The 72,089-nt window shown below is 42.0% G+C and overlaps 2 protein-coding genes and 1 long non-coding RNA gene across 7 annotated transcripts in view; 1 reads left to right on the top strand and 2 right to left on the bottom strand.

Moving 5' to 3' along the window:
* The window catches only part of LOC129867596 (zinc finger protein 423), a 152,416-nt gene extending 142,217 nt beyond the window's left edge, over window positions 1-10,199 (bottom strand). For 2 of the 3 annotated variants that reach the window (XM_055941103.1, XM_055941101.1), the window contains exon 1: window positions 9,230-10,199. In XM_055941103.1, the coding sequence (XP_055797078.1) occupies window positions 9,230-9,269 (40 nt within the window). In that variant the 5' untranslated portion in view covers window positions 9,270-10,199. The remainder of the gene's footprint in view (window positions 1-9,229) is intronic. The other variant, XM_055941102.1, reaches the window with a different exon arrangement.
* Window positions 8,875-15,607, top strand: LOC129867597 (uncharacterized). 2 transcript variants are annotated; one of them, XR_008761644.1, is made up of 3 exons: window positions 8,875-9,022; window positions 10,557-13,580; window positions 15,440-15,607. It is a non-coding gene; the product is annotated as an uncharacterized LOC129867597 (long non-coding RNA). The 2 variants fall into 2 exon arrangements; XR_008761643.1 differs by having other exon boundaries at window positions 10,557-11,002.
* Window positions 15,608-30,351: 14,744 nt separating this feature from the next.
* On the bottom strand, window positions 30,352-45,852 carry LOC129867598 (nuclear receptor coactivator 5-like). Of its 2 annotated transcripts, none has more exons than XM_055941105.1 (9): window positions 45,607-45,852; window positions 41,752-41,835; window positions 39,956-40,032; window positions 39,745-39,865; window positions 36,429-36,628; window positions 33,085-33,363; window positions 32,660-32,821; window positions 32,254-32,514; window positions 30,352-31,835 (listed from the first exon to the last, which is right to left on the bottom strand). In XM_055941105.1, the coding sequence occupies exons 1-9, from the start codon at window positions 45,657-45,659 to the stop codon at window positions 31,798-31,800; spliced, it is 1,275 nt and encodes a 424-aa protein (XP_055797080.1). In that variant the 5' UTR covers window positions 45,660-45,852; the 3' UTR covers window positions 30,352-31,797. The 2 variants fall into 2 exon arrangements, with proteins under 2 accessions (XP_055797080.1, XP_055797079.1); XM_055941104.1 differs by having other exon boundaries at window positions 41,752-41,838.
* Window positions 45,853-72,089: the final 26,237 nt, after the last annotated feature.

A 72,089-nucleotide genomic window follows, 5' to 3' on the forward strand; every position in this document is an offset into this window, starting at 1 on the left:
CCAAGAGGGTGCAAAGCTGTCATCAAGGCAAAGGGTGGCTACTTTGAAGAATCTCAAAAATAAAATATATTTGGATTTGTTTAACACTTTTTTGGTTACTACATGATTCCATATGTGTTATTTCATAGTTCTGATGTCTTCACTATTAGTCTACAATGTAGAAAATAGTAAAAATTTGAGAAAAACCCTTGAGTGAGTAGGTGTGTCCAAACTTTAGAATGGTATTGTATTGTTTTGGGAAGAGGAGAGGATGGTCCCTGGACTGCCCATCAACACGGCTGGACCCGCAGGCTGAGACAGGCCTAGACTGTACATTTTTAAAGCAAAGATCCATCAACCAACACACAGGGCCCACAGTCCAGTCCTCTCACTCGGCTATCTCCTAGTCTCTTTCTGCAGACTCTCACTCTATCTCTTAGCCCCTGTTTGATGGTGACATTAAGCATTTATTAGGGGAAAGAAAAACAAGCAAGAAAAAACAGATTTTAGAATGTTCTCCTCTTTTGAATCCTTCCTTCACACACCTTTGTGTAGTCTGAGTGATGGACTCAAAAGCCTCTGAGACACTGACAATATAAAGACAGCCCCAGAGTGGCACATTCTCAGATAGATGGTTCCAGTGCATAGTGCTAAACAGCCATCTCTTCACAGATACTGCGTGGTTGGCTCAATCAACATTAGACTACAACTAAACTTCCCCTCTTAAACACAAACATCTCTAGCTCTCCCCTGGATACCTCTCTCACACACATCTGCACCCCATTCTCCCACCCACTTCTTATCCTTAACTGGCCTGCAGTCACTCATGGCCTTGGAAGTAGAATAACAAAGAGCTGTGACTCGGAGCTGTGAGCAGAGGCCTCATCCTCATCCTCATCTTCACACATAAACATATGGACTCCATTCACACACACACTGTTTCGAGACCTTCATTTAGATAATTTTATTTGACTTTCAATATTTCTCATATAACAGTACTGTTAGAAAATGTGTGAGAAAGGAGGGTGTCGTTGTGGGGGAGGGAAAGAGAGAGAGTGAACCTTTCCCCCATCGCTCTCTTTCTCTCATGGGAACACCATCTATAAGTAGCTCACCATTCAACAATGCATGTGTTTTAAGTGAAAATGCACCATAGACAAGACTGTAATAGGGAAATGAAAACATATCAGATGTAAATGTAATTTACAATTGACTGGTGAAATTGAGAGCGACTTGTGAAATCGAGAGCAACTCGTTTCTTTCCCGCTCCTCACTCTGCTGTTTGCAAGGTGAATTATTCTGGGCTCTGTAAGGGGTTCTCGCCTTTTGACAGAGGAACTGAATGAAAAGAAATAAGAAAAACACGAGTCCTTGACTAACATCAAGGACTAGGCATTCACAGAGGCCAGCATACAGGAGGGCCATACAATAAGGGATAATTCTGTCTGAGCTTAAAAGTTTTATGTGGTGTGAGGTTCCAAGTGGGAATGAAGAGAAGCTGTATCACAGCACTATACTGCAAAACACAGAGAAAGAAGGTTATTACTGTGATTAATGAGAAGCTGTATCACAGCACTATACTGCAAAACACAGAGAAAGAAGGTTATTACTGTGATTAATGAGAAGCTGTATCACAGCACTATACTGCAAAACACAGAGAAAGAAGGTTATTACTGTGATTAATGAGAAGCTGTATCACAGCACTATACTGCAAAACAGAGCAGCGCTTTTCTCAAAACACAAATCTCCTTTGTAAATTCTATTAAAGCTCAAAAGACAAAGAAACCTCGTTCACCAGGCTTTTAACCATGACTTCAGGTTATACAATAGCAAAGTCCATGGCATGGTGGAAGCAAGCATTGTCATGCTGGGGGGATGCAAGCAGGCAGCATTGTCTTAAAAGTCCAAGCAGCAGGACCAAGATAAATATTGGACCACTGAAAAACATTGAAAAGACTAGACTATGAAATGCTGTTCTGTTTTGTCTTCTTCCTGAATGTACTTTATGTTCAATGATTCAAAGAGATACTTAATAACCCATCACAGCTAATATATACACACAGCCAAAGGCACTCAATCCATTGGGGTAATTTCTGTATGTTTTTAACTCAATGTGTTTTTCAGAGGAAAGTTTCCAGGCACAGTGGAATCAATAGGTTGAGCCGAAGGAAGCGATTGGAGGATTTTTCCTGGTGCGTGCGTGGGCACAGTCAGTCTCCCATCTCCGACCCAGGACTGTTCCAGATACCTGCCCCTGCAGCTCTTTGAGACCCAAACTAGCCCTGGAAGACGCCCTGGAACCAGTCCTTATTCAGACAGGATGGAGGAGCAAGGGCCTGGCCAGCAGGAGGTCTAGCTCCCCCTGAACAGAGTTCAAGGCAGGCTGCAGGGGTCAACACAGGACCAAAGCTCTTCATTAGACTTCAGCATCAGGCCTCCTCCTCTCCTCCCCCCTCCCCAACAACCACCCTTTAATCATCAGAGCTGGGACGAGGAGCCTTCCGAGGGGGAGGCTGCCCAATAAATATATGCATCAGCCAGGTGTGGTGAAGGTGCTTAATTGCCCCCTTTGCTTATGTTTAATGTACAGCCTACGGAGACACCGTGGGGTCGAGGAGCAGCTGCCTAGAGAAAGCAGCATGAACACAGCCTCACTGACATCATGGAGGCCCGAGGAGAGCAACCTGGTCTCAGAGCATTTCATGTTATTCTGTACGTAAATCCGAGAAACACCATTTAGTATGGTTACATAAGACAGATTGTTAATTAAGGCAAAAACTAAAGTTTGGGATGGATGTTTGCACATATAATGCAAACATCTAGCAACCCAAAGGTTGCGAGTTTGAATCTAATCATGCACAACTTTAGCATTTTAGCTAATTAGCAACTTTTCAACTCCTTACTACTTTTTAGCTACTGCCCAACTACTTAGCATGTTAGATAACCCTTCACCTCACCCTAACCTTAACCCTTTTAACTAATCGTTCCGCTAACCATAAACTTAACCCTTTAACCTAATTCCTAAACTTAACCCTAACCCCTAGCCTTGCTAACATTAGCAAGCTAGCTAACGTTAGCCACCTAGCTAGAATTTGTAACATATAATATATTTTTGCAATTTTGTAACATATTGTACGTTTTGCAAATTTGGAACATATGATACGAATTGTAATTCGTAACATATCATACGAAATGTGTGATGGACATCCACAAATTAAAACATACCCAATGGTGTATCTCGGATTTACCTGCAGAATTATACAACATGCTCTGAGACCAGACTGAGGAAAGAGGAGGAGAGCAGCGGGGAAGCAAGGTGAGGAAGATGGGAATGGATGAAAGGAGGCGACAAAATAGGAAGAAAAACTGAACATGAAGACCTCTGCCTACACTGTTGGACCAGACAAACAGCAGTTTTCTGCTAGTGCTGATCTGGCTCTTGCAGCTACCCTCCAGAAGGTTCATGGTTCTGGCCTTCTCTCTCTCTGAGGTCAGAGCAGAGCTGGGTCACAGCCCTCTCTCCACATTGGAGACACTGCACTGACATTTACACACAAAACCCATTACTACACTCACATATTCACTGGCTCACAAAGGGCTGCGCTTGACATATCCCATTTACAGAGCCTGCACCGTTTAGGCTGGTTAACTCTGGGTGTCTGCCACAGATCAGCCTGGTTCAACATCAAACAACAGGTGGGCCATTCCAAATGTTCTCAGGTTAACATTGCACAATAAAGAACAGCTCACGACATTAAGCAAAATGTGAAATCATATCTAATCTCACATTTGGGTTATAGGGTAGAAAGAGAATTGGCCGTTGTGATGCCCTGGTCCCGCACACATAATTTGCACAGGAAGGAGAAGAAATGAAAAAAATCTTTCTGAGCGCATTGTTCCAACACATTTTAATCCGCCCACTGCAGCAGCACAATCAGAGTTTCAGAGCGAGGGAACTCAGAGAGGACAGACTCCACAGGGAGGTACTGGTGGGGGAGCTGTGGTTGGCAGGCCAGGGGTAGAGGGGGTCGGGGGGGAGCAGAGGAGCAGGAACCAACCACACAAACAGAATTAATAACAGAAGTCACCCCGGCGTTGCTGGCTCTTTAGAAAGGAAGCACAGAGCGGAGAGGGTCCTGAGCCGGCGGCGGTTCCGGCCCAGTAAGTCCAGAGTGCTGATAAACCCTGATGCTAAGCCGGTACAATGGCACAGCCTACGACTGAGCCCGTCCATTAAGACAGATCCTTCCATACACACTACCAGGCAGGCTGCTGATAAGGAATTGTCATTGGCAGACACACTGGCCACAAGGGAGCTCACCCTAACTGGGCACGCGCACATCTCCACACCAGTAGGGTCTGCTGTAGAGCAAGACTACACTACATTACAGGGAGAAAGGAAGGAAGGATAATAAGCGATTGATTCTCAAGCAACGTTTATTGTAAATATCGGACCACTATAAGCAGGTTTATTCCATTTCCTATATCTAGGACTCTTATAAGTAGAGTGTACTCTACCTTTAAAAATATCCCCTTTCTCCTCTTGAAAAAGTGCAAAATGCATATAATATTGTGCAAACTAATAGGCTCTATATAAAAATAGACTACCGCTGTGGCTGAACAATGACCAATTACTTTTTTGTCATATCAAAATACAAAGTACTAGACAAAATTGCTCTCCATGCTGTGCAGTCAATGAACATTTTACAAAGGCTTAGAAAAATCTATTTTGAGGTTCACCTACCAATAACACAGGTCAACAGTCTGCTATACTTACAAATTGCAACAATTAATGGTAAAAGACATTACATGCATGCCTGCTTGCCTGCTGCCAGTTAACACGAACACACATAAAATGATAATATCATAATGTGAAAGTGACAGACCAGACTCTATCTAGTATTCCCTCTCTTACACACAGACACACACACGCACGTGCGCACACACACACAGAATAAAGACAGGGGAGCAGGCTCTCGACACTCAATCAGCCCTGTGGTAATTCACTTCACTGTTTTAGAACAGCCTGTTGACCAATGAAACTTTGGATATGCTGCCAAAAGCCTAGGTGACAATAAAAGAGCAATTGAATGTTGAAAACATATGGTCTCAGGACGGCAGAGAGAGGGTAGAGGGATGTCAGGGATACGCTTCATGCACACACACTTAAAAAAAAAACTACATCAATCCAAAACAAAATATACAGCAGTAATACTTCCAATAAGATGCTAACCTGTGTATAATTAACACTGTAATTATAATGAATACAAATATTTACACACATGCAACAATTTCAAAGATTTTACTGAGAGAATTCATATGAGGAAATCAGTCAATTTTAAAAAATGACTTAGGCCCTAATCTATGGATGTCAAATGACTGGGAATACAGATATGCATCTGTTGATCACTGATAAAGGTAGGGGCATGGATCAGAAAACCAGTCAGTATCTGACGTGACCACCATTTGCCTCATGCAGCGCGACACATCTCCTTCACATAGAGTTGATCGGGCTGTTGATCGTGGCTTGAGGAATGTTGTCCAAGTTCTCTTCAATGGCTGTGCGAAGTTGCTGGATATTGGCGGGAACTGGAACACGCTGTCGTACACATCGATCCAGAGCATCCCATATATGCTCAATGGGTGACATGTCTGGTGAGTATGCAAGCCACGGAAGAACTGGGACATTTTCAGCTTCAAGGAATTGTGTACAGAGCCTTGCGACATGGGGCCGTGCATTATCATGCTGAAACATGAGGTGATGGCGGTGGATGAATGGCACGACAATGGGCCTCAGGATCTCAACATGGTATCTCTGTGCATTCAAATTGCCATCGATAAAATGCAATTGTGTTCGATATCCGTAGCTTATGCCTGTCCATACCATAACCCCACCACCATGGGGTACTCTGTTCACAACGTTGACATCAGCAAACTGCTCGACCACACAACGCTTTACACATGGTCCGCGGTGGTGAGGCAGGTTGGACGCACTACCAAATTCTCTAAAACGACAATCGAGGCAACTTATGGTCGAGAAATTAACATTAAATTCTCTGGCAACAGTTCTGGCGGACATTCCTGCAGTCAGCGTGCCAATTGCACGCTCCCTCAAAACTTTGAGACATCTGCGGCATTGTGTTGTGTGACAATGCCAGCACAAGGTGCACCTGTGTAATGATCATGCTGTTAAATCAGCTTCTTGATATGCCACACCTGTCAGGTCAATGGATAATCTTGGCAAAGGAGAAATGTTCACTAACAAGGATGTAAACAAATTTGTGCACAAAGTTTGAGAAATAAGGTTTTTGTGCGTATGGAACTTTTTCTCCCCAATTTTGATCTTATCTCATTGCTGCAACTCCCCAACGGGATCGGGAGGTAAAGTTCGAGTCATTAGTCCTCTGAAACATGACCCGCCAAACCGACAAGGAGTCGCTAGAGCGCGATGAGCCAAGTAAAGCCCCCCCGGCCAAACCCACCCCTAATCCGGATGACGCTGGGCCAATTGTGCGCCGCCCAAGGGACTCCCGATCACTGCTGGTTGTGATACAGCCCGGGATCAAACCCGGGTCTGTAGTGACGCCTCTAGCACTGGGATACAGTGCCTTAGACCGCTGTGGCACTTGGGAGGCCCTGGAACATTTCTGGGATCTTTTTATTTCAGCTCATGAAACATGGGACCAAAACTTTACATGTTGCGTTTATTTTTTTATTCAGTATATTTGAGGACCAACATCGTTGTTACATTGTGGTCAATTGCTTTGCCATTGCATAGCAATGGACTTTAGCTTTTTTGGTATTACAAACTATGCAATAAAATAAGTCCTTTTTCTTCTTGTATAATTATAAACTCTCAACTATTGCTATGCAATTTAATTGTGATTACTGAAGTGCAATGGCACATGTTAATACAATGTTGTTACTTAGTAATTTAACTGTTACTACAAAGGTGTAGAAGTCATTTAACAATCTGACCATAATGGAGATTGAGACATAACTCAGCTGCAACATTTAAGTAGTATTATGTCAACAAAAAATGGGCACACAAATTAATATCTAAACTACCGAATCCAGGGGAGACAGCCATTAAAAGTCTTGGCCAGGCAAGCTATCAATGGATTAAGTTTTTTTTTTAAATATTTCACTGCAACTTAGAAAAATGTTGAATTGATAGCTTGTGAAAACAGAGTAGTACTGATGGAATTTGATGTGGAATGAGGTGGAAAAGCACAATGGAGGTGGAGTGGAAATGATGCCTTTAGCCTTGGATCCCTACTCTCTCAGCTAGTCCTAGACAAGCCTTGTTCCAGCATCTCTTTCTCCCACATCACAGGTTAAAGGTCCAATTTGATTTGATTGACTGTAAACAACATTGTGGAAAATAAATAAATGCTCTCTCCCTCCCTCCCTGTCATATGCACTCATTCCCGCTTAATGTCCTGTAAATGAAGAGGATTTATTCATGTGTAATTATCACTACATAATGCATGAAATACTCATGGGGATGGGGGAGATATGAAACAGAAATGCCCCGGCCAGCCACTCTACGCAAAGACACACATTAAAAAGTGATTAATCGGGATAAATAATATTTTGATAAGAAGCGTTCGCTCCCCTCTTTCCTCCATCCCTCCCCATTAGTAAAAGAGCCAATCATAGATATTAATGCAACCTCAATTAGCCATCTACAATAACAAAAACCACTGATAATAACAAGGATTGGTGTTTTTTTATCATAGGAATAAATATGATTCTCAATGTGTTGTTTCTGCTTTGGCATCGACAGGCACTCTTTGGAGTTGAGTGAGCGAGTAGGTGAGAGACAACAGGACATGAAAAACACAAATAATCACCGGTACATGCCTTGTGCGACTCTGCTGCATGCCTTGAACCACTCTGCTGCTCACTCATAATTTGAGAACATGCCAGGCCATGGGAAAGGTGTTGTGGGGTGATAGCAACAGAACACATCTTAGTTACACATAGAGCTGCTGTGCATCACTGACTAAGCAAAAGCTTTGTTTATTCAAAGCCACAAGCTGAAGCTGCTCAACACACTTAGGATACAAAACAGTACAAAGACTAGCCTTCTTTACCCTGCAGGGAAATTAGGATTATTTTCAGATGTGGAATATGTACTTGTAATCATTGTACTTCATAAATATAAGAAATAGTTAAAGTAATCAAGTGATCTCTTTCCCCACATTCAGCTTACATTATCTTTTTTTTCATGCTTTGAAACAGTGGATCCTTAGTACAGACACCACAGGCATCCTGAGAGGTCATGACACCAAGCTCTGGTGACTCAGAACCAGACCAGCCACTGTGGTCATCAACACAGCTTCAACTTGCCATTAGTCTTGGTGAACCATTCACTACATTTACAGAGTGCATGCATTAAAACATATAATAATTTAAACAATGTAGGCCTTATAATCTTTCCACCATAACCATTGCATATTGTTGCCATCAATTAGATAGAACAAAATGACAAAATGGGGGAGGGGTAACCTAATAATTCTGGACCACATGGCCACCCCATTGCCCATCTGGTTTCCATAGGCTGTGTTTACACAGACAGCTCAATTCGGATATTTTGCCAATAATTGACCATTCAGATCAGATCTTTTGCCAATGTTGGGCAAAAAAAAATCATATTTAGGCTGCCTGTGTAAACGCAGCCAGAGGCAAAACGAGGCAAATGCCCAAATTAACTTTTACTAGAAAATAGGGGTCACCAAGAAAATGGTCTATCAAGTAAAACACAAACCAATGTGCCCATGTTTTAATCATGGTGATGGAAAAACAACATGTGCAAGATGTGGGCATGCATGGGCAGCAAACGGGTCACGTGGCACGGGTGACAATAATTACGCACACATCAACAATACTGGTGAGCAGTAGCTAATGAAACAAACACGTTGCAGTCTAGTCGGGTATTGAATGTGGTCCCAATTTACAATCGATTAAGTAATTAGCTGACCAGGGAACGCCCGAGTGACTATTGTAACACTACAGAGAGTAGTCTATGTTGGACCAGGTAAATTCTCTATGATTTATTTTACTTTAAGTTGCTCAGGCTTTGTTTGGCAAAATATATAAAATAAAGACAACACAGTGACGATATTTAAATCTTTGAATTTCACAGTATTCGCCAAATGATGCCATGAAATATTATTATTGGTTATGCGTCTACTCGTGAGTTTGTCTCCAGTCTCTCCATAAAATAAAATGTCAAAACACTTACCTTTTACGGAACGCGGTTTAGCCTGTTTTCGTCTAGACATCTCTGGGCTGATAGTATTTTCTTCTCGTGTAGATCTCTAATGCTTTGCGAATACAGTCATACAGATCGATACTTTAGCTGGCGTTTTTCACTTCTTTGCCTGTTGCAATGCGGCAACTTCAGACTCTGATAGTAGCCTATAATCCAGTTAAAATGAGGTAGGTACAATTAAGAGCTGTGGAAAGGCGCATTGCCCGGATACTCCAGCAATTTAACTTCAGCTGGACTCAACCTGTAGAATTAACGGAACAACTTGTCTTTCTTTCTGGGTCCGTAGCGACAGTATGTATCTTTTGTTCCTTTATGTTCGTTGGCGACAGCGCGACTTTATCCGTAGAGTTTCAAGAGACAGCCGTGCGATGCGGTAACACCTGATCGGCAGTTAGAAAGGTGCCAGCCACTACGTCCAAATAATGTGATTACCTGACTACACAATTGTAGAATTCTGTTCAAACAAGCTTTACGTTTATTTTTCGTCATGTACTTCTTGAGGTTGTTCTCGGAACTAAGTCTTTCTCCCTGATGTTGTGAACACCGAACCTCCCTCCTCCGTCCGTCCGTTATTTTTCAGAAGGTGACATGGGCAATGCAACCGTACCCAGCATTTTCTCCATTGGGGATTTGTTCAAATATCTCCCTTTCTAATTGAATTCATAAACCCAGTGAAATGTTTGCGGTCGCTAGCCTCTTTCTCCCTTTTTCTTTGTCCTGACTCTGGTCTTCCCTCCGCCTCCCGATCCGACTACTGGCGGGGCTGCAGCGCAGACACACATAATAAAGCCAGGCTTGGCTGGAAATGTAGCTGTGTCCCAGCAGGAGGATGTGAGAGTAGGGTCCCGGCGGGGGAGCGCTCTGATCCCGCTGGGAGCACTGCACAGCCTGGGTTGAGCAGACAGAGCGAGCCAACAGCACCAAACCATGGTCAGCCATGGAAACTACAGCTTAACTTTGAGCACAGATTGGGGCCAAAACACGGAGTTTAGAGGAACTCTGCAGAGCGCATGAAAAATACGGACTGGATTTGGTTTTAGTCCTTTAAATCTTAAATGTTTGCCTGTGATGTTGAAATGCGTTTTCTAGAAGTAGCTGGTCGTGAAACGCATCCGTTTCTTTCCATGCATAATTTCGATATTTATTATAAATTAGCCTATTTTCAATATTGGCTATTATTTTGCCGTGCCTAACAGTGCGTAATGGCTTTTTAACCTTAATACAGCCTGTAATTTCATTATTCAGAATTATTTTAAATGTGAAATAATGCGGTGTATTTCTGTGTTGTTTTTTAAAGGGGGTCTGGGCCCTCACCAATGGCTGTATGAATGGGCAAAGTCATCGATCACGTGACACCATTCATTCCAAGTGAAGATTCAATGAGTGTGTGAGAGCGGTAAACCCAACGAGGCCGACTGTAGACGAAAGTCGGTCAGCGCAACAGCAGAAAGTCGGACACTGTAGTGCCTTCAAACTCAGCTTTGGACCTCGAAGCCAGCTCAACTGCATTTTTTCATTGTTCCCTTCTAATCAGGGGCTATTTTTATTTTATTTAACCAGACAAGTCCGTTAAGAACACATTCTTATTTACAATGACGTCCTACACCTGCCAAACCCTATGGAACTCTCAATCACAGCCGGTTGTGATACAGCCTGGGTGTCTGTAGTGATGCCTCAAGCACTGAGATGCAGTGCCTTAGACCACTGTGCCACTCGGGAGCCCATTTAGACCTGGAACACCAGGTGGGTGCAATTCATTATCAGGTAGAAAACCATCCGGCTCCGGACCTCATAGGGTAAGAATTGAATACCCCTGCTGTAGTGGTTTTCCAACAGCAAAGCTCGGATGAAGATGGCAGTGTCAACATAGCTGCTATTGTTTATAAAATGTTGTCTGTAAATGTTGAAATAAACTGCCATATCATACACTCACAAACAGGAAACAGTGTGTACAATTCATTGGTTAGAGAGTCAGGAGTCTCAAATGTCACAATGATGGTGAAATGTTGGGTTTAAGTGTGTTAAAATCTTCCTAGAAGTCAGAGGATGCACAGATGGACATGTCTTTATTCACTTGGTCCTACTTTAAATGATGTTCAGCTTATAAAGGCTTGATAAACACAAAATGTGTTACAAATCCTCTATAACTATGTCATGCTTTATAAAAGGTTAATAAATGTGGCATAACTGTGTGACATAACCACCGATGTCAAATGTGACATAACCCACTATGTCAAATATGGCACACCTGTGTATTATAAAGGGTGGCATAAGCACCTCTTAATAAAGGCCTTATAAATCATATTAAATTAAGGCTTCACGAAGCATTTATAACCCTGTCATGCATCTTGGTAGAGCATTGCAACGCCAGGATATTGGGTTCGAATCCCGGGATCACCCATACGTAGAAATATATTCATGCATGACTCTTTACCAATCCATATTCCTCAGGCAAAAAGTAAATCCACCTTCAAGAAAAAAATAACAGAACATCTAACGCGATAGACCATGTGACTGGACAGGAAATAGAAAGCATCAACTGGATGTTAAATGTGTTTCCTGTCAGGTATTTTAACTGTATTGTCTACTTGTTGAATGTTAGTGGTTATTTGTAATGTCTTGGTAATTGTTGGACCCCAGGAAGATTAGCTAGTGTTACAGCGTTAGCTAATGGGGATCCTAATAAAAAGGACAAATTACTGTAAGTCGCTTTGGATAAAGGTGTCTGCTAAATGTTTACCGTGTCTTCAGAAAGTATTCAGACCCCTTGACTTTTTCCAAATTGTGTTACGTTACAGCCTCATTCTAAAATGGATTAAATAAACAATGTTTTGCAATCTACACACAATACCCCTTAATAACAAACAGAAAACTTTTATTTATTCTTCAAATTTTTGCACATTTATTACAAATAAAAAACAAATACCTTCAGTATTCATACCTTTGCTATGAGACTTGAAATTGAGCTCAGGTGCATCCTGTTTCCATTGATTGTCCTAGAGATGTTTCTACAACTTGATTGGAGTCCACCTGTGCTAAATTCAATTGATTGGACATGATTTGGAAAGGCACACACCTGTCTATATTAGGTCCCACAGTTGATGGTGCATGTCAGAGCAAAAACCAAATCGTGAGGTCAAATAAATTGTCCGTAGAGCCCTGAGAAAGGATTGTGTCGAGGCACAGATCTGGGGAAGGTTACCAAAACATTTATGCAGCATTGAAGGTTGTCAAGAACACATCGGCCTCCATCATTCTTAAATTGAAGAAGTTTAGAACCACAAAGACTCTTCCTAGAGCTGACTGCCTGGTCAAACTGAGAAATCGGGGGAGTTGGGGAGGTGACCAACAACCCGATGGTCACTCTGACAGAGCTCTGCGTGAATGGGAGAATGTTCCAGAAGGAAAACCCTCTCTGCAACACTCCACCAATCAGGCCTTTATGGTAGAGTGGCCAGACAAAAAAGGTCTCACGGGCTCCCGAGTGGCGCAGCGGTCTAAGACACTGCATCTCAGTGTAAGAGGTGTCACTACAGTCCCTGGTTCAATTCCAGGCTGCATCACATCCGGCCGTGTTTGGGAGTCCCATAGGGCGGCACACAGCGTCTTCCGGGTTTGGCCAGAGTAGGCCATCATTGTAAATAAGAATGTGTTCTTAACTGACTTACCTAGTTAAATAAAGGTTCAATAAAAGACACATGACAGCCTGTTTGGGGTTTGCCAAAAGGCACCTAAAAACTCTCAGACAATGAGAAACAAGATTCTCTGGTCTGATGAAACCAAGATTAAACTCTTTTGCCTGAATGCCAAGCGTCACGTCTGGAAGAAACCTGGCACCATCCCTACGGTGAAGCATGGTGGTAGCATGTGGGGATGTTTTTCAGCAACAGGGACTGGGAGACTAGTCAGGATCGAGGCAAAGATGAACGGAGCAAAGTACAGAAAGATCCTTGATGAAAACCTGCTCCAGGACCTCAGACTGGAGCGAAGGTTCACCTTCCAACAGGACAACGACCCTAAGCATACAACCAGGACAACGCAGGAGTGGCTTCAGGACAAGTCTCTGAATGTCCTTGAGTGGCCAAGCCAGAGCCTGGACTTGAACCTGATCGAACTTCTCTGGAGAGACCTGAAAATAGCTGTGCAGTGACACTCCCCATCCAACCTGACAGAGCTTGAGAGGATCTGCAGAGAAGAATGTGAGAAACTCCTCAAATACAGGTGTGCCAAGCTTGTAGTGTCGTACCCAAGAAGACTCGATGCTGTAATCGCTACCAGAGGTGCTTCAACAAAGTACTGAGTAAAGGGTCTGAATACTTAGGTAAAAGTGATATTTCAGTTTTTTTTAAATAAATTAGCAACATTTTCGAAACTTGTTTTTGCTTTGTCATTATGGGATACTGTGTGTCGATTAATGAGGGGAAAACAATTGAATCCACTTTAGAATTAGGCTGTAACGTAACAAAATGTGTAAAAAAAAGGGCTCTGAATACTTTCCGAAGGCACTGTATATTATATTTCACTAAAACATTTCTCGGATGGCCCAACCTCTTTCCCTTTTGGGTCTATAGTCAATATTGGACCTGTCCTCAACTTCCCACAAAATGCTGTGCTTGTCACACCCTGATCTGGTTCACCTGTCCTTGTGATTGTCTCCAACCCCTCCAGGTGTCGCTTATTATCCCCGCTGTATATATCCTCGTGTTTCCTGTTTCTCTGTGCCAGTTCGTCTTGTTTGCCAAGTCAACCAGTGTTTTTCATTGCTCCTATTTTTCCCCAGTCTCTGTTTGTTTCTAGTCCTCCTGGTTTCGACCCTTGTCTGTCCTGACTCCGAACCCGCCTGCCTGACCACTCTGCCTGTTCTGACTACCAGCCTGCCTATCCCCTTGTACTGTTTTGGACTCCGATCTGGTTTCTGACCCCTGCCTGGCCTGACCTCGATACTGCCTATCGTCTAGTACTGTTTGGACTCTGACTTGGTTTATGAACTCTCACCTGTCCCCGACCTGCCTTTGCCTACTCCCTTTGTTATAATAAATATCAGAGCTCTACCATCTGCCTCCTGTGTCTGCATTTGGGTCTCGCCTTGTGCCCTTATAGTGCTGCAGGACGACACACACTTTAAAGTGCAGTCATGAACAGGGTTGCTTGGCCTTTTTAAAATGCACTTTTTTTTCTTCTGTTTTTTCCACCAAATTCCGTTTTCTTGGTTGTATTTTTACAGGTTTTGGATTTCCACCAGTTCTTCTGGTATGCAAATGTTTTTTCACACTTTATTTTGGAAAAACAAAATAAAAATGTCTGTGCTCACAACAATGCTTAAACTACATTAGGTGATGACTTTTGAGGTCTGGGAAAAATCTATCAAACTTAGACTTTTTAATGATGTTGCCCTTTAATTCAGTGAGCATGCCCTGCACTGTTTGGTTAGCGGGTTTTCTGTAGTGCAGGAAGTACACATGATGTGATTCGGCCGCCAATGGAATGGGTGCAGTAAAAGGCCAGCAACACTCCCTATTATTCAGAGCCCCATGAAATGACACTATATATACATTCACAGACCCTACTGAGTATTACCTACAATACTTTTACTGCTGTACCCAGAATAGTTCTTGCTCTAAGCCAATCTGTATTTCATATACAGTGATTCACATTGACGGTATTTATTTGACCTTGGAACATGTTCTAAAACCCTAATTTAATGGAAATGTCACTTAAATATGAACAAATATGAATCATTGTTAATGTTTAGACAATTATTTTTCATATCATGAATGGTTATTGATACTTTTCTACTATTACGTGGGGGACTTTGTTGCGTGTTGCTGACGAGATCCTGATCCTGTGTTGAGTTGGCAAATGAAATACCCCACTTGTGCTGTCACTGGACAGCGAAACTCTAGTTAAGCTTTATTTATTGTAATTTAAATAAGTCTGTAGTAGTTAAGTGTTGAGTTAGATTACACACTGTAGCTACCTCAATCGTTATCTGAAATGATTTAGGTGACTTCGCTGCAATTGCTAGTTAGCCGAAATGCAGGCTCAGCTAAATACAAATCTCCCTACATACAGCAATGTTGACCATTTTCCCATTTAGATTTTATGGCGCAGCACAGAAATGCCCTTATCCAGATGTTATAACAAAGGCATTTCCTAACTTTCTTTGATGTTACTTTTAAGATTGGAACCAACATGCAGTACCTCCAGTGGGAAGAGAGGCAAGATCCATTCATCCACCCGCTCAGGGACAAGCTACACTATTCACAGCCCTGTGTAATGTTCAATGTAATTGTATTGCTGTACTTTTTGAAACTTAATGTATTTGTATTGTTTGAAAAATGTACAAATTAAAGGAAATGTATGATTTAAATTATGTTTATTCGTTTTAGCAGTTATTGATAATTACCATAAGTGTTAATACATTTGTGTTTAGATCATTAAGCCTTTATGTATTTGTTATGAATGAGCAAAGCGGTCTGACTTTAAATGAAGTACAGCATCATGTGATATAGTCTTCATGGATGTGTTATGAATGACCGAAGGTGTCTCACTTCAAACTAAGTATTACAGGACACTACATAAAGTGTTAATAAATATGTTATTAACGTTCTGCTGGAGCAGTCTTCCACACCTCAAGGTTTTCATGATCCACATGCTACTGTAGGCTATGAGAGGTATGTAAATCGGTTGATGGACCTACAAAGCTTGCATTTGTGTGTGTGTGCGCGTGCGTATATGTGTGTCAACCAAGTTGATTTGGAGTAGTCCAACCTGAGACTACCGCACCAGGTATTCCTCTTCTGATCTGATGAAGGAAACCAGAGCTTGATTACAACCTGTTACAATGGTGCCAACAGTTTGTGGCTGATCTTTCAGCTGGGAAGTGGGGGAATGTGTCAAACACCTGACTGGAACCAGCACCGCGCCCTATGGCTCGTTTTTGTTGTGTACGTGTTCGTGTACTGAAGAAAAAAGACAATTTCAATGTCTTTAGGTTGGGGTCTTTCATCAAGGTAAGTGGTTCTTGGTGTAACGTCGTCCCCAAGCTATTCCACACACAGCACATATAAGCCTGGAATATCAACCATTCAAGTTGGCCTTAGTAGGCGTGAGCAAAGAATTATATAGGGACAGATCAAAATTTACTGGTGGGGAGGGGCTGGTCCAACTCAAGGTGTCATAAAATTAAAATGCACCCCCTCCCCAAAGTAAAAAATATTTTCACATGACCCTCTCCTTGTTTGGTAAAATAAATTGAACACCCTTCTCCATCCATAGAATTAATAAAAAATAATGTTTACGTCCATAAATAATAACTGTAGTGACCATGTGTTTATAAACGTGGATATTGACTTTGCCACTTCAGCATGCTTTTCTGGCACAGTCAACGCCATGCAGGGCTACGGGCGAGGGTTCGCCAACCACCACAGACAAGCTCACTCTCCCTGCCTGTACGATCAGAGCCGGCTGCAGACAATGATCAGCTAGGAGGAAATCAGATTTTCTACATTTTTATGCCATATTTATAATTCTATCAAATATATGCAACAAATTTTCCACCAACAGGTTTCTGTGCCAATGCACCACACAACCAATAAACAATGCATATCGACTTTGGGCACTTCAATATCATGGTTTGCGATTTCAACATCACAATAAATACACTATGTAAATCTCGACAAACAGAATTAACAAAAATATAAATGCAACATGCAAAAATGTCAAGTTAAAGTAAGCATTATCTCTGGATTTCATGACTAGGCAAGGGCACAGTCATGGGTGGGCCTGGGAGGGCATAGGCCTACCCACTGGGAAGCCAGGTCCACCCACTGGGGAGTCAGGCCCAGCCAATCAGAATACGTTTTTCCACACAAAAGGGCTTTATTACAGACAGAAATACTCCTCAATTTCATCAGTTGTCCGGGTGGCTAGTCTCAAAAGATCCCACAGGAGAAGAAGCTGGATGTGGAGGTCCTGGGCTGGCATGGCTACACGTGGTCTGCGTTTTTTAGTCCGGTTGGACATATTGCCAAATTCTCCAAAACAACATTGGAGGCGGCTTATGGTAGAGAATTTAACATTCTATTCTCTGGCAACAGCTCTGGTGGATATTCCTGCAATCAGAATTACAATTGCACCCCCATCAAAACATGAGGCATCTATGGCATTGTGTTGTGTACAAAACTGCACATTTTAGATTGGCCTTTTATTGACCCCAGCACAAGGTGAAACTGTGTAATGATTATGTTGTTTAATTAGCTTTTAGATATGCCACACCGGTCAGGTGGATAGATTATCTTGGCAAAGAAGAAATGCAGGGATGTAACAGGGATGTAATCAAATGTGTGCACAAAATTTAAGAGAAATACGCTTGTGCGTATGGGACATTTCTGGGATCATTTATTTCAGCTCATGAAACATGGGACACTTTATGTTGAGTTTATACTTTTGTTCAGTATACACCCCTCCTGACCTTGTAGGTTCACCCAGTATCGAAGGCTTGGCTAGACAATCTCGGAATGTCATTAATCCTTTTGGAGTTTTGTAACAGATCTCTCTTTCCGTTCATCAATTGGCAGCTGCACAGTTTGGATTGTTTGATATTCATTTGTCATTTAAAAAAATACATACACGACCGGTCAAAAGTTTTAGAACACCTACTCTTTACAGTTTCTTTTCCCTACATTGTAGAATAATAGTGAAGACATAAAAACTATTAAATAACACATATGGAATCATGTAGTAACCAAAAAAGTGTTAAACAAATCCAAATATATTTTATACTGTATTTGAGATTCTTCAAAGTAGCCACCCTTTGCCTTGATGACAGCTTTGTACACTCTTGGCATTCTCTCAACCAGCTTCACCTGTAATGCTTTTCCAACAGTCTTGAAGGAGTTCCCACATATGCTGAGCACTTGTTGGCTGCTTTGACTTCACTCTGCGGTCCGACTCATCCCAAACCATCTCAATATGGTTGAGGTCAGAGGACTGTAGAGGGTAGGTCATCTGATGCAGCACTCCATCAGTGTCCTTCTTGGTAAAATAGCCCTTACACAGCCTGGAGGTGTGCTGGGTCATTGTCCTGTTGAAAAACAATGATAGTCCCACTAAGCCCAAACCAGATAGGATGGCGTGTCACGCCCTGACCATAGAGAGCCCTTGTTTCTCTATGGTGTAGTAGGTCAGGGCGTGACTAGGGGGTATTCTAGTTTATAATTTCTATGTTGTGTTCTAGTCCATATTTTCTATGTTGGTGTTTTGTTTGATTCCCAATTAGAGGCAGCTGGTCATCGTTGTCTCTAATTGAGGATCATATTTAAATAGCTATTTTTCCCACCTGTGTTTGTGGGATATTGTTTTGTGTTTGTGCATGTGCACCACGTTGTCACGTTTCGTTGTTCGTTTATTGATATATATATATATATATACTTTTGTTTATTTTCACTTTGAAATAAATATGTGGAACTCAACATCCGCTGCGCCTTGGTCCAGTTCTTATGACAGCCGTGACATGGTGTATCGCTGCAGAATGCTGTGGTAGCCATGCTCGTTAAGTGTGGCTTGAATTCTAAATAAATCACGGACAGTGTCACCAGCAAAGCACCCCCACACCATAACACCTGCTCCTCCATGCTTTACGGTTGGAAATACACATGCAGAGATCATCCGTTTACCCACACCACGTCTCACAAAGACACGGCGGTTGGAGCCAAAAATCTCGAAATTGGACTCCAAACCAAAGGACACATTTCCACCGGTCTAATGTCCATTGCTTGTGTTTCTTGGCCCATGCAAGTCTCTTCTTCCTATTGGTTTCCTTTAGTACTTGTTTCCTTGCAGCAATTCGACCACGAAGGCCTGATTCACACAGTCTCCTTTGAACAGTTGATGCTGAGATGTGTTTGTTACATGAACTCTGTGAAGCCTTTATTTGGGCTGCAATTTTTGAGGCTGGTAACTCTAAGGAACTTATCCTCTGCAACAGAGGTCACTCTGGGTCTTCCATTCCTATGGTGGTCCTCATGAGAGCCAGTTTCATCATTGCGCTTGATGGTTTTTGCGACTGCACTTGAAGAAACTTGAAAAGTTCTTGAAATTTTCCGTATTGACTGACCTTCATGTCTTCAAGTAATGATGGACTGTCGTTTCTCTTTGCATATTTGAGCTGTTCTTGCCATAATATGGACAAATAGGGCTATCTTCTATATACCACCCCTACCTTGTCACAACACAACTGATTGGCTCAAACGGATTAAGAAGGAAATAAATTCCACAAATTAACTTTTAAGAAGACACACCTGTTAATTGAAATGCATTCCAGGTGACTACCTCATGAAGCTGGTTGAGAGAATGCCAAGAGTGTGCAAAGCTGTCATCAATGCAAAGGGTGGCCATTTAAAGAATCTCAAATATAAAATATATTTAGATTTGTTTAACACTTTTTTCGTTACTACATGATTCCATGTGTTATTTCATAGTTTTGATGTCTTCACTATTATTCTACAATGTAAAAAATAGTTAAAAAAAAGAAAAACCCTTGAATGAGTAGGTTTTCTAAAACCTTTGACCGGTAGTGTATATACACAAAGATTTGTGACCGAGATTGCACATTAAAGTCAGGGACTTACATTACAATTACATGGATACAGACACATTACAGAGATAGAGTAAAAAAAATGCTCAACCTCCAGATGAGTACAGGGAGGGAGTACAATTCTTACAAGCTTGTTTGGCTGGTAGCTTATTCTTTAGATGTTTGGGGCAACTGGTGAACCATGATGTGCAGGTATGATCAAAGTGACACTTTACTAGCGCACTTGCCAGAGTCTTTAGTGTGTCTATAACAAATTACAAAAACTATTCCTTGTCTTTCAATGTGTAGCATATTACAGTGCATTCTGATTTTTTTCAGACCCCTGGACTTTTCCCACATTTTGTTACGTTACAGCCTTACTCTAGAATGGATAAAATAAAAAAATCCTCAACAATCTACACACAACACCCCATAATGACAACGCCAAAACAGGCGGGGGGGGGTGCTAGAACAGCTAGCCCCAAATTAGCATGGTCACGAAAGTCAGAAAAGCAATAAATTTAATCGCTTACCTTTGATAATCTTAGGATGTTTGCACTCACGAGACTCCCAGTTACACAACAAATGTTATTTTTGTTCGATAAATATTACTTTTATAACAAAAAAACGCCATTTGGGTTGAGCGTTATGTTCAGAAAACCAAAGCCTCGTTCCTTTCGACGAAAATTCCAAAAAGTATCCGTAATGGTCGTAGAAACATGTCAAATGTTTTTTTATAATCAATCCTCAGGTTGTTTTTAACAAACATAATCGATAATATTTTAACCGGACCGTAACCTATTCAATAAGAGAGAAAAATAAAATGGAGAGCTACCTCTCTCGCGCGCAGGAACTAATCAGAGGACACCTGACTAGTTTTGAAAAATATCGCTCATTTTTCAAAATAAAAGCCTGAAACTATGTCTAAAGCCTGGTCACAGGTTGAGGAAGCCATTGGAAAAGGAATCTGGTTGATACCTCTTTAAAATGGAAGAAAGACGGGCCAGGAAACACAGATAAAAAATAAAAAAATCACTTCCGGGTTAGATTTTCTCAGGTTTTCGCCCGCAGAATCAGTTTTGTTATACTCACAGACAATATTTTGACAGTTTTGGAAACTTTGGAGTGTTTTCTATCCTAATCTGTAAATTATATGCATATTCTACAATCTGGACCTGAGAAATAGTCTGTTTATTTTGGGAACGTCATTTAAAAAAATAATAATAATCTGACCCCTAGCGTCAAGAGGTTTTAATGAGTAAAGTATTTGTCACCATCACTACTTAGCACAGTCAAAAAGTCATAATTATTGCTAAACCCTGACCATTTCCACAATTTATCATCTTAAAATTTGACCACGTAGACACTTCTCATAAATGCCTAAAGACAAGTGTCATTGGGGCTTTTCCTGCCCTCACTATAGCCTTCTTCTAAGACTATGGTCCTTTCTTAATTTTTATGGTCTAGTTTAATTGGTTTTATTATTTTTAGACAAATTCATTTAAATTGACTGACTGAAATTCAGTAAACGTGTCCCTCAGAGGTTCGCAGATCAGGCAACTTCCCCTGAGCAGATCACAGTAAAAGTCTGGTCTGGGCAGGTCCACATCATCTTTGATCAGAAGGGAATTTCCTTTACACCTTCACACAGAATGCACCACCGGTGTTCTCTCACAGACCTTCACTGGGATGCTCCACAGGTAGAATCACTCATCCTGTTCTATGACACCAATATTGGGGTGGATATTCATGTACTGCTCTGCTAAAAAGCTACATAGGCGTCATTCATAGGGTTGGTTCCTGCAGCTGACTGTTATCGCGCAGGCTCAGTTTCCCAAGAAACTGAGCAATGTCTTCTATCTTAACTTCCAGATCATATCCTGGGCATTCTGCCAATTGGTCTGAGGAGGAGGTCACAGTCACCTGCCTGAACCAAGATAGAGGGAGAAAAGATGCATATTGTGTACAATTCAAGGCTCTCTCTTCAGACAATAAAATGTTCTCTTACAAGCTACTCCAGGAAGTGATGTTGAAGGCTAGCTCAGTGCTGCTCCCTCTCACTGAGTAACTCAAGTTAAAGTCCCACCGGGGTATTGCAGGCTGCCATTAGCAACTAAATGATCCTTAAAATAATTTTTTGTGCGATTTTACAACAATCTGTTGAAGGACACATCTGGTGTATTCAAAGTAATTATTCGCCACATGATTGTCTTCTAAACCATTTTTTATTTACACAAAGATTGCAATTTTTCCATTCACTAAATAAATATATAATGGGGGATCCTATTTTCTGCTAACAATGCCTGCAATACCGCAGTCGGCCTTGAACTTCAGTGGCTTCAATAAGAGAAGGGGCAGTCATTCTCCCGTGGCTCTCACAGTAAACCCTCGGAAATGTCCTATTACAGAGCCATATGTTTTCAGCACTAAAGGAAATCATAATGTCAGGATTTATTTCTTGGGGCAAGCTGCTGAACCCTCATCTAACCATAATTCGATTTGAGTAGCCTATAAAGGCTACTTACAGTTCAGACTAGGTCTACAATCTGTGTATTTGTCCCATGCAGAAAAAGGACATGTTGCCAATAAGAGACAGAAAAATATTTTAAATCACATGGTGCTTTGTTCTTTTCTCTCCTGTGCAGTGCTCTTTGACCGAGCTAGAGCTGCCCGGGCGTTGTCATGGATAACTTGGTGGGCTCCCAGTCTTGACCAGCGGGGTGTCCCGCAGATTGAGCCTCACCCCCCGTCGTGAGACGGAGCGGCCTTTAAAATTGACCCCCCATCGAGGTGGGGGCCCCTCTTGTCTCGTCTGAACTCCCCCTGAAATGAGCGCACGCCTGGAGACCGCTTTTTAAAGCGCTTGTGGCGTCCCAGAGAGAGGCCGCTGGCACGCAGGGGTGAAAGCTCTCCGCAGTGGTCCCTTATTCTCAGATAAATACAAAGGAAGAAAATAGCCCACATTACAAGCTCCTTAAGGTCAAGGACAGCCGAGACATGAATGGTTTCAAAAAGTCTTATTGTTGAATCACATAGCAAGCGATTACACCCTCTGTCATCTTCGTTCGGATTTGCTTTTATAGAGCATATACCACCTTTGATTAAGGCAAATAGACATGTGGCTGAAATTAATTAAGACAATATCTGGTCTATCAGTAACAAGGCAGGGACATATGAATATCCTGCTTGTCATTTTGATTTCCCACTACCATGGGCTATGGAGGAACATCAGGCAAATATAAGCACCCACAAAATTATTAATTATTATTATTATAGAAGAGAAATGTAATGTAGCTAGTTATATACAGTGCCTTCAGAAAGTATTCACACCCCTTTACTTTTTCCAAATTGTTTTGTGTTACAGCCTGAATTTAAAATGGATTAAATTGAGAGTTTGTGTCACTGATCTACACACAATACCCCATAATGTCAAAGTGGAATTTTGTTTGTAGAAATGTTTTGAAATTAATAAAAAATGAAAAGAACTGTGATAAGTCAATAAGTATTCAACCCCTTTGTTATGGCAAGCCTAAATAAGTTCAGGAGTATAAATATGCTTAACAAATCGCATAATAAGTTGCATGGACTCATTCCGTGTTCAATAATAGAGGTGAACTTGGTTTTTGAATGACTACCCCATCGTTGTACCTCACACATACAATTATCTGTAAGGTCCCCAAGCACAGATTCAACCACACATACCAGGGAGATTTTTCAATACCTCACAAAGAAGGGCACCGACTGGTATTTCTGTAAAAAAAAACAAAAAAAACAGACGCTGAATATTCCTTTCAGCGTGGTGAATTCATTAATTACACTTTGGATGATGTATCAATACACCCAGTCACTACAAAGATACAGGTGTCCTTCCTAACGCAGTTGCCAGAGAGGAAGGAAACTGCTTAGGGATTTCACCATGAGGCCAATGGCGATTTTAAAACAGATACAGAGTTTAACAGTTGTGATATGAGAAAACTGAGGATGGATCAACAACATTGTAGTTACTCCACAATACTAGCCTAAATGACAGTGAAAAGAAGAAAGTCTGTACAGAATACAAACATTTGAAAACATGCATCCTGTTTACAACAAGGCACTTGAGCATTAATGCAAAAATATGGCACATCAATTACCTTCTTGTCCTGAATACAAAGTGTTATGTTTGGGGAAAACACATCACATAACTGAGTACCACTCTTCATATTTTCAAGCATGGTGGAAGCTGCATCATGTTATGTGTATGCTTGTAACCAAGACTAAGGAGATGATGGTGGATGGTGGACTACAGGAAAAGGAGGACCGAGCACGCCCCCAATCTCATCGACGGGGTTGTAGTGGATCAGGTTGAGAGCTTCAAGTTCCTTGGTGTCTTTGGTGTCCTTGGTGTCCACATCAACAACAAACTAGAATGGTCAAAACACACCAAGACAGTCATGAAGAGGGCAGGACAAAGCCTATTACCCCTCAGAAACTAAAAAGATTTGGCATGGGTCCTGAGATCCTAAAAAGGTGCAACAGCTGCAACATCGAGAGCATCCTGACTGGTTGCATCACTGCCTGGTACGGCAATTGCTCGGCCTCTGACCGCAAGGCACTACAGAGGGTAGTGCGTACGGCCCAGTACATCACTGGGGCTAAGCTGCCTGCCAACCAGGACCTCTACACCAGGCAGTGTCAGAGAAAGGCCCTAAAATTGTCAAAGACCCCAGCCACCCCAGTCATAGACTGTTCTCTCTAGTACCGCATGGCAAGCGTACCGGAGTGCCAAGTCTAGGACAAAAAGGCTTCTCAACAGTTTTTACCCCCAAGCCATAAGACTCCTGAACAGGTAATCAAATGGCTACCCGGACTATTTGCATTGTGTGCCCCCCCCCAACCCCTCTTTTTACACTGCTGCTACTCTCTGTTTATCATATATGCATAGTCACTTTAACTATACATTCATGTACATACTATCTCAATCAGCCTGACTAACCGGTGTCTGTATATAGCCTCACTACTTTTATAGCCTCGCTACTGTATATAGCCTGTCTTTTTACTGTTGTTTTATTTCTTTACCTACCTATTGTTCACCTAATAATTTTTTTGCACTATTGGTTGGAGCCTGTAAGTAAGCACTTCACTGTTGTATTCGGCGCACGTGACAAATAAACTTTGATTTGTCATCATTAAGGACTGGGGAGGTTTTCAGGATAAAAAATACAGTGGAATGGAGCTAAGCACAGGCAAAATCCTAGATGAAAACCTGGTTCAGTCTGCTTTCCACCAGACACTGCCAGATGAATTCACCTTTCAGCAGGACAATGACCTAAAACACAAGGCCAAATATACACTGGAGTTGCTTACCAAGAAGACAGTGAATGTGGCCGAGTTAGAGTTTTGACTTAAATCTGCCTGAAAATCTATGGCAAGACCTGAAAATGATTGTCTAGCAATGATCCACAACCAATTTGACAGTGCTTGAAGAATTTAGAAAATAATAATGGGCAAATGTTGCACATTCCCGGTGTGGAAAGCTCATAGAGGCTAACCCCGAAAGACTCACATCTGTAATCATGCCGAAGGTGCACCTACAAAATTTTGACTCAGGGGTGTGAATACTTATGTAAATGAGATATTTCTGAATATAAATTTCAATTCATTTGCAAACATTTTTAAAAACATGCTTTCACTTTTGTGTGAAGATGGGTGAAAAAAAAAGGCTATAACATAACAAAATGTGGAATAAGTCAAGGGGTATGAATACTTTCCTAAGGCACTGTACCTAGTGCTGTTCTGTTCAACTGATATTGTGTTAGAAAAACAGTCTTATTTGGAGACATCTATTCTACATGGACAATTCATGTATATTAGGATAACATTTATTTAGAACAGCATGTGAGATGTGACTCCAATGTGCATTTGATTTAATACATTTTACAATATAGACACATGTAGGCATACATTTATTTAGAACATGGGTTCTCAAACTTTTCTGTTCGACGATCCCATTTTGATTTCAGAAAATTCACGCGAGCCCAACCATGTGAAAAAAAAATTATGTATTAACGGCAAATGTTAACTTTTTAAGTTGAGGCTATGGCAGTCAATTGAAACATTTATCAGTATTTCTGATTGTCTTCTCAACTCACCATCACATACTTTTAATGTGGGGCTATGACAGTCAATTGCAAATTAGTCTGACATAATGTCTCTTATCTCATCACCACTAATGGGATGGGTGTGCTTGATGCATGTCACGTCGGAGCTTCTCAATGTCAAGGGGCATGGTCAACAGTGCGCACCAGCTTTACACAGATATGAGCTGGCGAAGGGTACCATGAGTTTTATGGTGCTTTCAAGACAACTGGGAACTCTGAAAAATACAATGTCAAATCATGACCTCAGTGATCTTCAGGTCGGAAAGTCAGAGCTCTATAAAGAGTCCAGAGTTCCCGAGTTGGAATTCTGAGTTGGATGACTGTTCAAAACGATTTTTCCCAGATGGAGTTTATTTTTTCCAGAGTTCCCAGTTATCTTGAACGCACTGAAGTCGGAAGTCTGAGATTATTTCCTGTTAGAAACATGCACTGCTGAGGGAAGTGGGCATTGTTAGCTTTTGAAAGACTCTCTCTCCAATAAGAATTATTTCCTCTGAATCCACTGATACGGTCACTCATCTGTATAAATGTTGTTGTATTTCCCCAGCATGGTTGCTTACAGTTTGTTCAGTTTCCCAACTATGTCTGTTACATAGGCAAGGAGAGACTTTTTCTTTTCATTACACAGAAAGTCAACCAAGTTTAAAAAAATAATCCATTGTGAATGACAACAGTTGAGATACTCAGACCCCTTGTGAGACCATATGCTGACACATGCACATTTGTGGCCTGCTGGAGGTCATTTTGCAGGGCGCTGGCAGTGCACCTCCTTGCACAAAGGCGGAGGTAGCGGTCCTGCGGGTTGTTGCCCTCCTACGGCCTCCTCCACATCTCCTGATGTACTGGCCTGTCTCCTGGTAGCGCCTCCATGCTCTGGACACTACGTTGACAGACACAGCAAACCTTTTTGCCACAGCTCGCATTGATGTGCCATCCTGGATGAACTGCACTACCTGAGCCACTTGTGTGGGTTGTAGACTCCATCTCATGCTACCACTAGAGTGAGAGCGCCGCCAGCATTCAAAAGTGACCAAAACATTAGCCAGGAAGCATAGGAACTGAGAAGTGGTCTGTGGTCACCACCTGCAGAATCACTCCTTTTTTGGGGGTGTCTTGCTAATTGCCTATAATTTCCACCTTTTGTCTATTCCATTTGCACAACAGCATGTGCAATGTATTGTCAATCAGTGTTGCTTCCTAAGTGGACAGTTTGATTTCACAGAAGTGTGATTGACTTGGAGTTACATTGTGTTGTTTAAGTGTTCCCTTTATTTTTTTGAGCAGTGTATATATATATATATTTTTTGTATATATTCTTTCCTTCAGGATTTTGGAAATTCTCCCACAACCCCATTTTCGTATCAAGGCGATCCTTAGTTTGGGAACTGCTGATTTAGAACAACATTTGAGATGTGACTTCAATGTGCATTTCATTCAATCACATTTATAATACAGACATCACTGTGTTTGTTCCTTGATTTGAAATGTTGTTTGATTATTGGTAACACATTTAATGATGACACATTAGGATGTGCCATACAAATCATAGACAACCCAGTTGATGGAAACAGCATTCACTCACTCACTCCTTATATTCTTTGTGTAGTAGACTAGCTGCCGAGTGAAGCCCCAGAAAGCCATGTTAAAGACTCCCTCATTGTACTGTCACAAGCCTGGAGAGTTCATGTTATATTTATGTTGCCTACAGCGGATTCTCTGTTCTGTTCAGCTGAACTCTTGCCAGCTCCGCTACGTCCCCCCTCCACAGACAATGTTACATCTCATTGGTTATGCCCTAGATAAGCTATTTTTATAGGAAATAATTAGACATAACTGATTTAAATACTGCAAAGCCACACTTTTGTCTCGTTAGCGTGGTGTGTGTGGATGATGAGCACAAAGGTGAGAGCATAGAAAACATTTTGCCTCTAGTATCTTTTTAATAAATATGCATGGGAAAATAAACATTTGTTTACCATTATTTTGTTGTTGTTGGTCTATTAGGATTCATCCGTCTCCTCTGACTGTGTTAAACTCTAGCCAAATGTGCATAGAGGCATTTGTGTTATACCATTGTTCAGGTTCCCTAGCACAGTATGGAGGGTTTGCAGGAGTGATTTCAGCTGCTCTACATGAGCAGGCCACTATGGACCAGAGCACAATAATGGTAATGATGATGAGGGGAGATTGGCGAAGGAGGGGGGTGGAGGGGTCCTGGTTGATGGGATAGTCATGCATCCATGTACTGTACATCAATTATGTCATCCATTTATTAAGTAATAACTGTTTTCCTCATCTTTTCCCCCCACCTAGAATATTTAATTAAATCCTTGACTTCTGTGTTAATACACATTCAATGGGATTTCTGCTTCCCATACTGTGTTATGTGTGTTTTTGGCGTATGTTTACCTTATGCAGGGGCCAGGCAGCCAGTGAAAAGGGGAAGAGGAGGCAGTGGCAAGGATGACAGCACTCCAGCGAAAATTATTTTCTGATGAGCTGCAACACTCCCACGACATCAGCTCTCTGTAGGGAGTCGTCTCCTAATTTCCTCCATCCATAATAAAAAGAGCTACATTAAACATTGCCATTAGTGCCAGCAATTTGTTTTATTCTCAACAGAAAGAAATGTTATCTGTGGCGGACAAACTTAACCCAATTAAAGCCCATTGTGCAGAGGGGCCTGATGCTGAGGAACGACGGAACAGCGGCACAGCCAAGCCAACCAAAAACGTAAAGAAAAAAAGAGAGAAAGAGGAGCGTGTTTTTGCCAAATATGCAGTGGAGAAAAAGAGAAATGTCTTGAAGAATGGATGGAAACACTAAATACATAGCCTCTAATCTTTCTTTACTGTGTCAGAGTGGGTGACTAATATCATGCATACACTACATACCACATATACACAAATACATGCACTTATAGCACACGTTTCCCCTCAATATTATATACCATTAAATAAAATGTACCCTACAGAGCTGTGCTCAATCAGAATCGAGAGCCTTTCTCATAGACCCCTAGTCACATTTAAATGAGAAGGGGGCATTCAATCTAGACACAAAGCCACCTACCCCAAATCACTCAACCCCACCCATAGATACCCACACATTGGAGTGTTAATTGTTGTGATAACACCTTCCAATAACGGGTCTAATTATCAACATGTTTGGCTGTTAGAGTGCTTACCTGGCACTCATCTGTGGCGATGGGGAGGGGGGTCAGAGCTGGAAGATCCTAATGAAGATCTCATTCTCACAAGCACACACAGGCACAGTTTGGGGTTAAGGTAATTTAGAAACAAGTCCCATTAAGAGCCAACTGCAGATCAGATCCTGTGAATTCTGACACAGTGGTGCCAGGAATAGTCATAGTGATACATTTTGATTGATATCCAATTGTGAAGCTAACACAGAAGTAGAAAGTAAACGTATACGGCTTTACGGGAGGGCGACGTTGCCGTGCATCTAAGTTTTCTCAACGTGATTACTTACTGTACATAGGCTACATGTGCAAAGACATGGGTAAGTAGTTTTAGGTATGTCTGAAAAGAGATTGACAGATCAACCGTTTGAATACAATCTGTCTGTCTGATTATCCATGTTTCAGTCTTGCCATTCATCTGATTTATAGGATGTTGTTTTTCTCTTCTCCCACAAAGCTCCAATCAACATTTCTCAGCTGGTGAAATGAAGCATAAACAGTTCTCCATTACTTTGAGAGTGGATGGATTCTTCACAGCTGCAGCCGAGGGCCTGTGATCAGGAGTTAGAGACAAAAACAACTGGAGAACATGCCTGACCACACACGTCCACCCACTCAGTGACTGTATGCCACACTCACTCCTAAACAGAACACTACATCACAATCACCTAACACAACCACATACTAACACAACTTAACCATGATCTAATTGGATTTGTTCCGCCATTTCCCCAAAAATTATAATTGTGTACCGTTTGACATTTTACTGCATTGTTAGGAGTTAATAACATAAGCATTTGGCTGCACCTAAGTCTGCTAAACTGTGTACACGACCAATACACTTTGATTTGATGTGTGCATCCTGTAAGACACACACTGCCAAATGACAAAACAAACAGGATAGATATTTGATTTTCACTTTGCAAGCATTGTACAACCGACAATGTACTGGAAATACATATACTGTCTGAATCTTAGCCGACAATGTTTCTTTCTCAGCATTGTTGTAGGATATCAGCCTTTTCTCTGATAATAAAGTTGATTCAAACTTTGAATAGAGCCACCACTACTGTTATTAGATATCTACTGCGTATGCCCACATAGAAAACTCAATGGTGTACACTTTGACATGAAGCACAATATGAAACGGATGAAAATAGAATTCAAGAGGAATTGATTTCATTTTCAAAAAGTCTGGCACCTTTATCTGTCTCAGAACACTTTCAGTAACAAGATTATTTCCTTTAATCTTAATAATCAATTCAGTGAGGTGCTTCGTTCGCTTAAACTGATACAGAATAAGAAATTACTAAGGAAACAATCTCATGCAAAACAACATTATAGGCTTGTGGCAAAAACAATGAAAACATAACTGGGACTTCCGACTCAAATAAATTGATTGTAGCCTTTCAATGTCAGAGAAGACGAAACACATTTGATATTGGCAATGCAGTGGTTTCAAAGATAATGATAATTGAATGGATCTATAGCACCATCTAGTGATATAAGTACTACAAATTGCCAAGGTTGGCTTAAATACACACAGTATCCCATCCATGTTTGATATAGTACTGTGTATGTAAAAAAAAAACATCTCCACAATAACTTCTTAATTTTCATGGGCACATTATACTGAGGGTTCCCAATAGGAAACATCTGCCAGAAACTGTTTAGTCACACCTTTTATACTGTCCTAAACACTGGGTGATGATTGGTGCTAAAAATGTTATTTGATCATGGGAGATAACACAGAAAAAGGAATTAACATTAAGTGCTCTAAAACAGCATTAATTTCTCTCAGACCGCCAACTTAAAAAGCTAAAATGGAATGTTTTTTTCTAATAAAACACCTGCAGATTTTTTTATTTTTAAATAGAGCCTAAGAAACGGAGTTCAGTTCATGTTAATGAGCTAATTTTACTCCAGTATCATTACCAATTTACTTAGTTAACAAAATAAATACTGAAGCTGATAACCACATGCTCAGACCTGCTCCTGAACATATCACCTTCATATTTATCACGAGATTAAAATGTAATTATATTTGTCACATGCGCCAAATACAACAGGTGCAGAGTTTACCATGAATTGCTTAGTATGTTCTTAAATTGATAGCATACTGGCATCATATCCTCCTAGGACAAATCTGGGTTCCAAAGACAGACCATTGAGTGTGATGAGATGATCGCAAAAGATATGAGATTGATTAGCCTTTAATCTATTGTTTATTATAATATTTGATAGCCAATTTTCAGATAAAAACTAAAACAAAAAACAGATAAATGAAAAAAAAAAGAAAAGAATGCAATACAAAAAATAAGATGTCATTTGTTCTGACTTGGCTCCTGAACATTATTGTGGGTCAACTCAAACACTCATAAAAATTGAGCTCTGAACTCCCAAATAGTGAAATAAAATTCAATTTCAGCTTGCTAAACTATGGCTGCAGAGACGATCTATACAGGGCTCTGAGATAAGGAGTGGTAGTGTGGGGTCCTGAGAGAGCAGCAGCAGGGCACTGAGCTGAAGGAGATCCCACTCCTCAGGCCAGTATGACAGTGTTTCCTGATCACCTCTAATGCTTTCTGCTGTCTGTCCATGGTGGTCAAGAGGTGTTCTTCTCTCAGCGCCTGGGTGTGTTAGGGTGTGGAGGCAGACCACCTGATCAGACAGGAGACAGGAACATGATTGGATTAAATGTACAATAGTTTTGTGGATATTGACATGTTATAGAAATGCTACTGTTGTATTGTACTGTAATGTGTTGCTGACCCCTGCCTAAGACGACAAGAGGGAAAACTCTAGAACAAACGTTGGTCGTGCAGTCAATAACGTGCTGGGTGTTGAAGAACAGTGACAATTTAACATGTAGAAGCATTGGGAAATTAAAATTAAATAATGTCTGATGTTTTGTGGTTCGAGGCGATAGGACTGCCACCCGCTGCTTTTAAGAACACTCTGATGCTCTGGTCCATTTCCTCTTTAAGACACATTTAATGGAATAGGGCTCTTAGTGAGCCTAACCTAAGACGACACGTGAAGGGCATGAAATTGTAGAACAGTAAAGCATGTGACTAACCTGGACAGGGGAGCAGCCCAGGCTGGGGTCCCATGTGAAGGCTCTTCAGTGATGGTGGGGCTCCTCTGGTGCCGTGTGGGGGCATGGGGCCACTCTGTGGAAGACCACGGGGGGGAGGGGGGCCATGGTGGTGTGGGGGTCCTCGAGGTAGTGGACCGTGGGGACCACGAGGGGGAGGGGGACCATGAGGGGGACGATGAGGTAGCCCCTGTCCCTGGTGCATGGACAGCAGTGGAGGCGGCTTGGTCTTGGGGTATGAGCCTAAGAAAACAGAAAACTGTCAACACTTACATATACAAGCATAGCCATAACAAGTGACTCATGAGTGATTGATTTTAACATTCCCATCTGATATCGATCCCATCTGCCCTGCAGAACATTTCTATTTTCGAGAATGGTAACTCACCTGGAGTCATGAGGGGGGTGGCAGGGTGCTCTCCCATCCCAGGGTGTGGCTCTCTGCCATGAGGGCCTGAGGGGGTGGGTAGCAGCGGTGGAGGTTTTCCTAAACCTGGAGGCAACATCTTCTTCCTCTCAGGCCGGGGGCCATCACCAGTCTCAGACGTGGCTGGGAAAGAGACAAAACATTAGAACAACCCTTTACAGGAGGAGTGTATAACATCCTAAAAATAGATTAATTATAACTCAGCATTGTCACTTTAGTATCTAAGAATCATGCATTTCCATTAACAAATTGCAATGCATGGTGTAGTTAGAGACAACGAACAATCAAATTAATTATTAGAAAATAAGGATATCTCATTCGCTGTTCTAAATAAAAAGCTTGTACTGTGCATAAAGACTATGGACACTATGGTTGTGTGGCTGCACCTTGCAGATGGTCCTGGCGGTTGCGAAGATACTCCGCGATGGTGCTCATCTCCTCGGGGTACAGGTGGACTCCCTCGGCCAGGAAGAAGAGCAGCTGGCGGGTGTCAGAGGGCACAGCATGCCTCTCCACTTTCTCTCTCTCCAGGTAGTCATCCACCAGCTCGGCCGCCCGCGCCCCTGTTTCTGCAGGGTCCTTCTGCTGCGTCCGCTCCCCAAGCCCACGGCCATATTCCGCCATCACAAAGTCCATGGCATGGTCCTTGGGCATGTTGCGGTGGACTAGTAGAGGGGTTTGAAGGTTAAAAGTTAAGACATTATATAAAAGTTAATCATACAGGAGGTCTTGCTCTGATGTCCCACTTCTTTCAGACAAGTTTATTTTGATATGGGGTTTTACTTTGGGGTTGAGTGAAAATGCAATGCCATTTGTGTTCAAAACAGTTCATATTGCATTAATATGTAGTAATCAGTAATAAATTAACACATTTAAAACAATGTTTTTAATACATGTACTTTGAATTCTGGTATTATATATTTGATAAGGTGAATGTTACTTTGATTTGATGTACAGCAAATATGTATTATTTTGGTACGTTGTATGCATAAAAGTTGAAAAATGGTTAGTTATCCATTTGTGCATAAATACTAACTACACAGTATTATTTCACTATACAGATTTGGCATGACATGCAGTATCGCTTCAAGGATAATATTTTATGTGGATTAAGGAAAGGCATCTTTGAGGATTATTTGAGAGTTGAGGATTATATACTTCAGTTCCAGAGAACATTTTAAATATTATATAGGTCCATTCCCACACATGTGCTGAACAGGAAAAAGTAAATATGAAATAACAGTACAATAACAATTATTTTACTTATTAAATAGTATTTGTTGATAATATTTAAAGAAATACAAGCATATGGCCTGTTCATGATTTAGCTGTTAAGATTTAGATACTACCATTATTGATAAAAATGCCTTAGGCTATATAAATGTACATGACTTATCCACCTAGTAATAGCCCTACATGTCTAGGATAGGTCAAATTAAAGTAATACATCATTGAGACAAAAACATTTTTTGAACATCATTTGAAGCTGTAAAGTTGCTTGTTCACTGGTAAGTGGACGGTCTGGCCACCGTCAATGTACACAAACAGCTTCTTCCTGTTGCACGATTGGTTCTCAGAGGTACGAACAACAATATAATACGGCTTTTCACAAAAAATAAATAAAATTGTGCTCATTTATTTCAGGTATTTTTTAAGTCTTTTCCCCCCGAAATCAAAATGATTTAAGTGATAATGCCTGAGAAGCCGTGGTTTGGAGGATATATTGGCATGGGTATTAAGCGTGATATAAAATGCTGCATAGTACACCTTCAATAAGCTATTCAATAGTAGTTCAAAAAGATATTAAATGTTACAAATTTGGTAATCTGCTAGTTTGACATTTCCTGAGGATTTATATCAAGAAATTATTAATTGTTCTAGTGTGATTGATATGTGCATACAGTACCAGTCAAAAGTTTGGACACACCTACTCATTCAAGGGTTTCTTTATTTTTACTATTTTCTACATTGTATAATAATAGTGACGACATCAAAACTATGAAATAACACATATGGAATAATGTAGTAACCAAAAATGTGTAAAAAAAAGAAAGAAATCAAAATATATTTTATATTTGAGATTCTTCAAAGTAGCCATCCTTTGCCTTGATGAAAGCTTTGCACTCTTGGCATTCTCTCAACCAGCTTCACCTGGAATGCTTTTCCAACAGTCTTGAAGGAGTTCCCATATATGCTGAGCACTTGTTGGCTGCTTTTCCTTCAATCTGCAGTCCAACTTATCCCAAACCATCTCAATTGGGTTGAGGTTGGGTGATTGTGGAGGCCAGGTCATCTGATGCAGCACTCCATCACTCTCCTTTGGGTCAAATAGCCCTTACACAGTCTGGAGGTGTGCTGGGTCAACATCCTATTGAAAAACAAATGATAGTCCCACTAACCGCAAACCAGATGGGATGGCGTATCGCTGCAGAATGCTGTGGTACCCATACTGGTTAAGTGCGCCTTGAATTCTAAATAAATCACAGACCGTATCACCAGCAAAGCACCGCCACATCACACCTCCTCCTACATGCTTCAAGGTGGGAACCACATATGCAGATATCATCCGTTCACCTACTCTGCATCTCACAAAGACACAGGGGTTGGAACCAAAAATCTCAAATTTGGACTCATCAGACCAAAGGACAAATTTCCACCGGGCTAATGTCCACTGCTCTTGTTTCTTGGCCCAAGCAAGTCTCTTCTCCTTATTGGTGTCCTTTAGTAGTGGTTTCTCTGCAGCAATTTGACCACGAAGGCCTGATTCACACAGTCTCCTCTGAACAGTTGATGCTGAGATGTGTTTGTTACTTGAACTCTGAAGCATTTATTTGGGCTGCAATTTCTGAACCTGGTAACTAATGAACTTATCCTCTGCAACAGAGGTAACTCTGGGTCTTCCTTTCCTGTGGCGGTCCTCATGAGAGTTTCATCATAGCGCTTGATGGTTTTTGCGACTCCACACGAAGAAACTTTAAAAGTTCTTGAAATATTCTGGATTGACTGATCTTCATGTCTTAAAGTAATGGACTGTCGTGTCTCTTTGCTTATTGGAGCTGTTCTTTCCATAATATTGACGTGGTGTTTTACCAAATATGGCTATCTTCTGTATACCACCCCTACATTGTCACAATACAACTGATTCGCTCAAACGCATTAAGGAGGAAAGAAATTCCATAAATTAACAAGGCACACCTGTTCATTTAAATTCATTCCAGTTGACTACCTCATGAAGCTGGTTGAAATAATTCCAAGTGTGTGCAAAGCTGTCATGAAGGCAAAGGGTGGCTACTTTGAAGAATCTCAAATATATTTTGATTTGTTTCCCACTTTTTTGGTTACGACATGATTCCATATGTTTTTCATAGTTGTCTTCACTATTATTACACAATGTAGAAAATAGTAAAAATGAACAAAAACCCTTGAATGAGTAGGTGTCCAAACTTTCGACTGGTACTGTATTTTTGTCTGTATTATTTCAAACCTAAATGAATATTAAGTTTAATGTGAGAGCCTCTGATGAGGGGGTCAAATGTGAACTGCTGAGTTCTGAGTACTCAACTACAGAATTAAACTAAAATCACCATTGGCTTAATATTATATATCACCCTTAAATGTTCTATATTAAAATAGGTTTTATCAGGAGTGTTAGACTTGGTATTGTTGTTCTTTTAGAGATACATTTGTAATTGTTTAGTTAGAAGGGGCCAGGTGACTGTGGGGGACTTACTTTTGAGGGATTCTGAAAATATGATTACTGTGCACGAGGACAGAGCTACGTTAGTCTGTTCGACGAGAATACATAAGGGGGAACCGTCGGAGCGGACATCTTGTAGGGCCCGGGTCAGGCCCGACTCCGCCTGCAGGTAAATCATTTCCACCGAGAGGCCACGGTCCTGCAAACAGTGGCCTATAGATTTGGGGTAATCCCTTTGAAAAAAGAGAAGAAAGCTGGTTATTGACTTCTGCACACAAACGAGGGGTGCGCAGACATGTCGTGTGAGAGGAGAGCAGCACCGCTGTGCTGTGGCAGCATGTCCAGGCCTGGCTTCTATCAACCACAACGACACCTCAACTGAATCACAACTCTTATCAAGGTGTAGTTAAGTGACCAGTGAAGAGCAGGATAACCTGGTATATCCATTAGGCTTGGGCGGTATACCTTATACTGGGGGTATTTGGAAAAAGCCATGCAATATCAATACATTTGAATATTTGTAGGTACTTTTTTTTGTTAATACCTGCAGTCAACTTGTACAATACCTTAGGAGATGAAGCAGAATGCGTTCATCATTTCACCTGTCACATTATGAAGCTTACCATACTTCCCCAGAATAGTTGATCCAGTCATGTGTTTGTTTGTAAATAGCACAACGGGAGCTAGTGAGTCCATAGCGTTCTATATTGGTGAGTCTCTGTTGTGCAGCACACGAGGTGAAGTTACACTTCTACGCAATTCACTACTAAATGTTTGCCATCAGATATCTTATAAAAAGCTTTCTGTCAGTAGTCAGAGCTCTGGATGAGTTCTGTACAGTTGCCGTTTTTCCGCCTGTGCTTCCTAATAGCTTTTCTCCTGCGTTCTTCTCCCCTGTTCTCCGTGTACACATGCTGCACTCCCTTCAGAAAAGCATGTATCACAACATTTTCATTTGCACAATGTATCTCGTTCACTTTTGCTTGTAAATGTCAACACTCACTGATATTGACATTCTGTAGCTACGAGCTATGCTTGTATAACTTTGTGCTGGATTTGCAATTAGTTTGTTCATTTTTCGCTCGTTAGAATATAGCTAAAAGCGTCTCATGTGATTTCGCAATTAGTTTGTGCAAATTTTTAGTAGTCGGGTATTAAAGGCCCAATGGGCCTCTTGTGATTTTAGCACCCCCTTGTGTGCTATGCCGGTAATACCGTAAATCACGGGATGAGAGAAGGGAAGGTATGGCGATATGAAAATCTGGATACCGCCCAAGCCTAATATCCATAGGCCTAATATTATAAAAATGTATGTATGTATGTGATAAGGTGATTAAATCCAGGCTGCTGTGAGTTCTTTATCTGTTGATGTGCATTTTGTATTTAAATATGCGTATAAACATCTTAAATCTACAGTATTGAAAGAGCACGAATAGTATTGACCAGTGACAATCTTCATTGAACCTAGTCACTACTGTGTGTAACATACAATATGTTGAGGAGGGTGGGACAGTGATGTCTCAAAGCCAACAGGTACACATCATAACACTTGTGATGAATGTTTAAAACGCTGCTTCATTAAAAACACTACTGTCAATTAACATAGCACTTATTCAATTTCTCCACAAAACAGCATCTTTTGGCACCAGTTTTTAGTTTGTAGGTCTTTTCTGCTCAGAGAAAGTATCAGCAATACGTTTAGGCAGGGGTGACCATTTCAAAACACGGAAGTTGAATGTGTTGTGTCCACAAGGACCAAGATGAGTGTGAGTTAACAGTATAAAGATGTAAGTTGCATAGGTCATCCGGGTTTACATTATACAACACTGAGAAAACTTTATAGCACACTATTGAGAAAAGGAAAAAAGATCAGCAGATAGGGTTATTATTACTACACTGGGCATTTTTTGGAAGGCTATATTCAAAGGTAACATTGTTACATTTTATGTGAGTGTTGCAATAACACTTTTGAGCAGGGGATTGAATAGGTTTGCTAGGGGTAGACATGGCAAGTGTTTTATGGGGGGCATACAATCATTTAAAAATGGCAGCAAATTCCATCCTGTTACTACTATTTACAGGTGTAAGTAGCTACCAAAGCAGTGCTAAAGCAGGTTACTTTCAGTATGAAATGAAAACCTAAAAAAAGTTAGCCTTTTATTGTAACATAACTTATTTTTGAAAAGGCAGAGTGAACCTATGAGGTCAATGGACCTTCAGTCTCTTTGGATGCTGCAAGAACTGGACAACTTCTACATTTTCTTTAAAGATGGATATAAAAGCTTCATTCTGTATCATGAGTTTAATGGTTAACTCATCTATCCCATTTCATGAAATATTTGAACGGGTGAATAGTAGAGTTAAATACACATGTATTACATGACACATTCCAGACAAGTGTGTACAATATTCGCTTGTCAGACCGATGATGATCAGATTTAGAATTGAGAGTGCACTTTGAACAAAGCATTGCATGACTGTTTACAACAAAAAGTGATGTTCACCAAGAGGTTTTTTTTGTTTTCATAACACTGTGTTATGTTTCTGTTGATTGTTCTGTAGTGTCTGTGGTGAATGTCTGGATTCATGTTTTTGATGGTTATGTCAAGAATCAACCAAATATGTATCTTCAACAAATCAAGTTGGCATATTATGGGATATCGAACAATCCTTAATAGAGTTAGTCAAGTTTAATTAACTGGGTGCAATTTGAACCAAAATCTGGCTTAACAGGAGATGTTGATGGCGAATCTCCTTTAAGCCGAGGAAGGTGCAATTTATATATTTTTTAAGCAGAGTTTGAATTTCTGCATGTGAAGAAACTAATTTATAAGTGATTGCAAGGAAAACAAAAACTACTACAGGTTTTAGGGGGGGGGGGGGGGGGGGGGTTCTGATTCATTAACAGGTAGGCAGTTTTTAGATTAAAAACAAAATGTTCAGCCAACCTGGAGAGAAAGACATGAGTAGAATGGAAGTTTATGCAAGTGTGTAAGAAACCAAAAAAAAAGAACAGTAGTAGCATTTGGCCCATTTAGATAAGCTAAAACAATAGTTTTAAATTTACCTCAGTAAATCTTACAATTGACTTCAGTTTAGTTTTTCCAGGTTGTTGCCATTCATACATAGTTCTTCTTGGCAATTACAGTTAAATTCCCACACAAGCCATCCCCAACAGGTGTATGGGTATTTTCATTCCTTTTCACACACAACCACCAGTTTCTGAATTCTCCATCCTCACTCCTGGAGTAACACACATACACCTCCCCTTACAAGGGCATAGAAAATATTGCCAAAGGAAAATCCAAAAAGAATAAATACCCTAATTTCTTAAAGGTGAGCTACTCACGTGCTCTGGTTGCTCACAGACAGAACCACACAGTCGGCAGGTGTCTTCTCCTGGAGCTGCTTATAGAACCGCTGGTAGAGGGCACTACGTTTGTCAGCTGCATTGTAAACTTTGGGAGAAGCTGAGAAGGGAGAGAAGACATTTTCTAAACAGGTTGTTGGCAAATAAATTAATTTAGTTGACATACCACATAAGAGAAATGTGATCTTACCATTTTGTTGATGTTGATATCCTTCATAGTCCATATTATTACCGGAGTAGTCATGATGTTGGTCCAACTCCCCGTAACTGAAAGTAACACAGACATTCATGCATGAAGTGGCTTTCATAATGGCAAAGACATATGCGCCATATTAGTACAGACCTACTGTATGACTTCAGAGATTAACATGGCATGCTGTGCTCGTTCAGTAAAAATAGCTCCCCTGTAAAACAAAAATCTCACTAGGCTTTGTAGCATTTGTTCACCCCTTCCTCCACCCTACACACAGGTGTGCCTACATTATTCTTCAGATGGAGCGGACATCATAACAAGTATTTGGCATTAGCAGATTATGGTACATATTCACAAACCATTTGATTGCATGTTTTGACACGCCACTTCACCACACAGCATCATGACCTCTCAAACTAGCCTTTTTAGAATGCGAGAGTGAAATACTTACACACTAACATGCAGGCTCAGCATTCCTGAACTGTTCCATTACAATTCAGAATGTTGAAAAACTTAATTTCAACTTACTTTACCGGTTGTCTGCTGATTTTGTCCCCATGTCGGAGGTAAATTGGATACAAAATATCCACAGGGAACTGTTATCAACCAGACCTTCAGTACGCTGGTCTGTATAGTTTGTATTTCCGGTTTTTATTTTCAATAATGATGCAATTCGCAGGTGACAATATGGCCAATATTGCTAGAAAAGTGCTTTGGTCAACGACATTCGGATATTGTTTACATATTGTGCATCACATGCAATGCGTCAACAGATTGAAAATACAAGTGACAGAAACTACCGGCAATGTAGGGTAAACAACATTTTCCTGTGGATACCCTAACTCCACCTACCGCCAGAAAGACCAACAGCATGCACAACCGGTAATGTAAGCGTAAATATAATTTATTCAACATTCTGCTTGTAGAGACTATCGTGTCTTTGAAAAAATTTTTTAACAGAGACTTCTTTCAGACTGATATCCGCGGAGTAACCATGATAACATTCTGATGTTTCAGCAACCATTAAACTAGCCAACTACACTCCACAATTTATGATGGAGTTGAGCGGCAACTAGTGTGGGTGGACTGGAGGTCCGACATCAGATAAAACAAAGTTGATAAAAAGAAAATAGCCTGCATTTACACGTCCTGTAGAGTTGAGTTTAGTCCGCTACCCTCAAAACCTGCCATTAACATTTATCAACAGTCAATCAAGGAATGTTGGCAGACTAGCTAGCTAACAATTTTGAAAACTAGCTCGCTAGCTAATTTAGGGTGCGTTCGTAAATTCACTCTGGCTATCTAATCTGATTTCAGAGCACTGTCATCTGAGTCTGTCAGAGCGCAGAATAACTGATCAATTTACGAACGCACAACACCTGTCGAATATGACAGGTGTCAGTAAAAGTCCGGAAAAAAATTGTTGCTAGCAGCAGAGTTAGTCACCAACGCTTTAGTTAACATGAAAACAGCCTAACCAGCTTGGCTAGGGAGAGTAAAATGGTCAGGGTGAGGTGTTCTCTCATTTGTGTCTGAATGTAGCTAGCAAGCTAGACAACTTTAGCCAGTTAGCTTGGGTGCTTGACTGCCGTTGTGAGGTCAGAAAACTCGGATCAACCCTACTCCCCTGTCAGAGCATCGAGTGTGCACTGGGAACACTCCGAGAGTGAAACACTCAATTTACAAACGGACAATCTGACAACATTCTGAATTTACAAAATGCCCAGAGCATACTATAGCACTCCAGAGTAAAATTTACAAAGCCACCCTTTGTTAGCTGTAATGTTAACTACCTCTCAGAATCCTTGTGGTCGTCGGTCCTGTCTTCTCTCACAGGGTATGGTGCTGGTCTTCGAAAAGGCCGAAGAGGTTTAACACTGCTGAAGGAGATTTACAGTTAGCCAGCTATTAGCATCACAGCCATAAGTATGTGATGGAACGGAGATTGACCCATTTGACTGGAGCGCCGAGCGAGTTTCACCCCAAAGGCTGGAGCGTCGGACTTCTCGCCGCTCCAGTACCGTTCACTTCACATGCCCAGGGCATGCCTGGCCCAGCATGCATTTGTAGGCCACTTGGGTTCCGTTACAGCCCCTTGCTTTAGCTACTGTCATGGAGTTCGCTAAATATATTCACAAAGAAACTGATAAAACACACAGGTGCAAAAATCAAGGTGACAGAAAGCTGAGGAGGACCAAGAGCGGGAGTGCGGTGATGTAGTGTCAACAACTAAAGAATCATTGTGGAATCTGAAAAGACATATCCCGAAAGCATGATGTGAACTATGTGCACATGCTAACATAAAAATAAAAAGGTGGGTAGCTGGCTGTGTCATTGTAGCAAAGTATTTATAAATAAAAAATGTGATCTCTTTAAAGTTTAGCTCATTTTCATTCTATTATCTATACTAGAGGTCGACCGATTAATCGGAATGGCCGATTAATTAGGGCCGATTTCAAGTTTTCATAACAATCGGAAATCGGTAATTTTGGACACCGATTCGGCCGATTTTTAAAATAGATTTTTTACACCTTTATTTAAATATTGCTGTTACATTGTACAACCTTCAATGTTATGTCATAATTATGTACAATTCTGGCAATTTAATTACGGTCTTTGTTAGGAATAAATGGACTTCACACAGTTCGCAACGAGCCAGGCGGCCCAAACTGCAGCATATACCCTGACTGCTTGCACGGAACGCAAGAGAAGTGACACAATTTCCCGAATTATAAGAAATTCCTGTTAGCAGGCAATATTAACTAAATATGCAGGTTTAAAATATATACTTGTGTATTGATTTTAAAGAAAGGCTGGCTAAACTCGTGTTTCCAAAAGTGAATTCAAAGGGACTGTAGACAGCCTAGTTAGGCATTTTTCATTACAATTCTCTTTAATTCTACTTATACAACGGTGGGTCTAATCCTGAATGCTGATTGGTTAAAACTGCATTTCAGCCGGTGTCTATTCCACAAGTAACCACCAGCTAAATCTGACGTTAAAATTCGTATTTACTCTGTTCCATTTGACTGCGCAATCCACTGTCTCATCAGCCCAGCCTGGCAATTTATAAACTTGATCTCCACTATATAAAACATCTAGACATTGTCACATTTCTTTAGACTAACATCTCGTTTTCAACAGCAGAGATTTGTATAAACCTTGCTGCGTCTCTGTCCCATGTGTACCGAGTAGGTATGCACGATATATCGGTGAACATATCGGAATCAGTCGAAATTAGCAAAAAATGCCAACATCGGTATCGGCCGATGTCTAGTTTAACACCACGATGTCAAAGCTGACGTGCATACCTATATAACGTAGGTACATGACGTATTGACACCACGTAAAATTTTGCGCTATACGTGCAACACAGCATTCCTAAAATAGCCCATAATGTCTGCTGTGTGGATATAGCAGTCATTAGAAAGAGTAACAAAATTTCAGCGAGACAACACAAAGGCGAAATACATTAAAGCCAAGAAAAATGAATTAATTGCCCTTGACAATCAACCGCTCTTTGTCGTTGGTGACATTGGCTTTTGCCGACAGGTCGAGCACTGGTAGACACTACCAAGTGGGCTACTTTTCAGATGTTGTCCTACCGGAGTTACACAGTAATGGCATCACTGCCATTAGCTTCATGACATACATACTATGGAACGTTGTCTGGGTCTAAGTATTAGCTAGGTTGCCACTTGTTGTTCGCCTATTGAAATTGAACTTCAGTTCTAGAAAATAAGTAGCTAGTCAGCAACTTATAATGTTAGCTTTGGGCAACAGGGTTAAGCAGCCAGCTAGCTTCATCTGGCTAGTGAGGCTCGATGGTACCAGCTTATGTGTTGTGAAAATAGCCACAATAAGGATTAGGCACAATAGTGGAATTTGCGGTTTGGCTTCAAAATAAAAGTACCTCTTTGAAAGTGATGCAGAAGGTTACAATTGGTGGAATCATTCCATATTTAGAATAGATAATGTTAAAGAAGGTTGGAATGTGAAGCAATGAAATGGGGTATTAGTTTACTCGGTGACACCCACAGAACACAACTGTGAAGAGTTTACGTAAATATTAGCGTTGTAGTTCTTATCTAGGACTGTGACATCACCCCCCCAGTCAGCCTATTGTGTGTATTGACATGCATATTGACCTGTACAGTTTTACCTAAGAATTGGGGTATCAGTCTACTCAATACCCAAAATATTTTTCCCTAACGTCCTTAGAGTTATCAGACTCCAAAACATCCACGCAGTATTGGTTTTCCTCAGGAATAGTGTTCAATACACATAGGTTGATAATAAATGTGTCTCAATTCACTTGTTTCAGTGTCCCGCAATAAGAGCTACGACACTAATGTTCTCTGGGTGTCACGGAGTAGACTGATACCCCATGTCATTGATCCACAATCTATAGGTAAGTGAAATAAGTATGCCCCCAATGCAATTCTAAAGTATAATACATCCAGGGTGAATTCAACAGATTTGTCAAATTAACAAATTATTGTCTTTTGTTGATTTTATATAACATTCCAAAATTGTTTAGCATGACTTATTCAATTATGACATAATTCTACTATTTGTATTAATTTGCATCACTGTGAATGACATACTTATATTTTGAAGGCTAACTGCAAAGTCCACTATTGTGGCTAATACTTATTGTGGCTAGCTTCTAAGAACTGTCTTAAAATGTAGGGTTATTTTAGATGATGACACCTAGCTATATAGTTAGGTATAGTTAGTTAACTATATAAATATGCCCTCGAAACCGGTGTTTGGAGTAAATATTGGCACAGTTTGCCGGCCGGCCCTCGAACCAACATATCCTCCAAACACCGGATTCTCTAGCATGATAACTTAAGTAAGTCAACGCCTATAAACGCAATTTAGAATATAATAATTTAATACAACAACATGTTGTTTAAATGCTGAGCACTTAATGTTCCTGCCAGTCTAGTGTGTCGGACTCGCAAATGCGTCAATGCATTTCTTTGTAGACTGTAGCCTTGAAAAGAAATGTTAAATAGGCTAATATAGCCTAAATAATTCATTTTCGTTCCTTCTTAGGCTACCTGTGTCTCGCGACTTATTTAGAATGTTTATATACTGTTTAACAAGACATGTACAGTAGCTAGCCTATTTGAAATTATCAACGCTTCTAAGTCACCTTTTCATTATAATTAAAATACATTTTCATTGAAATCATATGGGTTGGTTTCAATACTTCAAAATCAAATGGTAGGTCCAGGTAGCCACACAAATAGATGGGGGTTGGTTAAATTGTGATTTAAATTATATGAGCGTATTTGGCGCGGCAATATTTTTTTCCCCTGTGCAAGAGCAGTTTTTAGCAGTGTGGTTGGAGAGTACGTGGAGCGCCGGAGGAAAACGATTTCCGACCGCTCAACTCCGCTCACATAGTCTGAACATCTAACGTTAGCCATTCCTTTGTGAATAGCTGCGTTAGCTAGCTAGGCTAACAACGTTACACACACACCCACCCACCCACAATACAATAGTTATCCGGTTAATTGGCTAGCTAGTTAGGCTCCAGATATGACTTCTGCCATAAGTAGTTTCATATCTAGCTAATTAGCTATCTAATCAGGCAAGAATGAGGCTGATTGAAGCTACGCTAGCTAGCCACTTACCCTCCATTTGGGTTGGGTTGAGGCCGTCTGCCGCCTGGTGCCCACGACGACATTGCACTATCGTCAAGTGGGAATACCTCTAAATAAACCGTGGAAAAAAATAAGTATAAGTATTTGGCCAAACAGACGAATGATGGCTTGCTAGCTAACAGTGCGCCCTAACCTAACGTAGGTTAAATAACCAGGCCGTATTTGAAAGGATCAAAACCGCAATGTATCATGTGGTACATTCGGACTGATCTACAAAAAACAATGAATCGTTATTTATGACGAAAAGTGATTTATAAATCAGTTAATGGGCAGTCGTGTTGATGCTCTCGAACACAGCCACAGGCTTCTTCTTCTTTAAATTTGAATTGGCAGATCGCAACCAACTGAAAGGTGCATATATCGCCACCTACTGCACTGGAGTGTGAGACTGGTCACGGCCTCTTAAGTCATCTAGCTCTGTGTTTCCCGTCTACTGATCTGGATTGTGAATTCTTTACAATTTGTGACACAAAAAGGGAAGGTAAAAGGACTGGAAAAGGGCTCCTGTGCTCCCGAGTGGCCGAAGGCACTGCATCTCAGTGCAAGATGTGTCACTACAGTCCCTGATTCGAATCCAGGCTGTATCACATCTGGCTGTGATTGGGAGTCTCATAGGGCAGCGCACAACTGTATATATATATATACACTGCTCAAAAAAATAAAGGGAACACTTAAACAACACAATGTAACTCCAAGTCAATCACACTTCTGTGAAATCAAACTGTCCACTTAGGAAGCAACACTGATTGACAATAAATTTCACATGCTGTTGTGTAAATGGAATAGACAACAGGTGGAAATTATAGGTAATTAGCAAGACACCCCCAATAAAGGAGTGGTTCTGCAGGTGGTGACCACAGACCACTTCTCAGTTCCTATGCTTCCTGGCTGATGTTTTGGTCACTTTTGAATGCTGGCGGTGCTTTCACTCTAGTGGTAGCATGAGACGGAGTCTAAAACCCACACAAGTGGCTCAGGTAGTGCAGCTCATCCAGGATGGAACATCAATGCGAGCTGTGGCAAGAAGGTTTGCTGTGTCTGTCAGCGTAGTGTCCAGAGCATGGAGGCGCTACCAGGAGACAGGCCAGTACATCAGGAGATGTGGAGGAGGCCGTAGGAGGGCAACAACCCAGCAGCAGGACCACTACCTCCGCCTTTGTGCAAGAAGGAGCAGAAGGAGCACTGCCAGAGCCCTGTAAAATGACCTCCAGCAGGCCACAAATGTGCATGTGTCTGCTCAAACGGTCAGAAACAGACTCCATGAGGGTGGTATGAGGGCCCGACATCCACAGGTGGGGGTTGTGCTTACAACCAAACACCGTGCAGGACGTTTGGCATTTGCCAGAGAACACCAAGATTGGCAAATTCGCCACTGGCACCCTGTGCTCTTCACAGATGAAAGCAGGTTCACACTGAGCACATGTGACAGACGTGACAGTCTGGAGACGCCGTGGAGAACATTCTGCTGCCTGCAACATCCTCCAGCATGACCGGTTTGGCGGTGGGTCAGTCATGGTGTGGGGTGGCATTTCTTTGGGGGGGCCGCACAGCCCTCCATGGGCTCGCCAGAGGTAGCTTGACTGCCATTAGTTACCGAGATGAGATCCTCAGACCCCTTGTGAGACCATATGCTGGTGCGGTTGGCCCTGGGTTCCTCCTAATGCAAGACAATGCTAGACCTCATGTGGCTGGAGTGTGTCAGCAGTTCCTGCAAGAGGAAGGCATTGATGCTATGGACTGGCCCGCCCGTTCGCCAGACCTGAATCCAATTGAGCACATCTGGGACATCCTGTCTCGCTCCATCCACCAACGCCACGCTGCACCACAGACTGTCCAGGAGTTGGCGGATGCTTTAGTCCAGGTCTGGGAGGAGATCCCTCAGGAGACCATCCACCACCTCATCAGGAGCATGCCCAGGCGTTGTAGGGAGGTCAAACAGGCACGTGGAGGCCACACACACTACTGAGCCTCATTTTGACTTGTTTTAAGGACATTACATCAAAGTTGGATCAGCCTGTAGTGTGGTTTTCCACTTTAATTTTGAGTGTGACTCCAAATCCAGACCTCCATGGGTTGATAAATTTGATTTCCATTGATCATTTTTGTGTGATTTTGTTGTCAGCACATTCAACTATGTAAAGAAAAAAGTATTTAATAAGAATAGTTCATTCATTCAGATCTAGAATGTGTTATTTTATTATTTATTATTATTATATATTTTTTTTTTTAGCAGTGTATATATATTAAAAAAGGGAAGAAACATTGCCCTACCAACTAACATACACCCATTAAAACCTCACCACTATTCCACTACTTGGCCCTATCGGATCCTCAACCTGACATTCTCTCCCTGGACACTTCTGATCTCCAGCACTATGCACCATGGATACCCCTACAGTTAACACACATCTTTTCCCACCGATACTACACATTCCTTTGTCTCATGCCCTCCTACACATTTCTCATATCTAGGAACTTCCCTCCTACACACTATTGCAACATGACCATAAGCTTGGCACCTAAAATACCGTAATAGGTTCGGGACAAAAGCTCTCACAGGATAACTGACACATCGTAACTTGACTTTGTCGGATAAAGACTCTGTCACGTTCCTGACCTGTTTTCTCTTGTTTTGTATGTGTTTATTGGTCAGGGCGTGAGCTGGGTGGGCATTTCTATGTGTTGTGTTTCTATGTTGGGTTAAAGGGTTGCCTGGTATGGCTCTCAATTAGAGGCAGGTGTTTGGCATTTCCTCTGATTGAGAGTCATATTAAGGTAGGTTGTTCTCACTGTTTGTTTGTGGGTGATTTTCTTCCGTGTCTGTGTCTGTACACCACATGGGACTGTTTCGGTTTGTTTGTCCATCGTTCTTTAGTGTAGCCTATTTTCCCTGTTCGTGCGTTCTTCATGTTATATGTAAGTTCGTTGTCTAGGTCTGTCTTCATCGTTTATTATTTTGTAGGTTATCAAGTTTAGTTTGTTATAGTGTTTTCGTGTTTTTTCCCGTCTTGTTTAATAAATCATTATGTATTCAACACCCGCTGCGTTTTGGTCCTCCGATCCTTCTCTCCTCTCATCGTCCGAGGAAGACGACAGTCGTAACAGAATCACCCACCTAACTAGGACCAAGCGGCGGGGGAGAGCTCAACAGAGCAACCAGGACTCCTGGACTTGGGAGGAGATCCTGGACGGTAAAGGACCCTGGGTTCAGCCAGGGGAATATCGCCGTCCCAAGGCGGAGTTGGAAGCAGCGAAGGCAGAGAGGCGCTGGTATGAGGAGGCAGCGCGGCGACGCGGTTGGGAGCCCGAGAGTCAGACCCAAAAATTTCTTGGAGGGGGGGGGGCACACGAGGAGTGTGGCAAAGCCGGGTAGGATACCTGAGCCAACTCCCCGTGCTTACCGTGGAGTGAGAGGGCGTCGTACTGGTCAGACACCGTGTTATGCCGTAAAGCGCACGGTGTCCCCAGTACGCGTGCTTAGCCCAGTGCGGGCTATTCCACCTCGCCGCACTGGTAGGGCTAAGTTGGGCATCGAGCCGGATGTCATGAAGCCGGCCCAACCCATCTGGCCGCTAGTACGTCTCCTCGGGCCGGCATACATGGCACCAGCCTTACGAACGGTGTCCCCGGTTCGCCAGCATAGCCCAGTGCGGGCTATTCCACCTCGCCGCACTGGCAGGGCTACGGGCACCATTCAACCTGGTAAGGTTGGGCAGGCTCGTGTCCTCCTTCACGGTCCGGTATACCCGGTGCCACCTCCATGTACCAGTCCTCCTGTGGCAGCCCCCCGTACCAGGCTGTCTCTCCGGGTTCTCTCTCCAGCTGCTCCCACCTGTCCAGCGCTGTCAGAGCTTTCCTCCTCTCCAGAGCAGCCAGTGCCTATACCACGCACCAGGCTGTCTCTCCGTCTCCTCCCTACAGAGCTGCCCGTCTGTCCAGAGCCGTCCAGCCACGACCAGCCAGAGCCGTCCAGCCACGACCAGCCAGAGCCGTCCAGCCACGACCAGCCAGAGCCGTCCAGCCAGGATCAGCCAGAGCCGTCCAGCCAGGATCAGCCAGAGCCGTCCAGCCAGGACCAGCCAGAGCCGTCCAGCCAGGACCAGCCAGAGCCGTCCAGCCAGGACCTGCCAGAGCCGTCCAGCCAGGACCTGCCAGAGCCGTCCAGCCAGGACCTGCCAGAGCCGTCCAGCCAGGACCTGCCAGAGTCCCTCAGCCAGGACCTGCCAGAGTCCCTCAGCCAGGACCTGCAAGAGTCCCTCAGCCAGGACCTGCAAGAGTCCCTCAGCCAGGACCTGCCAGAGTCCCTCAGCCCGGAGCTGCCAGAGTCCCTCAGCCCGGAGCTGCCAGAGTCCCTCAGCCCGGAGCTGCCAGAGTCCCTCAGCCCGGAGCTGCCAGAGTCCCTCAGCCCGGAGCTGCCAGAGTCCCTCAGCCCGGAGCTGCCAGAGTCCCTCAGCCCGGAGCTGCCAGAGTCCCTCAGCCCGGAGCTGCCAGAGTCCCTCAGCCCGGAGCTGCCCCTTATCCCGGTGCTGCCCCTTCATTTAGGTGGGTTTAGTTGGAGGGTGGTCATTGGGAGGGGGATACAGAAGCGGGGAGTGACTATGGTGGTGTGGGGACAGCGTCCGGATCCTGAGCCACCACCGTGGTCAGATGCCCACCCAGACCCTCCCCTAGACTTTGTGCTGGTGCGCCCAGCGTTCGCACCTTAAGGGGGGGGGGAGTTATGTCACGTTCCTGACCTGTTTTGTATGTGTTTATTGGTCAGGGCGTGAGCTGGGTGGGCATTTCTATGTGTTGTGTTTCTATGTTGGGTTAAAGGGTTGCCTGGTATGGCTCTCAATTAGAGGCAGGTGTTTGGCATTTCCTCTGATTGAGAGTCATACCTGTTTGGGCTGCAAGCTGAATATTGAAAAAACTGGAAAATGTGTGCACATTTTCAAACGGCCTCCTAAGAAACTTTTTATTTTCCAATATGCATATATTTACTACTGTTGGATAGATAACAGTCTGTAGTTTCTAAAAAGGTTTGAATTGTTTCTCTAAGTCGAACAGAAATATTTTTACAGCCATTTTCCCAGCCGAATTGAGATTTTCAAAATGCGATGTGTCTCTTTAAGACCTTCTCTATAAAAGGCCCTTTGACTTAGGACCATAGGGACACTTCACACGCCTTCCTCAGGCTGTAATGCGGAAGTGAGAATTGAAAGGAGTCGAATATCTCGTCCATGGACTGAATAACACACCTTCTTGTGAGACCTGCGCAGTTAAAAAAAAATTCCGGGCGCGAAGGATAATTTGGTCTCGGCTTCTGGAACAAGGTAGATAACGTTGAATATGATGCCTGACTACGATATTATTTGATACATGTCACAAAATCATCCTAAAGTATGTTTTTTCAATATACTTTAATTATATTATTGCAATTTATTCTGGACTTTAGATGTGTTACGACGGAAGAATTTTTTGAAGAAACGCTGTGTAGCGCCGCAATGCTATTGTGCTAGCTAACCAAAGAGGGAAATAATTCGTTCTGGAACCCAACTAAAGACTCTACTGGACATTGGACCCCGTTACAACATTCTGATGGAATATCAAGAAAGATAAGACCCAATTTGGGATGCTTTTTCATATATCTGTTGAGCTGTGTTGTGCTAAGTGGGCTAACTGTGCTAGGCTAGCGCTTGACCAATCCTAGTGCTGACTTATGCTAGCTTATGTTGTTAGCTAATATAACGATATATTGTGTTTTCGCTGTAAAACACTTCAAAAATCGGAAATGTTGGCTTTATTCACACGATATCTGTCTTTCATTAGTTATCCACCATATGTTTTTCTGAAATGTTTTATGAGGTGTAATTAGTAGCCGACGTTGGTGTATGTATTTTCTCTGGCTACTCCCGGCTGGATTCAGACTCTAGCTATGTGTTAGCATTTTTGGGTAGCATCAATGTAAAACTGATTTATAGCTAAAATATGCACTTTTTATGAACAAAACATAGATTTATTGTGTAACATGTTATATGACTGTCATCTGAGGTAGTTTTTTCTGGGCTCTTTAGGTTGGTTTTAGTTTATTTCGGTTGGCTTGTGCATGCTACTTCAATCATAATTCATACTTCATAATCATATCCATACGTGTCTGTCCACTTTTGTATTTGGTGGTGAGCTAACATAAATATATGTGGTGTTTTCTCTGTAAAACATTTAAAAAATCGGACATGTTGGCTGGATTGACAAGATGTTTATCTTTCAAATGCTGTATTGGACTTGTTAATGTGTAAAAGTTAAATATTTTTAAAAAATAGATTTTGAATTTCGCGCCCTGCAGCTGTTGTCATTTTCGGCCGATTTCGGGCTTGCAGCCCAAACAGGTTTTAAGGTAGGTTGTTCTCACTGTTTGTTTGTGGGTGATTTTCTTCCGTGTCTGTGTCTGTACACCACATGGGACTGTTTCGGTTTGTTTGTTCATCGTTCTTTAGTGTAGCCTATTTTCCCTGTTCGTGCGTTCTTCATGTTATATGTAAGTTCGTCGTCTAGGTCTGTCTTCATTGTTTATTATTTTGTAGGTTATCAAGTTTAGTTTGTTATAGTGTTTTCGTGTTTTTTCCCGTCTTGTTTAATAAACCATTATGTATTCAACACCCGCTGCGTTTTGGTCCTCCGATCCTTCTCTCCTCTCATCGTCCGAGGAAGAGGAAGACGACAGTCGTAACAGACTCTGCATCCAAACTCAGCAGGACAGACAGCATCTTCTCTGTTTCACCACGCTCTCCACCGAGTCTGCGTCGCACCAAATGGCAGGCGTCACAGACACTGGGAATCTTAAAAGAAACAGTCAGAGGAATAGGCGAAGCAAGATGACTGGGCCCAAAATCTGTCTTCTCCAGTAGGTGGTGCTTTTTCATGTTTTTCACTCACCAAGCAAGGAGTTTTTGACATTATCGATTATAGTCTTCTGATGGAAAAATATATATATTATGGCTTTACACCCCCTGCTATATTGTGGATAAGGAGTTACCGGTTTAACAGAACACAGAAGGTGTTGTTTCATAGAATCCTCTCCAACATAATTCAGGTAGCATCAGGAATTCCCCAGGGCAGCTATCTAGGCCCCTTAACTTTTTCAATCTTTACTTATGGCATGCCACTGGCCTTGAGTAAAGCCAGAGTGGCTATGTAAGAGGATGACTCAAAACTATACACGTCAGCTACTATAGCGAGTGAAATCACTGCAACGCTTAAGAGGTTTTAAACTACTATCACACAGCTCGGACACCCATGCATACCAAATAAGACATGCCACCAAAGGTCTCTTCACAATCCCCAAGTCAAGAACAGACTATGGGAGGCACACGGTACTACATAGAGCTATGGCTACATGGAACTCTATTCCACATCAGGGATAAAAATACACCTTATTGAACAGCGAGGACTGTGAAGAGAGCAGAGAAACACATGATCATGATAAGACACGTAATCTACACACACGTGCACATGGGTGTTGTATTGTAAATATGTGGTGGTGGCCTGAGGGAACGCACTGAGTGTGTTGGGCAAGATGTTATGAAATGTAATGTCATATAGTGTTTTAAACTGTATGTAACTGTCTTATGTTGCTGGACCCCGGGAAGAGCAGCAGTTAATGGGGTTCCATAATAAATACAAATACAGATACAAATGAGAGTGTGGAATTTGGTTAACAAAAAATATAACGGCTTACTTGCTACGTGTGGCTTATTTGATTGAATACAGGTTTCGTAATGATTAGGTTGCACAGTCATGGGGCATCTATCTATGCATCTATCTATCCATCCATTCATCCATCCATCCAGATATTGATATAATAACCATCATATCAAAGTAAACTTCAAGTCACGCGATTGACATGTTGTTTGGTCCTCCCACTACAACCCGTCAGGAAAGTATGCAGTTTATTAGACTACAGACAAAATAAATTATGATATGATGAACTTCACAGGGTGGTGAAAGTGCAAAGTGATGAGCTTGATGCTCCTTTCCAAGAAATGTCTAGGGTCTTATTCTGGTGACATGATAATCGATGCCAGGCCGATGGCGTAGAAGCTTCTTGGGACTACCAGCCATCTCCTGAGGAAGTTGTTAATGTTCTTCTCGAGAGCCTCCATGTTTGAAAGCTGTACCTCATAGGCAAACAGTGGCAAGTTGAGTCTGGTAAAACCCTGTTTTGTTAGCCCCGGGCCGTAAACTTGTCATGTAGGCCGCCTCTCTCTCTCTCTCTGTCTCTCTCTCTCTTTTCTCTCTCTCGATGTCATCTAAAGGTTGACTTGCAAGAGCATCTCCTTCACACTCCCTTTGTCGTTGAGGCTTCTGTCTGATGGTGGGGATGGTCTCCTCTCTGATCTTAATAAATCATTACCGTTCCTGGACATGTCCCTTTTTTCAGTCTTAGGCTTCTGGATTTTGTAGGCTTGAACACCATTTTGGCCCAATTGGTAAGCTCTACCAGATCTTCCGGAATCCATATGCCTTCTGGAACTGACTTTTCTGTGATCGTCAGATCGTCTATGAATGCTCTGATTGGAGCCTGCTGGATGCCGCTTGCCAGTACTACACCCATTCTTAGCATCTCTGCTGATTTGACAAGGAGTTTCATCACTGCAGAAAACAGAGTAACTGAGATGCACCTGGTGACATTGTCTACCTCCAGCCTTTGCCATGTGGTGGTGAAGTCTCTACTTATGAAGCGCATATTGAAGATGTCAAAGTAGCACTGAAGGAGCTTCTGGAATCTCACAAGAACACGGTAGGTCTTGAGTGTGGTTTCCACCAGATTGTGGGGTATGGTTCCATAGGCATTGGTTAGGTCTATGCAAAGGACTGTCAGATCTCCTTGCTTACGTGTGTTCAAGGCACAAAGACACTCCTGGAACTCCACCCTTTTGCACTGAGGTGTCAATGTAGTTGTTGTCCAACATGAATGTTGTCAACCTCTTTGCAAGAATTCTAAAGAAGATTTTATCTTCCACATTGAGGAGTGAGATGGTTTGTAATTGCTTGATGTTTGTGGAGTTTTCCTCTTTTGGAATGAAACACCCCTCAGCATCTGGCCATTTTTCTGCAAGATAATCTTTCCTCCAAGCCACTTTCAGCAGCCTCCAGAGTCTCCTCTTGAGCCTCTCACAGTATTTTAACACCTTGTACGGAATACCATTAGGCCCTGGCACTGATCTTCCACTGGCCTTCTTGAGAAAGTAATTTACCTCCTGCCAGATGGGTTCCGACACCTCAAAGGGGATGGTGAGCTCATCTGGTTTGATGAGTTTTGCCATCTCCTCTAGCTCGTCCTCACATCTGGGGTCGCTGTGGACTCCACAAATGTGCTCCTCCACCTCTTTCTTTATTGCTTTCAGTTCTCCTGATCTTTTGTCACCCCAGGAGTTTTGAGAGATACTGGGAGGTTCTTTGTGAAATCCATGCTCTCCTTCATCTGCCTCCTTCTGTCCCTGCCATGATACTCAGCTCGGCACAAGGTTTTAATGTGCAGTTAACAAGGTCTAAATATCAGGTATCCTTCAACGCTGGTTTCTCATCCTCCCTTGCTTTGTGAAAAGCCTTCTTATGCCTCCTCAGGTCACCACTTAGGGTGGTTATCTCCTTCTGACGTCTGTTTTCTGAATAGTTTTAAATCTTGAATGTATTTTGATGTATTTTTCATTTTACCTGTGCTGTTGATTTGCATTTGTGTCTGGTTACAATAAAATCAAATAAAAATAAAGCCTTTTTTTCTCTTCTGTCCGTTGACACCACTCGGAGCTCCGAGAGCTTCTCGTGCACGTCCGCTGTCTGTGTGAGGCGCACACCCATTTTTTCATCCTTTTATCAATGTATTATTTAGTTTATTAATTCATCAGATCTTAGTTGTTGTTTGAATTGGTAAGGCCGGTGGGATTTTTATGGTATTATTCTGATGTTTCTATAGCCTCTGTCTTGGGTAAAAGAGGTTTCAACTAGTTAATTGGGGTACCCCTGCTCTGGTGACTAAGATTTAGCCCAGGTAGTGGCACAAGATATTTCTACCTGACTTTGCCAGTGTACTGTAAACTCTGAAGGGAAGAGTACAGTATCTGTAGGCTATGGGGGTAGGCTTTGTTTCACGGACTAGGCCTACCCATAGCCCATTTCCCAAGGCTGATTTTTTTATTTGATTCTGATTTCTTTGGAGAAATGCATGTTTCTTATTGTTTGTTTGTTTTTGTTTTACAGATTTTGCCTCCTATCTGCCTTTCTCTGTTCTCATGCTACTTAGGAAAGGTGGTAAGTAATTATATTTCCCTTCTTTTCTTTTTTTGATTGAATATCTCATTGTTCAATAACATGATGATATAACACAGGGGCGTTTCTAGGATTTGAAGACATTCAGGGCTTAGTCCAAATCCTGTAGGGAAGTCCGGGGCCTTCTTCCCCAGCAAAAAAAGACGGAATTTCAACAGCTAAATGCAAGAATTTGGTGCACTTTGAGATTAACATTGAGAGATTAGAGCATTGAGAGATTTTATATTTTTCAGGAAATTTGCACCTTCCCACCTGCCACAGCAGACACTGCCAGTACTAAATTACAGTTGCTACTGTGGGTCTCTCTACTCTCGAACACTCTCTGTCTACTCTGATACACATACATCTACAGTGTATGGCTGAAAACCACTCAACAACTTCAAACAAAGACTCTGACCTATCCAATGAGCTAAACTGATTAAAGAATCCCACAGTACCCAAACACCCCCCCCCCCTCTCTCTCTCTCTCTCTCCCTTCTCTCTCTCTCTCTCTCTCTAACAAGCACACACACACTGCAGTAATTAGAATCCATAGAGCAGCTTTAAGTGATACAGTCTACTATGTGCTCACCCCTCCTCTGCCTCTCTCTTATCACTTTCTCTGTGTTGCTGTTTCTCTTGTCTGCCCTTATCTGTTGCTGTCTCTTAGTATTATATGTTGTTGTCTCTTGTCTACCCTCCTCTCTCATCCTGTCCTGGTTGTTAAAAGTATACATGAAAAAAAATTGTCATAGTAATTTCACAGCGTTTTTCACATGCAAATTCTTAGTAAACCATGTTTACTTTTTAACTGTTTGTATTTCACCTGTTCCAATTTGTGCAAAGAAATAAAACTAATTATAATCTATAGAGCTGCTTGAAGGGATAGAGTCTACCACGTGCTCAATCTACCTCTGTTCTCTTTCCATCTGCTCTCTTCTGTCACTTACTCTGTATATTGTCTGGTGTCTCTCCATCACCTACTCTTCTGTTCATGTCTCTGTGTCTTATCTGGTGTGTCTCTTTAGTTTTGTGATCCAAAACGGTCAAGGGGATACTGGGGTAGCTTAAATAGTTTTGGTGACTGGGTCACCTAAATCATCCTCTTCCCTAGCATTTGCCCCTGGCTGCTGCTGTTCCAAGTCTTCCACTGGCCTGTTGTTCTCATCTGTCTTCCTCCTTGGCTCATCTGAAAGGTAGCAAGGTAGAGGTGCAACAGATCGTTAGTTAGTTTTAAAGGGTGGATTTGGTTCATTAAGAAATGCTAGCGGCCATGACTGAATTCAAACGCGAGTTGGTTATGGGGTATGGTTTGATGTGGGTGTCTAGTGTTTTCAGGTGTGTAGAGTTAGCCAAATTATGAAGCCAATTAGCTTCACCCGGGTGGTGTGTGACCTGACATTGACTTTGGATAGCCTTAATCCGGGATAATTAGGGACCGTCAATAAATTACAAAATATTTTCATGTTGCACACCTTTTAGTTTGTCAATAAATGTTTCAACATTTCTGTATGACCTTCTATAATTTTTAGTTGGTTTGAGGTTTTTCAGTCAGTGAAATTTTTAGCTATTGGAATTTTAACATTTTGTCCCATGTACATTGTGCTGATCTTCCTCTGGCCTTCTTGAGAATGTAATTTACCTCCTGCCAGCTGGGTTCTGACATCTCATTTCATTTTGTCAGTTATACCACCTCAACATTGCTAATTTTAAACAGTGTTAAATATAATGGTGTACTAAAGTTCACTGTCAGTCCACATGGAGAACTGTGTCACTGTCAGTAGATATGTGCTTCAGTCAGGAAATCATTCTATCATCTCTTCGGTGTCAGCTAGCTAGCCAGCCAGTAGCTACCAAAGTGGCTAGCCAGCCAAGCTAGCTACATAAACAAAGTTGCTCGTCAGCGGACGATAATCAGTAAGAAGGGTGATCATCCTCCTGTACCAATACTGGTGAAACTTACGCACTCCAAAAATGATGCTTAGGGCTTCTGGTTCTATCTGTGCGTAGTTACATTCTGCTTTGTTCAATGTCCTCAATGTGAAAACGATTGGCTTCTCTTCACCGGAAGACATGATATGGGACATAACTTCTCCCGCACCATATGGACTTGTATCACAAGCTATTTGGATGGGCAATGACAGGTCAAAGTGTATCAGTACCTCAGATTTCAGTATTGTTTCCTTGGTTTTGTTCTGTCCATTTATATGTTTTGTCCTAACAAAGCAACTGATGCAGCTGCGTCAGATTCATTGCTAAGCTCTGGATAAAGCATCCATAGTGATTCAGTAACCCCATGATTAGAATAATGCAGATTTGTCCTTACGAACTTGCAGTCCGTAGTATTTAAACCTCTGTAAGGCTGTGTCCAAGTTCCGAAGATGTGTTTTTTGTCCTTCCCAGTGATAAGGATGTCATCCAGGTAGCATTGTACTCCTGGCAATCCACTCAAGATCTGGTCCATCGCCTTCTGGAACAGCGCTGGCGCACTTGTGATTCCAAACTGTAGACGACAGTACCTGAAGAGTCCCTTGTGTGACACGATGGTCAACAGCTCCTTTGACCTTTCATTTACGTACATCTGCTGGTAGGCTTGGCAGAAGTCTATTTTGCTGAACTTTGACCCCCAGCTAAGCCTGTGAAAAGGTTGTCGATGTGTGGTAGCGGTTATTGCTCAGCTGACATCACAGAGTTAACTTTGACTTTAACTTCTTATGGCTGCAAGCCCGATGTCGGTACACTTATGACAACAGCCAGCTCAAGTGCAGGGCGCGAAATTCAAAAGATATTTTTTAGAAATATTTAACTATCACACATTAACAAGTCCAATACAGCAAATGAAAGATAAACATCTTGTGAATCCAGCCAACATGTCCGATTTTTTTAAATGTTTTACAGCGAAAACACCACGTATATTTATGTTAGCTCACCACCAAATACAAAAAAGCACAGACATTTTTCACAGCACAGGTGCTTGCACAAAACCAACCAAACTAACCAAGGACCAAGCAAACTAACCAAGAAACAACTTCATCAGATGACAGTCTTATAACATGTTATACAATAAATCTATGTTTTGTTCGAAAAATGTGCATATTTGAGGTATAAATCAGTTTTACATTGCAGCTACCATCACAGCTACCGTCACAAATAGCATCGAAGCAGCCAGAGTAATTACAGACACCAACGTGAAATAACCAAATACTCATCATAAAACATTTCTAAAAAATACATGGTGTACAGCAAATGAAAGACAAACATCTTGTGAATCCAGACAATATTTCAGATTTTTTAAGTGTTTTACAGCGAAAACACAATATAGCGTTATATTAGCTTACTACAATAGCCAGCCACACAACAGCATTGATTCAAGGCAAACGGTAGCGATAGCGACAAAACCAGCAAAATAGATGAATTATTTCACTAACCTTCATAAACTTCATCAGATGACAGTCCTATAACATCATATTACACAATACATATATGGTTTGTTCGAAAATGTTCATATTTAGAGCTGAAATTCGTGGTTATACATTGTGCTAACGTAGCATCTTTTTCCCAGAATGTCCGGGTATATTTATGACACTCACCTATTCTGACCAAATAACTATTCATTAACTTTACTAAAAAATACATGTTGTATAGGAAATTATAGATACACCAGTTCTTAATGCAATCGCCGTGTTAGAATTCTAAAAATAACTTCAGTACGACATCCAGCTTACGTTATAGCGAGAGAGCGCACAGAATCTGGGCGCAAACTAATAGTAAACATGTTCGACAGATATATGAAATAACATCATAAATGGGTCCTACTTTTGATGATCTTCCATCAGAATGTTGTACAAGGGGTCCTTTGTCGGGAACAATCGTTGTTTGGTTTTAGAATTTTTCCCTCTTGAATTAGCAAGCAGACTAGCCAAGTGGCGCGAAGCTCTCCTTCGTGAACAAACGCAAAGAACGCAACACGCCTAACCTCCCCCAAAATTTCAATAATATGATAAAACTATATTGAAAAAACATACTTTACGATGATATTGTCACATTTATCAAATAAAATCAAAGCCAGAGATAGTAGCCGTCTATAACGACAGCTTTTCAGAAGGCAATCCCCGGTTCCTTCTCGCGCCTTCCTGAAAACAGGAAATTGGTGTCACGTCATGCCAAGAGCTCTTATTCGACCTCAGATCAAGCTATACACTCCATTTCTTCTCTCACTGCCTATTGACATCTAGTGGAAGGCGTATGAAGTGCATGTATACTAATACATATCAAGCAAATTAATAGGGATGCCCTGGAACAGAGCATTGATTTCAGATTTTCCAGTTCCTGTCAGGAAGTTTGCTGCAAAATGAATTCTGTTTTACTCACAGATATAATTCAAACGGTTTTAGAAATTAGAGAGTGTTTCCTATCCAATAATAATAATAATATGCATATTGTACGAGCAAGAATTGAGTACGAGGCCGTTTGAAATGGGCACCTTTCACCCAAGCTACTCAATACTGCCCCTGCAGCCCTAAAAAGATAACACGATGTTCGCTGGCTGAAGTGGATGGTGTTTCAGTATCTTTTTGTAGACTCTGTCTGACACAAGAAAATACAGCTACCCCTGTATCAATCTCCATACGCACCGGCTGCCCCTCTAGCAAAGGAGACAGTTTTCGTGCGGCCCCCCAGAAACAGTAAGTATATTCAGTGGGATTTCCTTGTCTGATGAGTCACTCACCTCAGTGTTCTCTTGCTCAACATTGTGAACATGTCTCTTTTTCCTTTGTTGGAATGTCTCTTTCCTGTTTTCAGTCTTTGACATTTTCTCTGGGTTCTTTTTGTTTCTGCAGGCTCGTTCGATGTGGCCCTTTTACCACAGGCTTGGCAATCCATGTCCTTACACCAGCATGTAGACGCCGGATGAATGTGCCATGATTTCCCTGTCACTGATTTTCAGTTGCAACTATGTGCACTTTTCCTGATGAACTCAACTGCTGAGCATCTTTATCAGCTAGTTCCATAGACACACCGACTTCAATAGCCTTTTCCAAGGTCAGATTACTTTCAAGCAATAGTTTATTTTGTGTAGTTTCACTACATAGCCCACGTACTAGTCTGTCTCTAATGGTATCATTTAGAGCAGGGTTTCTGTTCTAAATGAGTGCACGTTTTGGTTTTTGCCCTAGCACTACAGAGCTGTCGGGGAGGGAGGGGGGCTGTCGTGGAAATTTCCTGTATTACCAAATGATGAGAGAGCAAACCACACATCAGTCAGAGTTATACTTAAACTTCACCTTTAATAATAATTGAGCTTTTGCAATAGCATTTGACTTTCAACATTTCAGTATCTCTAATGAAAAGTTGAGAGTGGCCAACATAATGGCAACTGAGATCTTTTATAGCAAAGATCCACCCCCTAGTCGACATGACAAACCACAGATAATAGCAACTGCTTCACAAAGAAAGACTTTTACTTGAGAGAGGAGTATCCCATAGCTAGACAGCATTCACTATAAATTATTGTTTAGTTTGGTCTCCTAAACAAGGGTCTAATCTCATTCTTGGTACTCACAGAGTACCAAAACATTACCTGTTCCAATGGCATATATCAATTGTCAATTCCAGATACTCCCATCTCAAATACACCCAAACCTGGACAAACTCACTGAAGACAGTGAGCCTCTTAGGTCATATACTAGGTCAAGATAAGGGCAACCTCAGAGGGGACAGAGTTCCAGACACTGCCATACTCCTTCCCCCAATGAGAAAAGTAGGGAGTGACTGGCGTACAGACATTGTATGAGATAACTAACTGGTTCCCCATTAATAACGCCATCCCTTCACATGGTTTAGGAATAGTTACAGACACATTCCCATAAGAAGACAATGTTCCATTCTGTCCTCCTCCCCTTCTGATATTCTACATAGCACCACATGGTTTAACAGATACATTGACATATGAAGACAAGCCTGACCTCTCCCCTCTCTGGGCCCCAAGTGACTAAGCCCTAGCTGAGAAGTGATAACTGCAACTGCCAACCCTATAGTCCAAAGGGAAATATTTTAATGACAAGTATCTCACAAGCATATTATGAAAATAAAACATCTTATCTATGTTACCCAACTAATTCTGATTCATCCCCAACATTCCCCTCTTCTGAAGAATCAGAACAGTAACATGGTACCTTACTAAAAGTAGTTGCAGAGTATATGGAAAAATAAAAAAATACATATTCAAAAATCAAATCAAGGAATCAAATCCCTTCAGAAAACTAAGTTTACAACCTTTATACCACAAGACAGACTTGCACATGTTTAATCACACAGAATAATACATTTGTTGAGTAAAATAAAAAATAACAGAACATATAAATGCTCCCTAAATTACAGGGGAACCAGTGTCTAAACACAGGCCTCATCAGAACATAAGGACAGTCATCCCTCTAAGTTCTCATGCTCAGAATTGGGTTCCCCACTATCAGAGATATATAGTCAGGAATAGGGAATAGGTCAGGGAAATCATTCATATACTGTGAACCCTCTCTATCTACACTGTCCAGTGAGAATATTCCACTGTGTTCACCTGGTTGTCGTCCATCAATCTCAGATTCTTCATCTACACCTACTTCATTTGCAAGCAAGGGCATAGTAAGAACAACATCAACCACTTTATTAAACAATTTCTTCACACAAATGATAATTAGCAACAGAGCAATCAGTAATATTAGACCATAGATGAACCAGTGGAAAATAGTCGCTCCCCAAGCACCAAACACTGACTGAACCCACCCTGACGGATTCCAGTCGATGTCAGGCTGGTGTTCCCTTTTGAGAACACCACTAAGCTCTTTCAAATGTTCCACTACAATAGTCAAATTGTCATCTCCCTGGGTTATGAATGTACAACAGTGATCTCCTATCATTTGACACACCCCTCCTTCACGTGCTAGCAACATGTCAAGTGCCACCCTATTTTGTGTTGCCATGAGTCAAGTGGCTTGCAACTGTGGTCTTATCATAGAAAACCCTGCAGTGGTCAAATTTCCCAGGGATTCCAAATGATATCCTAGCCTATCCAACTCATGTGCATTCTCCGATGCCCCGTACCAGGGATTCCAAATGATATCCTAGCCTATCCAACTCATGTGCATTCTCCGATGCCCCGTACGAGGGATTCCAGATGATATCCTAGCCTATCCAACTCATGTGCATTCTCTTATGCCCCATACCAGGGGATTCCAGATGATATCCTAGCCTATCCAACTCATGTGTATTCTCCGATGCCCCATACCAGGGGATTAAACCACGCCAGAACTTTTCCAATTTCCAGGATCGTCGCGAGTCACTGGGGACATAATTGGATTGCGAGATGTCCCTCTTAATTAGTCTTAACCTGCTTGGAATGGAGGAATTCGTTTTATGCATTACCACAAGGGATATGTTTAGTTTACAAAAAATACAGCACCCTGTCCAATTTGTGGGTAGGTAGAGATAGGCTTTATCACCACAAATCCAATAATGATCAGTAAATGTTGCCGAGCCAAATTGATGATGAGAACGATCGTCAGTTTCCGCATCAATAATGGTGTGCCCCACCCTCAGTCTAATGGGGTATCCAGAGCTGCATGTTCCCTTCTCCCAGCTACATCCTATTGGGAAAACACTATAATTGACACATGTTGACATTCCCAGATAGGATTCATTAAATTGTGGTATTGAAATATTGCTTGGGTTGTGACAATGACAGGTCCTAAATGGGGTTTGCCGGGGTAGGACTTGAATAGGTTCTGGTACATGGGATCTAGGTTCTAAGATGATTCTACTGCACCAATGTGAACAATCAAATCCCCCTCTTAAATCTTTTGTTGATGACAAATTACCATTAATGCATTTATCCCTCAGTGTTCTACCTAGTGATGGTTGACCCCCTGTGTTCTCATTGGACAAGATCACTTCTAGTGCACATAGTGTCATTAATGCTGACCTGATCGTTGAATGTGGAAACTAGCTACATACATAACAGGAGGTATTTCCTAACATTAGTTCAGTCTTTACTGTATAGTTAACTTCTTCGGGGTAGGGGGCAGCATTTTCACTTTTGGATAAATAGCATGCCCAAATTCAACTGCCTGCTACTCACCCCCAGAATATAAGATATGCATAGTATTAGTAGATTTGGATAGAAAACACTCTGAAGTTTCTAAAACTGTTTGAATCATGTCTGTGAGTATAACAGAACTTATGTATCAGGCAAAACCCTGAGGACAAACCATTCAGATTTTTTTTTTTAGGTCACTGTCTTATCAATGAGGTTTCATTGGGACACCAGATTTCTAAGGGACTTGTTTGCAGTTCCTACCGCTTCCACTGGATGTCACCAGTCTTTGGAAATTGGTTGAGGTTTTTCCTTTGTCTAATGAAGAAGTATGGGCATCTTAAATGAGGGTAAATTGAAGTAAATTGTTTGAGAGGGTCACATTACCAGAAAAGTTGCGTCAGTTTGTTTTCTTTTTGTATTGAACACAGATCATCCCGTCTTCAATTTGATCGATTATTAACGTTTAAAAATACCTAACGTTGTATTACAAAAGTAGTTTGAAATGTTTACATGTAACTTTTGATATATTTTGTACTGACGTTGTGCAAGTTGGAAGCTGTGTTTTTCTGGATGAAACGCGCCAAATAAATTGACATTTTGGATATATATATCGACGGAATTAATCGAACAAAAGGACCATTTGTGATGTTTATGGGACATATTGGAGTGCCAACAAAAGAAGTTCATCAAAGGTAAGGCATGAATTATATTTTTAATTTTGCCTTTTGTGTCGTGCCTGCAGTGTTGAAATATGCTACTCTCTTTGTTTACTGTTGTGCTATCATCAGATAATAGCATCTTATGCTTTCGCCGAAAAGCCTTTTTGAAATCTGACATGTTGGCTGGATTCACAACGAGTGTAGCTTTAATTTGGTATCTTACATGTGTGATTTAATGAAAGTTTGATTTTTATATCATTTTATTTGAATATGGCGCTCTGTATTTTCCCTGGCTATTGGCCAGGTGGGACGATTCCGTCCCACCTACCCCAGAGAGGTTAAGCCGTGACCACCAAGTGTTTCCCTCGTGATTCCTACTGTGATGCTCATCCAGTGGATGCATCGACCTTCTTCTTCTTTCGATATGGGAGCGGCTATTGTTTGCTGGACTCCTGTCCTGAGCCTGCCGTTGGCTCGAGCTGGAGTGACTGTTATTTAAGTCCCGCCATGGGACTGAACGGTCATTAGTCGAGTCCGTACCATGTTGTCTTTCCAGGACCGGTTGTCCTTGAGTCACTGTCCATATGGCAACTGTAATGAGAATGCTCAAGACAAGAGCAAGAAACATTATGCACAGAGTCTGGGCCTGATCCTCCCATGGCCATCTAGGCGGTGACTTCCGGCGTCTCTGGTCCTCCATCCTCAGGGTCTGGTGGGCAGTATGGCACCTTCCTGCAGTGGCTGGCGTGGATCCAAGTAGACCTCTCAGCTACGAGAACAGCAGTGGGGGTAATCAGCATCACGTGGTATGGTCCAGTCCACCTCTGCTGGTTCCAATGCTTCCGTCTCAGGTCTTTCACCACCACCCAGTCTCCTGGTTGCAGTTTGTGCAGGATCCCCACCAGAGGCTGGGGTAGAGCCGCTTTCACCCTGGGGAAAATAGCCTTCAGAACATTGTTTAGAGCAGTACAATAACTTCCCATGTCATCGTCACAGCCCATCAGTGTCAGCTTGTTCTGTGGGAAAGGAGAATGAATCATCCTCATTGGTCTACCTGTCAGAACCTCATGAGGAGCCAATCCAGTGGTTCTGTGGGGCCGCCCTCACATGTACATCAGAGCCAGGGGCATCACAGTGACCCAGGAAAGCCGTGTCTCTGCCATAAGCTTTTTAGGGTTTAGGATTTTAGGGTTTGATTAGCGCGTTCAACTAAATCGCCGGATTGCGGCCTATAGCTACAATGGGTCCTGAGGTCTATCTGCAGACTCTCAGACAAGTTCTGTATCACCAGGTTTACAAAGTGGGAGCCATTGTCGCTGGTTAATTTAGATGGTAACCCCCACCTTGGGATGATCTCCCTAAGATCATCCCAAGTTTCTTGGCTACTGCTATAGCAGTGGAATGTCGACATGGGAATGCCTCTACCCACTTGGAGAAGGCATCCACTATCACCAGACAATATTTGTAACCTTGACAAGGAGAGAGTTCAATGAAATCCATCACTATGTGTTCAAATGGTCCTTCAGGGGTTGGATGAGCCGACAGTGGCATGGGAATCCTTCTTCCCATGTTGTTAGTCATACAAATCACACATTTTGCACAAAATTGTTCAGCAAACACAGAAAACCCAGGTGCAAACCAAAATGTATTTACAAAATCAACAACTCCCCCCTTTGACACATGAGCCCTACCAGGTGACAACTTAGCTAAGTAGGGAAAACATGAACGTGGTAAGACTGGTAGCCCAGCCGGGCCCAGCCAGAGTTTCTGCACCTTTTCATATGTACATAGTCGTTTCCACTTCCTCAACTCAACAGGACCTACAGAGGATTGCAAGTCAGAGATATCAGTGGGAGAGAAGAGGTTATGATCAGGAAGTAAAACCATCTGTAACACAGGTGCCTCCAAGGAGACAGCTGCTGCCTCAGCTGCCAAGTCAGCCATAGCATTACCTTTGGAGACAGGGTCGGAAGAGTTAGCATGAGCAAGGCACTTACAAACAGCAATTTAGCAAGTAATCAACAAGTTTTGAATGAGAGATTGTTTTACCAGAGGAGGTCAGGAAGCCGCACTGTTTCCACAGAGTACCAAAATCATGTACCACACCAAAGGCATATCTGCTATCTGTATAGATAGTAGCAGACTGGCCTTTAGCTAATATGCAAGCTCTAGTGAGTGCAAAGAGTTCTGCTGCTTGAGCAGAAAGGTGGGAGGGTAATTTAGCACTTTCCAGTGTGGTTGAGGCAGTAGTAACTGCATAAGCAACCACTGGTTCTCCTTTCTCAGAACACTGAGCAGAGCCATCTACAAACAGTTCCAAAAGTGCATTTTGTAAAGGGACATCAGTTAAATCCGACCTTGGTTTAGAGACAAGCTCCACCAGGGCAGCACAGTCATGCGGCTCTCCATCATCCTCGGTGGGCAACAAAGTAGCAGGATTTAACACAGTGCACCTCTTCGGAGTCACATGACACATTGTCAGAAGAACATTCTGATAATGGAGCAGTTGAGCTGGTGTTAGATGGGCCGTCTTTGCCTGTGATATAAGAGCATGTACAGCATGAGGAACGTGTACAGTGAGTTCACACATGGCAACAATGTCTGCACAAGCCAACACAGCTTCAGTAGCAGCAGCCACAGCTCTCAAACAACAAACCAGACCTCTGGCCACACTGTCCAGCTGTTTGGAATAATACCCAACCGGGCGCTGCTTTCCTCCATGTTCCTGTGTTAAAACAGATGACATAAAACCATTTTTCTCACAAACAAAGAGGGTAAAAGGTTTAGAATGGTCAGGGAGTCCCAAACAGGGAGAAGTAGTCATGAGTTGTTTCAGTCTGGTCAGACCAATCAGTCCCTCTGGTGTCCACTTAAATTTGTCAATCATAGCCATTTTGTGGCCATAAATAAGGTCAGCAAGCGGCTGCACCACCTCAGCATAGTCAGGTAACCACGCCCTACAATACCCTGCCATACCAGTCAATGACATCATGTGTTGTGTAGTAACCGGCTGTGGGACAGAGAGAATAGCCTGTATCCTCTCTTTACCCAGCTGCCTGCCATTGGGAGAGATGTCATGACCCAAATACCTCACTGTCTGTGAAACCAACTGTAACTTTTTCTTAGAAACTTTGTGGCCATTTTCAGCGAGAAATATCAACAGAGCCCGAGTATCAGTTTCACAAGTTTCCATTGAGCTGGAGCACAAGAAATCATCCACATACTGAATCAGAGTGCTGCCCTCAGGGGGTATAAAACCCTCCAGATTTTGTGCTAAAGCCGCTGAAAAAATAGCGGGGGATTCCACGTAACCCATTGGAGCCACAGTCCACGTAAATCGCTTTCCTAGAAACGTGAAAGCAAACCAGAACTGAGATTCTGGTGCCAATGGAATACTGAAAAATGCATTCGTCAAATCAATCGCAGAGAACCACTCTGCTGTGGGTGCTACTGCCCCCAACAGTGTAGTAACATTAGGAACCACCGGGGCATGGGCAAAAACTGCATCGTTCACAGGCCTTAAGTCCTGGACCAATCTCCAATCACCTGAAGGTTTTCTAACAGGCAAGATAGGGGTGTTACAGGGTGATTCTGGACAGGGAATTAAAGCACCATTAGCTAACAGGGATGCATGTACAGGAGTAATACCTGCTATTGCCTCCCTACTGAGTGGATACTGTGCTCTAGATGGGCGCTTGGTATCTTTAGGAGTGACCACCATTGGCTCAGCTCCATTGTATTGACACTGTGCCCGTTTGATGGTTCGTCGGAGGGCATAGCGGGATTTCTTCTTATTTTCTTAAGAGTTCCGCTCCTTGAAAGTGTCAGCTCTACCCTTTAGCTCAGTGCGGATGTTGCCTGTAATCCATGGCTTCTGGTTGGGATATGTACTTACAGTCACTGAGGGGACGACATCATCGATACACTTATTGATAAAGCCAGTGACTGATGTTGTGTACTCCTCAATGCCGTCGGAAGAATCCCGGAACATATTTCCAGTCTGTGCTAGCAAAACAGTCCTGTAGTTTAGCATCTGTGTCACGATCGTCTTGACTTGGAAGAGAGGACCAAAACGCAGCGTGTGAAAAATACATTCTCTTTTATTAGAGAGACGAACAACGAACGAAACAAAACAACAAACTGACGACGGTGAAGCTATATAAACAAATAGTGCTGACACTGACCACTACACAATGACAGACATTTACCCACAAACGCATAATGCCTATGGCTGCCCTAAATATGGCTCCCAATCAGAGACAAATGAAAGACAGCTGTCTCTGATTGAGAACCACTCAGGCAACCATAGACATACCTAGACACATTCACTAAACACAACCCCATACACTAAACCCAACACCCCCTTTACCATATAACCATCCAAGACTTAGACAAAAACACAAACATTCCCCATGTCACACCCTGACCTAACTAAATAATAAAGAAAACAAAGAATACTAAGGCCAGAGCGTGACAATCTGCTTCATCTGACCACTTTCTTATTGACCGAGTCACTGGTGCTTCCTGCTTTAGTTTTTGCTTGTAAGCAGGAATCAGGAGGATAGAATTATGGTCAGATTTGCCAAATGGAGGGCGAGTGAGAGCTTTGTACTGTTATCCACCAGAACCGGTGACATGAACTCACTCCCATAACAATTACTCCTCACTCCCATGTGTGTGGAGTAAATGTGCTCTAGAGTTTTTCCCTCTCGTGGCACATTTAACATGCTGATAGAATTTAGGTAAAACTGATTTGAGTTTCCCTGCATTAAAGTCCCCGGCCACTCGGAGTGCCGCCTCTCGATGAGCGTTTTCCTGTTTGCTTATGGCCGTATACAGCTCATCGAGTGCCGTCTTAGTGCCAGCATCAGTCTGCGGTGGAATATAGACAGCTATGAAAAATATAGATGTAAAGTCTTTTGGTAAATAGTGTGGTGTCGTGTAAAATTGCAAGATTATGTTATAATGCTTGTAAGATTATGTTATAATCCTTGTATTACATTATAATAGTTGTCACAATCGACAGAATAGAGTATTGTGTGTGTGTTCCACTGAGGATGGGCCTCTATGAGATAACATGGACAGAGGAGTTTTCCGATGTCTTTGGGGTGATAAAACCTAAAGAGCATTCTAGATAACATGAGCTAATGGTTCTGTGCTATACCGTACCAGGGAGAGACGGTTCCCTTTTGGAGTGAGGGGGCCAGACACTGGTCTTTACAATGAGAACTGTTGACACAGCAGTAACTGTCTGCTTTGTTTTATAGATATCTTTCATATAAATCTTAATCTTTGTGAACTGTTCCTAAGATCTGTGGTTCGTCAGTGTAAGTTGAGAGGGGTGTATCTTGGCTATAAAAGATCTTTGTACTTTTCTGGTGGTACTTCTCAACGGTTCATTAGAAATAGTGAATTGTTGAAAGTCAAATGCTATTGCAAAGCATATTATTATTATTAAAGATGTAGTTTAAGTGTAACTTTGACTGGTGTGTAGTTTGTAACTCTCCTCATTTGGTAAAGCAGAAATATGCCACCACAGTGGTCTACAGCTTATCATGAGATACTCTACCTCAGGCGAGCAAAACCTTGAGACTTCCTTAGATTTCGTGCACCAGCTGTTGTTTACAAATATACATAGGCTCTCGCCCCTTGTCTTACCACAATATCTCCATATTTTCCTCCTGCGAATGACAGTGATGAGGGCCTTGTCGGGTGTCTGCAGTAAATCCTTCCTATCCAACTCGTTGAAGAAGAAGAATTCCTCTAGTATGGGGTGAGTAATCACTGCCCAGATATCAAAAAAGCTATTTTCGGTCATAAGACACGGTGGTAGAAACATGAAATAGCAGCATAGTTGTTCAAGTTAGATGGTGCAATACTGTTATGGGAGTGAGTTCATGCCACCGGTACTGGTGGATAACAGTCAGGAGGAAGAATATTTGTTGGAAAAGTGAGGCTGAAACAGGAAATGACACTTTTGAAACAGCAGATGAGTGAAGGGCTGACAGTCTTGTCACTTAACCAGTTTCCTCCAGTGATCAGAGTGATGAGCAAGTTTTCCCAAGTGATCAGGTTGCTGTAAACCCAGTGAAAAGTCAGGTGTCTTAGGAGGCGAAGTCTCTCAAGGAGAGTTTTGACATATTCCCAATTTGTGAAATTAATCAGGTTCAGAAGAGTGCTGATGGCAAAACAGATAAGGAGGAGGATGATGTGTTTGCAGACTTGGAGGAAACATTATTTGCCAAACTAGACAGTGGCACTTTGTATAAGCACTTTGTGACATCTGCTGATGTAAAAAGGGCTTTATAAATACATTTGATTCCCAGGAAATGGTTCTCCCTAGTGAGGAAGGTGATTATTGTGTGTCTCTAGCTGAGACCTTCTGGGCAGATATATGTGATGTAATGTGCCCTCTGCAGGTTGAGCATGAGGCTGATTCATGTGTCAGTTTAGGAGCGATGTTCTTTGTTGGGTTGAGTGACACTGAGCAACTAGGTTCTGTTGGTGATCTGAAAACGGTTTGATCTGATAACGGAATCTGTTAGATTCTGAGGTTGTCAATAGCTAGGTCCGCTTGCGCTCGCCCACCCAAAGAAGTCAAGACAGAGCTGGCCATGGACATAAGGTAAGGTTGCTTTTTCCCTGAGCACATGTGCATCCAACACGGGGATCAAATGCTGATTTCTCACCCAAATAGACATTCATTCAGGTTCCAGACCAGTTAACTAGGCCTAAGACCCCTATACATAACAAGTGCAGCAAAATCAGTAGGCTAGTTATCGGTTTTGTAACACAGTGTTCTGTGCATTTGAAACAAATATAATAATTTCAAAACAAAGCAGTACCAAGGTTAATGTTTTCACTAGGAAACACTGGAAGGCAAGAACAAGGGTTTAGCAATTAGTTAAGTAACAAATGCCAACAACCATGTTCAAATAGTAGAGATAAGACTAAAATGGGGGAAATAGAAGCTGGCTTTACATGATTTATTAGGATGAAAGGGATTCTTTCTATACCCACCTGCTCATAGATTGGCACAGTGCTTTGTGTTTGCACTGTATTCCAAAGAGACACTGACACATTGGTATAACTCTTATTTCAGTTTTGTCACTCTTCCTGTCCAAAACAAGGTGTTAATGGATTTTCAATGCATTTCAATATTGCAGGTCTTTCTCTGCCATGTCGTGCACTGTTGGCCTAAACCAGGAGAATGATTTAAGAATTGATTAAAGCGGTCTCTACTGGAATTCATCCTTCATCTAAAACTAATTCTGCACTTCTTATTTCCCATTCCCTTTTTTTCAAAGGGAATAGTCTTACAAATAAATTAATCTCTTTTCAGGGGTAGAATGACCAGGCGAGACAGTGGGTGGTAGGCTTTCTCTGCTCGGATAAAAAAGAAAGGTGTGCCAGAACAT

The sequence above is a fragment of the Salvelinus fontinalis genome, chromosome 12 (assembly GCF_029448725.1).
Source record: "Salvelinus fontinalis isolate EN_2023a chromosome 12, ASM2944872v1, whole genome shotgun sequence".
Classification (NCBI taxonomy): domain Eukaryota; kingdom Metazoa; phylum Chordata; class Actinopteri; order Salmoniformes; family Salmonidae; genus Salvelinus; species Salvelinus fontinalis.

Excerpts from the sequence above, each read along its gene's own strand:
- LOC129867598 (XM_055941104.1), bottom strand. The coding sequence starts at position 45,659 with ATGTCGTCGTGGGCACCAGGCGGCAGACGGCCTCAACCCAACCCAAAT. Across the intron at positions 33,364-36,428 it reads ATTTTCAGAATCCCTCAAAA|TCCACCGCAACATGCCCAAG; the intron begins GTAAGTCCCCCA and ends CCCCTCTACTAG. Across the intron at positions 31,836-32,253 it reads TGGGCTGCTCCCCTGTCCAG|GTGGTCTGCCTCCACACCCT; the intron begins GTTAGTCACATG and ends CTGTCTGATCAG.